The 72,089-nt window shown below is 42.7% G+C and overlaps 1 protein-coding gene and 1 long non-coding RNA gene across 2 annotated transcripts; both read left to right on the forward strand.

Moving 5' to 3' along the window:
- Positions 1 to 16,512: 16,512 nt before the first annotated feature.
- On the forward strand, positions 16,513 to 40,197 carry SUPT4H1 (SPT4 homolog, DSIF elongation factor subunit). The gene is made up of 5 exons (XM_077480673.1): positions 16,513 to 16,675; positions 29,495 to 29,601; positions 29,734 to 29,789; positions 35,860 to 35,913; positions 39,888 to 40,197. The coding sequence occupies exons 1-5, from the start codon at positions 16,607 to 16,609 to the stop codon at positions 39,953 to 39,955; spliced, it is 354 nt and encodes a 117-aa protein (XP_077336799.1). The 5' UTR covers positions 16,513 to 16,606; the 3' UTR covers positions 39,956 to 40,197.
- Positions 40,198 to 41,826: 1,629 nt separating this feature from the next.
- LOC143982183 (uncharacterized) lies at positions 41,827 to 48,043 on the forward strand. Its single transcript, XR_013274412.1, has 2 exons — positions 41,827 to 42,262; positions 46,429 to 48,043. It is a non-coding gene; the product is annotated as an uncharacterized LOC143982183 (long non-coding RNA).
- Positions 48,044 to 72,089: the final 24,046 nt, after the last annotated feature.

Below are 72,089 nucleotides of genomic sequence, written 5' to 3' on the forward strand. Positions count from 1 at the left end.
TGTTTCCGTCTGAATATTTGACGGACAAAGGTTTAGAGCTGGGCTATAAAACTTTCCGACAACATGATCCGATCGTACTTTGTCCGATTGTGTGTAGAGAATTCCGATCGAACAAAGTGCCACGCATGCTCAGATCAAATTCCTAGACCAAAGCTATTGGCTACTAGCCTGAACGTAGTCTCGTCGTAACGAAATAACGTCGTCACGTTACGTACGATCGGATTTTCCGACAACTTTGTCCGACCGTGTGTATGCAAAACAAGTTTCGGACAAAATCCGATGGATTTTGTTGTCGGAATGTCCGATTGTGTGTACAAGGGCTAAGTCTGTTTGTCTTCAGCAAACTGTTTGCAGGCTTTCTTGTGCATAATTTTTAGACGACAGCCATGCAGACCAATTTTATGCAGCGTGCAGCGTATGGTCTGAGCACTGACAAGCTGACCCCTCTAACCCTTCAACCTCTGCAGCAATGCTGGCAGCACTCATACGTCTATTTCTCAAAGACAACCTCTGGATATGATGCTGAGCACGTGCACTCAACTTCTTTGGTCGACCATGGCGAGGGCTGTTTTGAGTGGAACCTGTCCTGTTAACTGCTGCATGGTTTTGGCCATCGTGCTGCAGCTCAGTTTTAGAGTCTTGGCAATCTTCTTAAAGCTTAGGCCATCTTTATGTAGAGCAACAGTTCTTTTTTTCAGATCCTCAGAGAGTTCTTTGCCATGAAGTGCCATGTTGAACTTCCAGTGACCAGTATGAGAGAGTGAGTGAGAGCGATAACACCAAATTTATCACACCTGAGACTTTGTAACACTAACGAGTCGCATGACATCATGTGGCTAATTGGGCCCAATTAGGACATTTTCACTTAGGGGTGTACTTACTTTTGTTGCCAGACGCTTAGATATTAATGGCTGTGTATTGAGTTATTTTGAGGGGACAGTACATTTACATTGTTATACAAGCTGTACACTTATTAGTTTACATTGCAGATAAGTGTAATTTCTTCAGTGTTGTAGCATGAAAATATATAATAAAATATTTACAAAAATGTGAGGGGTGTACTCACTTTTGTGAGATACTGTATAATCTGTCCAATCACTTTTTTAATGTGTACATAAGCAGGTGTCTCCCCATGAACCAAGACCACTCCCAGTACCTGTTATCAGCATTTTTTGGCACGGGTGTTTTCTGGCTGTAAAAAAACACCAGAACTAGTGGGTTTGAAGTTTCAGCTGTAAAAACTCTCTAATGCCGTGTACACACAAGCGGAATTTCCGACAGAAAAAGTCACACGGGGGCACTTCATTGTATATATCGATCGTGTGTATGCCTCATTGGACTTTTTTTTTTCAAAAATTCTGATGGACCTAGAAATAGAACATGTTCTAAATATTTACGACTGAACCAATTCCTATCAGGAAAACCGCTTGTCTGTATGCTTTTCCAACGTACCAAAAACGATGCATGCTCTGAAGCAAGTATGAGACGGAAGCTATTGGCTACTGGCTATTGAGCTTCCTTTTTATAGTCCCATCGTATGTGTTGTATGTCACAGCGTTCTTGGCGGTCAGACTTTGGTGTGACCGTGTGTATGCAAGACAGCTTGAGCGGAAATTCTGTCGGAATTCCGTTAGAGAAACCTTCAGAGTTTATGGCGGGGGAATGTATGTACACGGCATAACTCTGAAAAATGCTAAATAATGCTGAAAAAGCATTTTTTGAAACCATAAGCTCTTGTGGGAGTATAGTTTTGCTAAAAACCACCCAAAAAATGCAAAACACTGAAAAACACTAATGCAAAAACTCTACAAAACTTGTGCTTTTAACGTGACGTTCTACAGCTAAAGCTATTGGCGTTTTTATAATGTCCAGTGTGCATAAGGCCATTTAAACCCCATTCCCAGGCAGAGATCTTCCTTCTACACCCCCCCCCCCCCCCCCAAATAAATAAATAAATATATAAAAATAAATCATTCAGCTCTTATTTTGCTAAAAAATAAATTCATTCAGCACTTATATAATATAAAAAAAAAAACCTCTGCCAACAGGGTCCCTAATAAGATCAGTTTAGTAGAAGAGCAACCTTAAGAATGAGTTAGTGTTGTCAGCTGTATAACTGTAATGTAAAATCATCTAAGGTAGTGGTTGCCAACCTTTCAGACCTCATGGATCACTAATCTCACAATTCTGAATCCCGCGGACCACTAAACATGAATTTTACAAGCCTTATACACACAATGCTCTAGCTCTCTGCCCGCACTCTGCATCACACCAGACATGCTTCCTTCCACAGACTCATCTTTGGATCTCACCTCCTTATCGAACCAAGTGCTTGAGCTTGTACAAATGGAAGGGATCCCTGTAGCCGCACATTGGTGTAGTCCCTAAGAAGAATGTAAGAGTGGCAACCTCAGCCTGGACTCCAGTCAGGTCATGCCCCAATGTGTTTAGCTTCGTCCCTCTGAGCTTAGTCATGGGGATCAAGCTGCCATTGGAAGTCCCCTCCTTCTTCACCTCCTGCTCTCTGCACTACTCCTGGCGCCTCCATCAGGAGCAGGAACTAAAGAGAAGGCATAGCAATTTGCGCTGACAGTATTGTCAGTCCTGTCAGCGTACATGGACAACGACACTGGAAATAACATTTGGCAGTATACATCCGCCACAATGCTGATTTGTGGCAGAACCCCTGGGGACCATCAAAATGTTCTTGTGGACCATCAGTGGTCTAAGGACCACCGGTTGGTGACCGCTGATCAAAGGTACTGCTGCCTCTGATTATTAATTTAATGAGAATTGAAGTGAGATATACTGATTGCAATTACAGAGCTATTCACTGTTCTTGCTGGACACTATATTATTTTCAAATCGACCATATACTGCTATGTCTACACTGTGAATTTTGTGCAATATAAACAAGTGACACTGGGGTTGATTTACTAAAACTGGAGAGTCCCAAAACCAGTTCAGCTTTGCACAGAAACCAATCAACTTGCAGGGTTTTTTTTTTGTCAAAAGCTGAAGTTAGAAGCTGATAAGCTACCATACATAGCTGCACTAGATTTTGCACTCTCCAGAGTAAGTAAATCAACCCCAATGTATTAATATCAAATCATCAATTAAAAGTATGCACAGTGATAAATCATATAATACTTATAGGCTAGGTTTCCACTAGTGCAACTTTCCATGCGATTTGGGACTGAAAAGTCACATGGCAAGTCGTACCCCATGATTTCCAATGAGTACCATTCATATCTGTGTGACTTCAAGACGCAGCGACTTCAAAGTAGTCCTTGCACTACTTTGGTCCCACTTTGATGCGACTTGAGATCCATAGACCTCAAGAATACACAAACATTGCTTCAAGTCGCCGCAAAAAAAACGCAGCCATAGTGCGCCTAATAAAAGGCTAAATCAAAGTCTACAGCCACATAAATGTGGGCCCCTTCCATTTTCCTTAGCAATGCTCCACCAATATATGAATACAACAAGTCAATCCATGATCACCTAAGTGTCTCAAGTGAGAAGTGCTCACTCACTGCATAACCACAACCTCTTATACAGTAAGTGGGTCACAATATGCATTTTATGTACACAAATACCTTCACTGCTTCACTCCACCACCATCCAGGGCACACGGTGTCCTAGTCTTATTTCACAGCTCCTCTCCACAGCACCATGAGCCAACACAGACCAGAAAAGAATAGTGCAGTATTTATTTCAATAAAGTGCATCCAAGTAAAACAGTAGCCCACTCACATTGTATTGTGCCAGCACTCAATATAATCAAAAAGGCAAAAAGAACCATGCTAAAAGATGTAACTCAATTAATTATATATACAAAACATAAACAAGCAGCAGCATGAAGTGGGATACACACAAAAAGTAACTTAAAAGGAGAGAAGCTGCGCTAGAGAGTCTCAATCAATCAAGTCAAGGCATATAAAGTCCATAATAAATCACGATTTCTTCTTAATGGTACCACAGTGATTATACACAAACAGGAGAGTGCCCAGCCACCGTAATAAAGACTTGCTTACCAGATAACAAGCATAAAGGGCAGATGGCTATAACCCAGCGGCCTTTAGCTTGCAGATGTCAATCAAAACCGGTTCCAGTAGACTGGATGGTGGAAATCTCTCCCGCTCACCGTCTATGGAGTCCGTATTTGCTTAGAGGAATGCCCATATACAAATCTGTTGACAAGTGCAGGGGAGTCCAGTGAAGTCACATATGATCTCTGCAGTCCAGATGGTCGTCAGCTCTATTTCTCCATGCTGCCAGTGTCCTGATCCACAGGAGACTTCCGGTATTCTGGCGGAATCCAAAATGAGGCTTGGTCAGTCACTGAGAGGGCTGGAGTGCAGAATAGCGGCTGTACTGACGTAAAGCGATGTGTTCCTGAGCATGCGCGGGATATGTGCTCCTTTCTCAAGCTATTGTTGTTTTCCTGCCCTCTGAATTCAGGCCAGTGGGGTGACGCTTGAGGAGTATCTGTGAGTGCCAAGCTAGGGACCCAGCAGGGACAGGAGATCTCAGGAGATCCAGTGGCAGTGGATCAGCAAGTCTAGTGAAAGAGCTCAGTGGAGTGAAGATCTAAAAGAAGTGATTGTAGAGGAAGTACAGAAGTTCAATACAACTTGTGTTAGAAACTGTTATAAGACTGTTGCCATAGGAGACAGCAATCCTACATATGCAGATGTGGTGTCCTGCTGGGTGCCTTTCCATGCATGGCTGTCTACCTATAGAAGTCTCGGAGTCTGCTAATTATCATTACAACTACTAAAGGGTGTCCTGGCCCTAACCCTGTCTCCCAGAGTTCTGTTCAAGAGAAACGAAATCTCTTTGCATTCAAGAAGTGTCTGGTGCCCATAAATCTACCTTGCACTACACCCACCATGCCTTGTAACCCACTCTACACAGAAGGATGTCAGCTGTCCCTAACTCTGGAGGTTCTCATTAGACCAAAGGGGACCCTACAGGAATACTGAGTAAAAATAAATAATATCAATAAACTGTCTTATATTGGCATACAAATATACAGTATCTCACAAAAGTGAGTACACCCCTCACATTTTTGTAAATATTTTATTATATCATTTCACGTGACAACACTGAAGAAATGACACTTTGCTACAATGCAAAGTAGTGAGTGTACAGCTTATATAACAGTGTAAATGTACTGCCCTCTCAAAATAACGCAACACACAGCCATTAATGTCTAAATCGCTAGCAACAAAAGTGAGTACACCACTAAGTGAAAATGTCCAAATTGAGCCCAGTTAGCTATTTTCCCTCCCCAGTGTCATGTGACTCGTTAGTGTTAAAAGGTCTTGGGTGTGAATGGGGAGCAGGTGTGTTAAATTTGGTGTTATCGCTCTCACTCTCTCATACTGGTCACTGGAAGTTCAACATGGCACCTCATGGCAAAGAACTCTCTGAGTATCTGAAAAAAAGAACTGGTGCTCTACACAAAGATGGCCTAAAAGAAGATTACCAAGACCCTGAAACTGACCTGCAAAACAGTGGCCAAGACCATACAGCAGTTTAACAGGACAGATCTCACTCAGAACAGGCAACGACATGGTTGACCAAAGAAGTGGAGTGCATGTGCTCAGCGTCATATCCAGAGGTTGTTTTGGGGAAATAGTCGTATGAGTGCTGCCAGCATTTCTGCAGAGGTTGAAGGTGTGGGGGGGGGTCAGTCTGTCAGTGCTCAGACCATACGCCACACACTGCATCAAATTGGTCTGCATGGCTGTCATCCCAGAAGGAAGCCTCTTCTAAAGATGATGCACAAGAAAGCCTGCAGTTTGCTGAAGACAAGAAGACTAAGAACATAGATTACTGGAACCATGTACTGTGGTCTGATGAGACCAAGATAAACTTATTTGGTTCAGATGGTGTCAAGCGTGTGTTGCGGCAACCAGGTGAGGAGTACAAAGATAAGTATGTCTTGGCCTACAGTCAAGCATGGTGGTGGGAGTGTCATGGTCTGGGGCTGCCAGGACTGGGGAGCTATAGTTCATTGAGGGAACCATGAATTCCAACATATACTGTGACATACTGAAGCAGAGCATGATCCCCTCCCTTTCGAGACTGGGCCATAGGGCAGTATTCCAACATAACAACCTCAAAGACACCTCCAAGATGACCACTGCCTTGCTAAAGAAGCTGAGGGTAAACATGATGGACTGGCCAAGCATGTCTCCAGACCTAAACTCTATTGAGCATCTGTGGGGCATCCTCAAACGGATGGTGGAGGAGCACAAAGTCTCTAACATTCACTGGCTCCGTCATGTTGTCATGGAGGATGACTCCAGTGGCAACTTGTGAAGCTCTGGGGAACGCCATGCCCAAGAGGGTTAAGGCAGTGCTGGAAAATAATGGTGACCACACAAAATATTGACACTTTGGACCCAATTTGGACATTTTCACTTAGGGTTGTACTCACTTTTGTTGCCAGCGGTTTAGACATTAATGGCTGTGTGTTGAGTTATTTTGAGGGGATGGCAAAATTACACTGTTATGCAAACTGTACACTCACTACTTTACATTGTAGCAAAGTGTCATTTCTTCAGTGTTCTCACATGTGAGGGGTGTACTCGCTTTTGTGAGATGCTGTATATTTTAAATTAAATCTTTATTATTTTGTGAAAATAACATGGTGGGGACGAGGTTCTGCCAGTCATAGGCTGTGTCACACCCCTCCAGCCTGTGTCTTAAAATAAGAGGGAGGTGAACTAAGGTGTAGGCTTGTGCAATTTGTTTCGTAACGAATCGAAATTCGGCCGAATTTTGCATCTTTCGGACATTCGAATGCATCCGAATGCCCGAATAAAAAAATAACTAATTACAACGAATACGAAAGAACTATAGCGAATGAATTCGAATGAATTTGAATGAATTCCACATGATTCGGTAATTCTTTAAAGATCTGATGAAACAAAAGGTCAGCTCAAAGTAAATCTTATAGTCCAATCAGCTAATTAATTTTGTGCCAGAGGATGGATTACTGGCAAAGTGCATTCCTGAGAACTGAGTGAGAAGGGTGTTGTATTGTATTTGAGCCGAGGAGAAGAGACGTTGTCATTGTGTGTGTTAAAAGATTAAATAAACAAACGACTTTCCAAACTACGAATCATTATCACGAATGTCTATACATACATAAATAGCGAATTTCAACGAATACGAACAAATGAATTCGACACTCTACGAATAATAACGAATCATCCAAAAACGTATTAACGTAACATAACGAATATAACAGAACGAAATTATGTATTTTACGAATGACAACGAACCGAAACTAAACAAAATTTTCCATTGTGCACAAGTCTACTAAGGTGTAATATTCCAGCCCCCATTGTGTTTAGCAGGTTTTTGGATATGAAGTAGGAAAGAGGGAAAGAGTAGGCTGCCACTGTGTATACGCCCACATGTGTGATTCTATAGTCACATGGGCTGATCAGATGTGATAGGGAGGAAATGATCAGCATAGAAACTCACTGAAAACTGAACATGTGCAGAGTTGCCACCACAACTGCAAAATCCCTAGCTGAATTGGGGACATGAACAGAACGTGGAGCTAGAGAACAGCGGGATCAACCAGGTTTTTTTTACAGAAAATTAATCTCAGAGTGACTATAAAGTAGGGTGACCAGATGTCCCGGTTTCAGGGGACAGTCCTCGGATTGAGGACATTGTCCCTGCACCAAGTCTGTCCCCGGATTTGGCTTCAATAGGAGCTGGGGCAATTTTCAAAGACAATCAGTGCAGAATAAAAAAAAAAAATCTGAATTACACACCCCTGCTCCTACTAGCTTAAGGGGTGTATTTTTTCCATTATCTGTGTCCCTTTCTGATGATGATGTGCTGGTCGGAGCGGATGGACGATTTCTTCAGTTTCCGGCACACGCCCATTCAGCTCTGCTCACATGTTCTTCTGCCTTGGCTCAAATCCCGGCCAGCCGCCTGCCTGATTATCTCCTTGCCTTCCCCGGCACAGTCATTTTCCTCCACTCCCCACCCAGTAGTAGCCGGGGCCCAGAGAGGGAGACCTGAGGGGCTGTGAGGCCGGTGGAGGTGGTGACGGGCAGAGAGAGGCAGCTGAGCTCAGCTGATGATGTCCAGCAGCAGGAATAGAGGGGAAGCAGATCCAATCGTGGGGCTGCCAGGGCCTTCAAGGCTTCAACATAGGTGTGCTTTGGGGGTGTCTGTGAATAGACTACATTGCACTGTGTCTGTCTCTCTGGCACAATGGATGGTATCAGAACTCATAGGCAGCAGGCACTTATTGGTCATAAGTTAACAAAATTAGCACCCAGCAGCCATGTTATGTGACACAATGTGACAGAGCCATGATAGAGTGCCTGCCACCTGTGAGTAATCATAATGCTGATGATCTTAAAGAGGGCCGGTTTTGAAAAAAATAATTTAAAAGTCAGCAGCTGCAAACACTGTAGCTGCTGACTTTTAATAAGCACACTTACCTGTCCAGGGCGCCCGCGATGTCGGCCGCCCGAGGCTGACCCGTCCCTCGGTCTCGGGTCCCGGCGCCGCCATTTTGGGTAAGGGAAACAGGCAGTGGAGCCTTGCGGCTTCACTGCCCGTTTCCTACTGCGCATGCGCGAGTCGCGCATCGCTTTGTAAATGGGACGCGCTGTGTTCTGGGACACACAGTTCCCAGAACACAGCTCGACCAATTACCCAGAAGACGCCGCACGGAGGAGAGAAGAAAGAAGATCTCCGCGGAGGAGGAAGAGGCAGATTAGGATGATGTGCCTAGCAACAGGCATTTCTGGTAAGTAAAAAAAAATTTTTTTAAATTTTTTGTTTTTTTTTAATGATTTTTTCTCATTTTTAATGTATTTTCTTTTTTCAGGGTGGCCCTCCACTTTAACCAGTTTCCGATCGCCTGATAGCAGATTTACTACTACAGGGCAGTCGCGCTGCGCAGGATCACGTATATACGTGATCCTGCATTTTTGGTAATCAGAGCAAATCAGCGGATCTGGCGGACTCGCCTAGTGGTCTGCCTATGTAAACAAGGCAGTTCACCATTCTGTCAGTGTAGAAGACATTGATCCTGTGTTCCTGCAAAGCAGGTACAGGGATCTATGTTTTCACTTAGTAAAATCACCTCCCCCCACAGTGAGAAAACACTTGTTAGGCACACATTTAACCCATTGATTGCCCTAGATGTTATCCCCTTCCCAGCCAGTGTCATTAGTACAGGGACAGCACATATTTTTAGCACTGATCACTGTATTATGTCAGGCTGCGTACACACGGGCGGACTGTTCGCTCAACTTTGTCCGCTGAACAGTGTTTCAGCGGACAGTCCGCTCGTGTGTGGGGCTTCAGCAGACAGTTTCAGCGGACAGTTTGACGAACAAAGTTTTTCGGAAATTCCGAAAAACTGTCCGCTGAAACTTGGTTTGAGCGGACAGTCCGCCCGTGTGTAGGCCACTTTCGAAATGAGCAAACTGTTCCCGCTCGGAGGAAAGTCTGCTCATTTCGAGCGCGTCTCCAGGTAGGCGGGGCCCGCGAAGGAGACGTCGCGGGCCCCGCCGCCTGGTATGGACTTAAAGGGGAACCCCCAACGCCGAAAAAAATCGGCGTGGGGGTCCCCCCAAAGTCCACAACAGACCCTTGTCCGAGCACGCTACCCGGCCGGCCAGGAAAGGGGGGCGAGCGAGCGCGCCCCCCCTCCCGAGCCGTACCAGGCCGCGTGCCCTCAACATGGGGGTGCCTTGGGGAAGGGGGGCCGCGCGGCCCCCCCACCCCAAAGCACCTTGTCCCCATGTTGATGAGGACAAGGGCCTCTTCCCGACAACCCTGGCCGTTGGTTGTCGGGGTCTGCGGGCGGGGGGCTTATCGGAATCCGGGAGCCCCCTTTAATAAGGGGGCCCACGGATACCGGCCCCCCACCCTATGTGAATGAGTATGGGGTACAATGTACCCCTACCCATTCACCTGTAAAATAAAAGTACCCAAAAAAAAACACAACACACGAGATAAAATATTTTATTGCACAGCTCCGGGGGTCTTCCGTCTTCGGGGGTCTTCTCGCCGGACTCCTCCGCTATCTTCTTGTAGCTCTTTTGCTAGCGGAGGAGTCCGGCTTTCTTCCTCCCCGCCGCCGGCCTCTTCTCCCGACTTCGGGGGTCTTGTCCCCCTCTTCGGTTCTTCTGCCGGGCCACCGCGCCTTCTTATAGCTCTTTTACAGGCGGTGGCCCGGTCTTCTGTCGCCGCCGCCTTCCGTTCTTCTGCCGGGCCACCGCGCCTTCTTATAGCTCTTTTAGAGGCGGTGGCCCGGTCTTCTGTCGCCGCTGTCGCCTTCCGGTCGCCTTCCGTTCTTCTTCTTGTTCTTCTTCTCCAGGAGATGTTGACACGTCGCTCTCTCCGGCCGGAATGCCAGAGCCGCGCTGTGCGGCCACTTATATAGTGACAATGGGGCGGTGTCACATGGTATATGTCACATGTCACATGGCGGCGGGGAGGAAGAAAGCCGGACTCCTCCGCTAGCAAAAGAGCTACAAGAAGATAGCGGAGGAGTCCGGCGAGAAGACCCCCGAAGACGGAAGACCCCCGGAGCTGTGCAATAAAATATTTTATCTCGTGTGTTGTGTTTTTTTTTTGGGGTACTTTTATTTTACAGGTGAATGGGTAGGGGTACATTGTACTCCATACTCATTCACATAGGGTGGGGGGCCGGTATCCGGGGACCCCCTTATTAAAGGGGGCTCCCGGATTCCGATAAGCCCCCCGCCCGCAGACCCCGACAACCAACGGCCAGGGTTGTCGGGAAGAGGCCCTTGTCCTCATCAACATGGGGACAAGGTGCTTTGGGGTGGGGGGGCCGCGCGGCCCCCCCTTCCCCAAGGCACCCCCCATGTTGAGGGCACGCGGCCTGGTACGGCTCGGGAGGGGGGGCGCGCTCGCTCGCCCCCCTTTCCTGGCCGGCCGGGTAGCGTGCTCGGACAAGGGTCTGTTGTGGACTTTGGGGGACCCCCACGCCGATTTTTTTCGGCGTTGGGGTTGCCCTTTAAGTACATTCCAGGCGGCGGAGCCCGCGACGTCTCCGTCACGGGCCCCGCCTACCTGCACACGCGCTCGAAATGAGCGGACTGTTGCCTCGTGTGTGGGCGAGTCCGTTCATTTCAAAAGTTGCGCGGACTTAGTACGACGAACAAAGTTTGCCGTATTTGTCCGCTCAAAAAGTGCCGTGTGTGGGCGTGTTCGTTCATTCAAAAGTTTGAGCGGACTGTTTGACGAACTTAGTTTCGGCAGACAGTCCCCGCGTGTGTACGCGGCCTCACTGGTTCCCACAAAGTGTCAAAAGTGTCACTAAAGGTGCGTACACACGTGCGGAATTTCCGACAGAAAAAGTATTTTCATTGGATATTCCGATAGTGTGTGGGCCTCATCGGAATTTTTTTTTCAAAAATTCTGACGGAAATAGAACATGTTTTAAATATTTCCAACGGAACCAATTCCTCTCGGGAAAAACCACTCGTCTGTATGCTGTTCCGAAGGACCAAAAACTACGCATGCGCTGAAGAAAGTACGAGACGGCAGCTATTGGCTACTGGCTGTTGAACTTCCTTTTTCTAGTCCCGTCATATGTGTGTAGGCAAGACAGTTTCAGCGGAACTGCATTGGAAAACCTTGGGAGTTTTTTCCGACGGAAAAAACGGTCGTGTGTACGCGGCATTAGTGTCCGATTTGTCCACCGCAATATCACAGTCCCGCTATGAGTCACTGATTGCTGCCATTACTAGTAAAAAAAAAAAATATGTCCCCGGATTTCATTTTAAAAATCTGGTCACCTTACTATAAAGAGTGTACATGTAATACACCATTTATTGATAGTTACAATAACACAACTTTTCTTGGTCTGTGTCAGAAACCATGAAATCAGAACGAGACAGAAGTTAAATCACGCTTGTTTAATAATAAAAGTAAAAAGAACAAACGTAGTCAAAACATAGCCAAAGTTCAGTAACCGGAGCGGATAGTCAGCCAAGCCAGAAGTCAGGGATCAAAGTAGAGTAGTGGAACATAAAGCAGGATTCGGAGCCAGAAGGGATCTCAGCAAAGCCCGTCTTTAACCACTTTTTTCAGCCCCGGAAAATGTACCCCCTTCCTTACCAGAGCACTTTTTGCGATTCGCCACTGCGTCGCTTTAACTGACAATTGATCTGTCGTGCGACGTTGCACCCAAACAAAATTTACGTCCTTTTTTCCCCACAAATACAGATTTCTTTTGGTGGTATTTGATCACATCTGCGGTTTTTATTTTTTGCGCTATAAACAAAAGAAGAGCGACAATTTTTTAAAAAACACAATATTTTTTACTTTTTGCTATATTAAATATCCCATTTAAAAAAAAATAAAAATTTTCTCAGTTTAGGCCGATACCTACTCTTCTACATATTTTTGGTAAAAAAAAAAAAAAATCGCAATAAGAGTATATTGATTGGTTTGCGCAAAAGTTATAGCGTCTACAAAATAGGGGATAGATTTATGGCATTTTTTTTTAACTAGTAATGGCGGCGATCTGCGATTTTTTTCGTGACGGACATATTAGACACTTTTTGGGACCATTCAAATTGGTGCTATAAAATTGCAGTGATTACTGTGTAAATGTGACTGGCAGGGAAGGGGTTAACATTAGGAGGCGCTGCAGAGGTTAATTATGTTCCCTGGGAGTGATTCTAACTGTGGGGGGAGGAGACCAATCGGTGTTCTTCTGTACTGGGAACACACCACTGGTCTCCTCTCCTCTGACAGCACGTGGACCTGTGTGGTTTACACACACAGATCCAGGGTCCTGCTGTGTTCCCGGGCAATCGCGGGTGCGCAGGAGACATCGCGCCCGCCGGGCACGCACACCGGGTCCCGAGCGACGCGGGCGGCACAGGCGCGCCCCCTGGATGGCCGGGAATGGGAGGACGTCATATGACACCCACCCAGGATGCGAGATCCCATTACTATGGGCGGGTAGAGAAGTGGTTAAACAGGACCGCAGGCGATGATTCATGTGATGTTGACCAAGGAGAAGGCAGAGCTCCTCTGGACTGGACAGTTTAAATAGGCAGGAGTGACGAGCAGGATCATCAACAGCTGAGTAACTGTGGAGACAGATGAGAGCTGGCAATTAGCCGACAGCTAAGCTGCCAGCTCAGAGAAGGAAGGGCTGAGCTCAGCCCTGACAGTCTGTTAAATATATTATTAAAAGAGTTTTTTTTTATATATATATATCTGTTTGATAACAGTAATGTTCTGTGCATTCTGCAGTGTTATCAGCCCTGTCTAGTACACTTTTTTAAATGGCAATACACCTCCCCCCCCCATGTTATAGAAAACAATGTGAAGGGAGAGGTTCTGTAGTCTATGCTAGGGTGACAATGCTGCTCTTCCATAGATACAGTACAGGGAGGAAACATGTCACCCTAGGACAGGAATTATGTTAATGATATGACCACCAGGCATAAAAAAAAGGGGGCGGGGGGGTAGTAGTAAAAGGAACCAGTCGTGCCAGACGTGGGGTTAAAGTGAACACATCTTTGTATTCCTCAAGCTATGGCACTTTAACCACTACAATACTGGGCACTTTCGCCCCCTTCCTTCCCAGACCAATTTTCAGCTTTCAGCGCTCTTGCACTTTCAGTAATAATTGCGTGGTCATGCAATGCTGTACCCAAATGAAATTGTTATCATTTTGTTCGCACAAATAGAGCTTTATTTTGGTGGTATTTATTCACGACTCAGTCTTTTTTTTTTTTTTTGCGATATAAGAGAAAAAAGCGGAAATTTGAAAAAAAAAACAATATTTTCTTCATTCTATTTTAAAAGAAATGCAATAAAATCTAATGTCATAAATTTAAGCCAAAATGTATTCTACTACATGTTTTTGGTAAAAGAAAAATCCTGTTAAGTGTATAATAATTGGTTTGTGTGATCACGGACATATGTACGCAAATGATCATGTACAGATGTGCGCAGGTGACCACGGACATGTGTGTGCAAATGATCATTGGGACATGTGATTTTACTGTTATATATGTGGGGGACATGTTTTGGGGATCATTACTATGTGGGGACCTGTGTTTTGGGGACATGTGTGTTTACTTTGTGTGTTTTTACTGTGTGGTGACACTAGACTGGTGATCAGTGAGTAAAAAGCTGTAAAAAACAGCTCATATTCACTGATCACCAGCCGGCTGCAGAGATCTGCTCTCCTCTCCTCAGCGACAACTTCCGTGTGAGGAGAAGAGAGCCGATTGCCTAGCAACTGGCTGTTTGTTTACATCACATGATGCCCGTGATTGGACACGGCCGTCATGTGATCAGGAGGGCCAATCACAGAGCCCTCCTGCCGATCTAAGATGCGCTGTGTCCGGGTGACACAAGCGCATCGGATCCCGCTCCTTCTGAGGGACGTTCCTGAACATCCACTCAGATGGAGAGAACGCCCACCCAGCCGTACATATGCAGTGGCCAGGTGGGAAGTGGTTAAACAAATAAAAAAAATAAATCCAAGTGCTTGTTAAAACAGAGTTCCACCCAAAAGTGGAAGCTCCACTTATCTGCCTCCCCCCCGGTGCCACATTTGGCACCTTTTGGGGGGAACGTGTACCTGTTTTTGACAGGTTACTGTCCCCATTTCCGAGAGATCTCGCCACGATCGCTCCCCACAGAGATAAGATGTAAAAAAGCAGACCACTGTGCTTTTGGGCATGGACGCTGTGATCTAGTGTTTCTGCTAATCAGGAATGCGGGTCAGTGTCCAAAGCACAATTAGGAAATACACTTAACCCTTTGATCGCCCCGGATGCTAACCCCTTCCCTGCCAGTGTCATTTATACAGTGTCAGTAGGTTCCCAAAAAAGTGTCAAAAGTGGCAGCTAGGTGACCGTTCTGTCCCCTATTTTGTAGACGCTATAACTTTTGGACAAACCAATCAATATACACTTATTGGGATTTTTTTACCAAAAATATGTAGCCGAATATATATTGGCCTAAATTGATGAAGAAATTCGAGTTTTTTAAAAAAAATTATTGGGTATGTTTTATAGCAGAAAGTAAAAAATATTGTTTTGTTTTTTCAAAATTGTCGCTCTTTTTAAAAATTAAAACCGCAGAGGTGCTCAAATACCATGAAAAGAAAGCGCTATTTGTGGGGAAAAAAGGACATCAAATTTTATTTGGGAACAGCGTCGCAATTTTCAGTTAAAGTAACGCATCGCAAAAAATGGCCTGGTCATTAACTACTTGCCGACCATTGTACTGCGGCAGGTTGGCTCTTTCCCGCGAATCGCCATCATTGTACTTTGGTTCTGGAGAATGCTAGTTTGTTGGTGCGCGCGTACCCACTGGACATTGGGGGAGCCAATCAGTGGGTGGGGTGGACTTGCTGTCTGCTGGCCACCTGCGATCGTTCCCTGCAGTGACAGAACAGGGATCTGCCTGTGTAAACAAGGCAAATCCTTGTTCCGACAGGGGAGATCACACAGATCCTGTGTTTCTGCTATGCAGGAAGATAAGATCGGTGTGTTTCCCCAGGCAGACCATCCCCCATACAGTTAGAACACACCTGCAGGGAACACATTTAACCTTTTGATTGCCCCTGATGTTAACCCCTTCCCTGCCAGTGTCATTAGTAAAATACCAGTGTATATTTTTAGCACTGATTACTGTAATAATGTCACTGGTTCCCAAAAAAGTATAAAAAATGTCAGTTAGGTGTCCGATCTGCCGCAATGTCGCAGTCCCGCAAAAAAAAAGTAAAAAAAAAAAAAATTGCAGATCACTGCCGTTACTAGTAAATAAAAATAAAAACAAAAATGCTATAAATCTAGTTCCCATTTTGTAGACGGTATAACTTTTTCTCAAACCAGTCAATATACGCTTATTGCAATTTTTTTAACAAAAATATGTAGAAAAATATATACTGGCCTAAACTGAGGCATTCGTTTTATTTTAGATTTTTTGGGGGGATATTTATTATAGCAAAAAGTTTAAAATATTGCTTTTTTTTCCAAAATTGTCACTCTTTTTTTTGCTTATAGCGCACAAAATAAAAAAATGCAGAGATGATCAAATACCACCAAAAGAAAGCTTTATTTGTGGGGAAAAAGGGACATCAATTTTGTTTGGGTCCAACGTCGCATGACCGTGAAATTGTCAGTTAAAGTGACGAAGTGTCGTATTGCAAAAAAATGGCCTGGTCGTTAAGGGGGTCAATCCTTCCGGGGCTAAAGTGGTTAACCTTCCAATATCTTTGCAATGGCAGCACTCATCTCTCTCCTCACGCTGCAATAAGTGGAAAGTCTGAGTAATCTCCTGTACAATGTATACAACAACAGCATGAGTCCATATCACCTACTGTGCAATATACATAACATGAGCTCACCATCTCCCCTCCTCCACAAAACGTGCTGTGCGTGAGCCATCTACAGGCCGCCTTCTGAACAGCACCATAGAGATTACGGGAGTGGGATAGAGCGACTGCGGAGGCGCACCATAGAAAGGTCCCTTCCATCCAGCAGCCGGTAGGATTTCCTGTGTTGATACAGACGCGCTTCCGCTCTCGGTAGCTATGGCTTTGGAAACGGTTCCGAAAGATTTGAGGCACCTAAGAGCCTGTTTGCTGTGTTCTCTGGTGAAGGTGAGAGAGGGTCTGCCTCTGTGTAGAAGGTTCAGGAAATGTATAAGATGGCTCATTATTTATTCCCCCCACAGATACAGAAATGTGTAGGATGGGGAAGGCTGTATATGTGATAGGAACACAGGAGGACCCTGATTATAGAGGCAGCCAGGGCTATACTGTACAGGGCACACTCACAATGGCTTCCAATTAGGGGTTCCAAGAGCGAAGAATAGGGCTACTTTCACATTGAGGCACTATAGTGCTAAAAAAAAAAAAACAGCTTCTTTGAGGCGCTTTAGGAGCTGTGTATACACTGCGCCTCCCCTGCCCTTTGAAACCAATGGGCAGCGCCGCTTTTAACCCTATTTTGGCTGCTAGCGGGGGGGTTAAATGTGCCCCACTAGCAGCTGAAAAGCACCGCTAAAATGACGGTAAAGCACCACTAAAAATAGTGGTGCTTTACCGCCGACGCCCCCTGCGTGTGAAGTGCCCTAACTGAAGACTGCTACTTGTCCATGTGTCTGAACATTGGGTTAACCACTTTCAGACCGGACCATTTTGCTGGTCAAAGACCAGACCACTTTTTGCGATTCGGCACTGCGTCGCTTTAACTGACAATTGTGCGATGTGGCTCCCAAACAAAATTGACGTCCTTTTTTTTTCCCCACAAATAGAGCTTTCTTTTGGTGGTATTTGATCACCCCTGTGGTTTTTATTTTTTGCGCTATAAACAAAAATAGAGCGACAATTTTGAAAAAAACGCATTATTTTTTACTTTTTGTTATAATAAATATATATATATATATATATATATATATATATATATATATATATATATATATATATATATATATATATATATATATATATATAATTTTTTTTTTTTTTTTTATTGTGACTGCGACATTGTGGGGGACCCATTGGACATTTTTGACACATTTTTGGGACCACTGTCATTTATACAGTAATCACTGCTATATAAATGCAGTGATTCCTGTGTAAATGACACTGTCAGTGAAGGGGTTAACCAGTGGGTGGCAGTGTAGGGGTTAAGTGTTCCTAGGGGTGTGTTACTAACTGTGGGGGGGTTGGGCTTTCATTTAGTGAACACTGATCTCTGCTCCAATCACATGGAGCAGAGATCAGCATCACTAGTTGCTAGGCAGAATGGAGAAATGTTGTTTTCAACGGCATTTCTTCAGTCGGCCGCTCCGTGAGACGATCGTGGGTATGCCCGCGGCGATCGAGTCCGCGGGTCCCGCGACTGGACTCACGGAGGTCCCAACCAGCGCAGGAGCGCGCCGCCGGCGGCGCGCTCCCGATGGCAGGGTGGCAAATTTAAAGGGACGTACATGTACGCCCATTTGCATGCCCGTGCCATTCTGTCGACGTACATCGTCGTGCGCTGGTCGGCAAGTGGTTAAAAGACATCTAAAGCCAAAAGTTTTTTTCTTTGTAGCACTGTGTGTTATGAGAACTGCCTCTCCCCAAACCAGGGTATTGTGCTAAACCTGTAAGTAAATACGAGAACCAGAACCTTCGCTAAGGGCCCTTTCACATTAATACGTTTTTACCTTGCAAGAAAAAAATGTTTCCCTTTTAGATCCTATAGGACTCTTCACACCACTGTGTTACAAATGTGGTACATTTTGAAAACTGCACCAAAAATGAAGCTCACCTTTGAACTGAATGGGAAAACGCATTAAAATCACTGTAAAAAGTAAATTTTTTTTATTATTTATTTTTTTTGTCACATGTCCATTATTCACAGGAGCAGGCAACCCAAAAACTCATCTAAAACACAGCAAAATAAGTTTTCACTGCAAATTTTTTTTTTTTTTTTTGCTACAGAGCAGTGTGAAAGGAGCCTTAAGTGGAGGATTAGGCTTGATAATAATGTTGGCTGGGCCTTTGTGAACAGCGACGGTTCCCTTCTTAGGAAATTAACCAATAATCTAATCAAAGCAATTGGGAGCAGAGGAACTACTGCAACCAGCCTATGACATTAAAGTGTAAGTTCATTTTTTTACCAAAAGGTAAGGTGAACTTACACAGAACCCACCCAGCTCCGCTGACCTGGAATGTAGCGATATCCTGCTTTGAGCTCACCGGTTCGGAGCTTAGAAATACCCATTGTCTTTCTCCCCCCGCTGACAGGATGGGCTATGCAGCTTCTGATTGGTCAATGCCACCCATTTGTCGGCGCTGACCAATTAGAATGCACCTAAACATACCTCCTGACAGGGTACGCTTTGGAGATTAAGCTGCGGGGGATTTCTAAGCCCCGGACCGGTGATGCGGCTGTACCAGGGCTCATAGTGCGATATTGCCACATTTCAGGTCAGCAGGACTGAGGAGGGCGTCCTGTGTAAGTTCACCTCACAGATTTTTCTGTAAAGGTGAACACACACTTTAAAGCGGAGGTCTGCCCACCCCGGCAAAAATTAAAAGCCAGTAGCTACACATACTGCAGCTGCTGACTTTTAATAATGGGACATGTACCTGTCCTGGAATCCAGCGATGTCGGCACCGCAGCTGGTGTTTGCATCAGCTGTCGGGTGCTGCCATTGCCAGTAAGGGAGCTCGGCAGTGAAGCATTACGGCCTCACGCCGGGTCCCTGCTGTGCATGCGCAAGGCGATGCTGCACTCCCCTTCTGGCCTTGCGGTGGGGGAAGGATGAGGGAGCTGAGCTGCTGACGTAATTTGCCACGGCCCAGTTATACGCTCCCCCCTGAAAGGTGCCAAATGTGGCTCGGGGGGGAGGGAATGAGCGCAAGTCCCTTTTTCCCTGGAACTCTGCTTTAAGTATATATGCCAGTATAGTAGAAAATAATACAAGCTTTATATAAGAAGCGACTAACCACTTCCGGTCCATGGGATGTACCTGTCACCCTTCCCATCTAAGGAGGTACATCTCAGTCTTCGCTGCAGTAATGATCCATATATCATTTTTGGAGCTGGCAATGCTGAACAGAGTCAAAGTAATTTAAGTGGCTAAAGAGTCGATGGATTACATTTACAGGTGGCAAAAGGCACTCCAACGCCCCCCCCCCCCAGCTACCACTTTTTCAAGGCTCTCCCCAGTGATCAGGGAGACCAGCAAGGATGTAACTAGAGGTCGACCGAGATATCGCTCGATATTTGGCCTTTTTTATTTATTTATTTTTTATAAATCGTCATAGGCCGATTACCTCCCTTCCCCACACTCCGCTGACAGTTTCACACACTGTGTGGCTCTGTGCTCAGTGTGTGAAATTGATTTTCAATTGAATACAGGGAGAGGAGCTGTCAGAATTCAGCGTGATGTCGGGGTGGGTGGGATCTGGGGTGGGCGGGACCCAGCAGCTATCAAACACCAGCTGATGGGATGGGAACCCGCCCACTTTCTTAAGCAGCCCAATCATTGGCTGGTGTTAGCTGCAGGGCCCTGCCCACCCCAGGTGCCACCCACCCCCGACATCACGCTGAATTCTGACAGCTGGCCTCAGCATTCAGTTACGGATAGTGTAACTGAAACTGACAAATCAGCTTGGTGTGAAACCTGCCAGTGCCAATCAGTGGCAACCAGTACCACCTGGCAATAAAAAAAAAAAATCGGCTTAACATATTGGCCGCAAAAATCTGCATCATATATCGGCCATCCCGATTTCTAAATATCAGCCAGTGAAAACCCCATATTGGTGGACCTCTAGATGCAACCGGTGGCATCTGGTTTCTGAGACACAGCGGGAGGAACGGATGTAATCCCCCCCCCCACTGTGTGATACCAGAAATGACAGATTTCATCACATTCGGCTTCAAGTCTCATGTAAACAAATCATTACCAGCTTGTAAAAGCATCAGATAAAACCGATCTTGGTTTGATCTGATCTCAAAAAGAGGTCTAATAGACTCTAGATCTCTCCAAAAAAGATGTTCATCCCTTCTGATAGAATTAAATGTGATTTAAAAACAAAAATCTAAGTTACAATTTAAAAAAAAATGTAAATAATAAATTAAAGCGCGCTTGTTCTAGTGTGCTCAAATTCGCACACATTGGTCTGCACACATGTAAACAGTGATTGCTCCATACAGACCTCCCATGTAACTCTAAACTGGTAAGCAGTAAAGAATTTTTAAACGTTGCTTCTGGAGATTTTTAGGTACAGTAGATTGTACCCAAGTTGACCAATTAGCATGCTGGGTTTTACCTGCAATTATCGCTAGCGGCTGCTAGAGCTATTAGCAATAATCTCCCCTGTCGGTAGAAGATGATGGCCTGGCAGGAGGGATTCCTGCATCAACATTGGCTGTGTTTGATGAGTGGGAATCAAGCTAATTAATTTCCTGCAACCACAGGACATTTGCTCTGTGTATGGCCAGCCTAAGTGTTTTTTCTAGGAAAACATTTATTTTAAATGTAGGAGAGAAATGTTTGAATTGGCAAAACTGGAAGTGGTTAATACTACATCCAATACACAAACTGGTATTATCAGAAAAGAGCCAGATAGACAGGCATCCTGGTGAGATTTTGCACATGCAGCCCTGGCCAAAAGTTTTGAGTATAACACAAATAATAATTTTCACAAAGTCTGCTGCCTTTTTTTGAATGATGACTATTTTCCATCCGTCTAGAGCAGTAATGGCGAACCTTGGCACCCCAGATGTTTTGGAACTACATTTCCCATGATGCTCCACTACACTGCAGAGTGCATGAGCATCATGGGAAATGTAGTTCCAAAACATCTGGGGTGCCAAGGTTCGCCATCACTGGTCTAGAGGATCGGATCTGATGAATACAGTCAGGCGATTCATTTTCATCCAATCTCCCCATAGAGGAGAGCGGGACTCTGACAGGTCTTTGCAAAGTGAGTGGAGACAGACCTGTCATCCGCATGCTCATTGGGAATCAGTGGATCGATCCCCCGCTGAGCAAAGTTGGAGTCTGTCATCCTGTGTGAAAGAGCCCAAAAGGACCAGCTGACAGGTGTCGGTGTTGATGAGGACAAGGCTGGAAATCACTTTGTAATGCTGATTGAGTTAGAATAACAGACTGGAAGTTTTAAAAGGAGGGTGGTGCTTGAAATCATTGTTCTTCCTCTGTTAACCATGGTTACCTGCTAGGAAACATGTGCAGTCATCACTGCTTTGCACAAAAAGGGATTCACAGGCAACGATATTGCTGCTTCTAAGATTGTACCTAAAGAGAGGTTCAGGCTGGGTTTACGTTGCAGCACGGAGCGACTCACAGCAGGGGTCTGGTGCGTCTCTGTTCACCGTTTCAGGGCTGATTTCAGTCTGAATTTCTGTCTGAATTCGAACCTGAAATGGACCAGAAGACGCACAGCACTCCTGTGCAATTTGCACTGGAGGAGCTCCGGAGATGTGTAAACCAGCTCCAAAGCGAGCCACTCAATCTCCTCACATGCAAATTGGATGCGGAGAAACCTGCATCACTGTAAACCCAGCCTTTAATTGTGAAGGGGGCTTCAGGGTGCCCAAGTAAGTCCAGCAAGTGCCAGGACCGAGACTACAGTTGATTCAGCTGTGGGATCGGGGCACCACCAGTGCAGAGCTTGCTCGGGAATGACAGCAGGCAGGTGTGAGTGCGTGTACAGTGAGGAGAAGACTTTTGGAGCATGGCCTGGTGTTGAGAATGGCAGCAAAGAAGCCACTTCTCTCCAGGAAAAACATCATGGACAGACTGATATTCTGAAAAAGGTACAGAGATTGGACTGCTGAGGACTGGGGTAAAGTCCTTTTTCTCTCATTAATCCTCTTTCCAATTGTTTGGGGCATCCGGAAAAAACCTTGTCTGGGGAAGAAAGGGTGGGAGCTACCATCAGTCTTGTGTCATGTCAACAGTAAAGCCTCCTGAGACTATTCATGTGTGGGGTTGCTTCATAGCCAAGGGAGTGGCCAACTGGGCTCACTAACAATTTTGCCTAAGAACACAGCTTTGAATAAATAATGGTACAAAAACATCCTATGAGAGCAACTTCTCCCAGCCATCCAGGAACAGTTTGGTGAGAAACAATGCATTTTCCAGCATGATGGAGCACCTTGCCATAATGCAAAAGTGATAACCAAGTGGCTTGGGGAACAAAACATTGAAATTTTGGGTCCATGGCCAGGAAACTTCCCAAACCTTAATCCTATTGAGAAGTTGTGGTCGATCCTCAGGAGGCGGGTGAACAAAAGAAACCTCACAAATTCTGACAAACTCCAGGCATTGATTATGCAACAATGGGCTGCTGTCAGTCAGGATGTGGCCCAGAAGTTGATTGGCAGCATGGCAGGATGAATTGTAGAGGTCTGGAAAAATTATTGACTCTGCATAAACTTAATGTAATTGTCAATAAAAGCCTTTGACACTTATAAAATGCTTGTTATTTTGTACTTCAGTGTATCATAGTATCAGCAGACTTTGTAAAAACTAATGTGTCATTCTCAAAACCTTTGGCCACAGCTGTATGCTGGGGTATGTATAGTTAATAATAATAAATGCCTTCAAATGAATATTGCATCAAAGTTCATTTGCTGGGCCCCATGATCACGATGCAGCATCTGTCTTTATGTCAAAGACCTGAATACAAGTTCAGTGGTGGTGGGGAGGTCTAATTGAGCTCTGAGCTAAAACCTAGATATGGAATCCCAGACGAGAAGAGACAGGGCTAATTAATATCAAGAACCACAAACTCTATTGCTGTATACTGATTTAACTACTAACAAACAGCAAGGTGACCAACACACACTGTATCATAGACTTTGTTATCTGGTGTAGTGTGTGTGTATGTACAATAACAAGGGAACAAATATACTTCTGTCACCAGTCTATATATAATATACACACACATTATGGGAAATGAGTAAATTATTAAATGTAGGTGCACTTGCCTAATAAGTGCTTTTAGTCTGGATTCAGCAACAGCTCTTCCATGTCACTTCCTCCTTCAGGGATTTCCAATCCAATGACCCAAACAGAGGAAGTGCTATACATATTTAAGTCTGTGATCTTAATCAGGAAAGCCACTTGCAAATTTAGACAGTATAAGGCAGCAGATCTATACTCCCCTTCCCCTAATATGACCTTCATGCATTCTTTGCATTATGTTTAAACCCTTTTTTTTTTTTTTTTTCCCCAAGGGATCTATCTGGACAGCACCTGAGAGATGGTGACTCCTCCCACAGGGAACTCCTTCCTCCCAGATCTTTAAAGGGAAGCACCTCGCTACCACACTTCAGTTTTTGTGTTTCCTCTAGCCCAGCAGGAACATCTTTTGGAGGGTAGCCAGGAGCTCTTAGGTGCTCCTGAGAGACAGGGTCTCCCCCCGTCTTACCAGGGCTTTGGCAGCGGTAGGTTCGGGCTCCTCTTACCCCCTAGGTGCTCGGGGAGAGCTGCAGAAGGTCCGATGACCCGCTCCAGTATCCTGGGAGCGACAGCTGCATGTGCACCGCCACAATTTTGCATTGGTCGAGAGGAATTCTTGGCTGCGCCGGAAGTGACACTTCCTATTAGCAGGTCACCGGATCAGTGCCTGACGTCATTTCCGGTGGCTGGACGCAGGGGGGGAGGCAGGGCAGGAGCTGGCGCCTATTTCTGCTTCCTGTCCAGTGCAGTGGCACTATCAGAGTCTGGAATCAGAGTGTGAAGCCACAAGTGGAGCGCTGCACACCCGCAATGGAGGATGCGGCGTCTGCAGCGGTGGGGACAGGCACTAGCAAGGCTCAGTTAGGGGGCAGTTGATTAAGTCTGCCCATTTCCTTTACCTGGGGTTTGCGGTCATTTATTTCCCCATGGTGGTGAGGGCCTGTCTGGGCACTGGAGGCTGTATTTTCTTCCTAGTACACCTTGTCTGCAGGTGGAGACTGGATCTCACTAAGGGTCCCTGTGTGTGTTTTCCTGGGGGATAAAAGAGATTCCCCTCATGCAAAACCAAGATGGGAGAAAATTGGAAAAAAGCTCTATGCAGTACTTGCATTGCTTCTTTAGTCAGAGGAATCTGCTTCCGTTTGTAATGACTTGGTTGCCTCTGTAAAGAAGGCACTCTATGCCATGATTCAAACGTTCAGTGACTCGTTAGTCTGGCTTCTAGTGAGCCCTCCACATCAGAGTCTTCCCTGGGTTTACTTCCTGTCCCGGTGTGAGAGACTGTCTGAAGGTCCTTCTACCAGGCAAAAACAATCCCCCGCACCTTCCATTGCGGATTCAGAAGAGGAGGAGGGTAAAGGGGCTGAAGTGGCCCTGTCCAAGTTTAAGCTATATCGGAAGAAGTTGATGGGCTTCTTAGAGCCATACATATTACTAGGGGTGCTGCGGATCGTCACCGGTCCGTGATCTGAATGGGTCACCCTGGTCGGATCGGCACATGCCACGATCCGCGGAGCCCTCCGAGGCCTCGGCCATCTTTATACACCCGGCCGTGTACAATGTGATCGCTCTGTCAAATGACGGAACGATCACTTGTAAACAAACCGGCGTCGTGTCTTGATGCTGGTTCCTCTCTCCCCTCTGTGTACTGATCTGTGCAGTGGAGGGGAGAGAGATCGAATGACGGCAGCAGCGCTGTGGGCTGGATCTGTAGTGCTCACAGCACTGCTCTGTGACAATTGCAGTCGCAGCCATCCCTCCATACTCTGCCGATACCCTGTCAGTACTCTGCAATACCCTGCCAGTACCCAGCCAAACTCTGCCAATATTACAGTGGGGGAGATGACGTGGATATTACAGTGGGGGAGATTGTGGACGATATGGTGGTGGAATTTTCACAGGTTTTTGCAAATTCAATTATTTGCTGATCCGATCCGTTTTTTTTTTTTTTGTTTTTGTTTTTTTTTTTTTTGTTTTTTTCTCGAGACTCCTTTTTGAGGAAGACCCCTCTGCAGTATGGAACAAGGTCCCAAAGTTTGAGACTGCTTTCTCTCAGTTTTCGAGATCCACTGACCTATCCTTTTGAGGACATGGAGATCCTAAGCGAATGGATCTTTTGCTCAAGATCTTGGCAATTGATCATGAGCAATTTAAAGCCAGCCATGGCTACGACATGCATCACTAGAAACCTGGAATACTGGGTTAACCAGTCAAAAGCTCAAGTATTAGTGGATACAACCAAACAGGATATTTTGGCTTCTTTGACTACCTTGTCCTCCGGTAGCCTATATGGCGGATGCTTCAGCCCAAAGCAATTAGAATGTCAGCTAGATCAGCAACCCTAACAAATTCGGCAAGGAGCGCATTGTGACTGAAGACTTGGCCAGGCGATGCGGCATTGAAGAGCTAAGCTCAGGACAGCTGATGGGAAGAAATCCTTCCCAGTAAACAAGAAACAACCCCCGATGCGTCAACCCCCCCCCCTTTTTTTTTTTTTTCCCTCTACCTCCAAAGAGCTCAGGAGCAGGGCAACAAGTCCCAGTTGAGTAGGAAGAATTGGTCCGCACAACAAGCTAAGGGCAAGGGCGGAATCCTTTTTCCATCCTGCGCAAGCTTAAAAATCCCAATGACTCAACCCTGCAGGTGGGAGGAAGGCTACAAAATTTCCTTCCACAGTGGTCAGGCATAATGTCAAATCAGTTTATCCTGACCACTATTTCTCAAGGCTATGCAATGGAGTTTACGGAATCTCCCCCCCCAAGAAGATTTCTTGTGACGAATACCCCAAGGGATCCAGTAAAAGCCCTGTCCATGAAGTCCTTATTAAAGGAGCCGATGAAGCAGGGTGTAATGATCTGAGTGGCCACAAGGTTTTTATTCTCACGTTTTCTTGGTTTAAAAAAAAAAACGCCAACAAATCCGGCAAGTACAGAAAGCTCAAAATTGACTTTTTGTTTGTTTTTGTCCAATAAAATTTGCTGACCCCAGAATGTTACATGGCATCAATACATTTAAAGGATGCATACCTACATATCCCAGTCTCATGCCAATCCCTGAAGTATCTCAGGTTGGCAGTAAAGATGGAAGGCGTGATTCATCATCTGCAGTTCAGAGCTTTGCCATTCAGGCTGTCATCCTCACTTCATATCTTTACCAAGGTGATGGCGGAAGCCTTAGCTCCGCTTTGCTTCGTCAGGAAGCTGCAGTGATTCCCTATTTGGGCGACCTTCAATTCTTTGCACCTTCAAGGGAAAGGTTGCAGGATGGCTTCGTCAAAGCACGCAACCATTCTAAAACCTCACAGAAATCCTCCCTAAACCCATCACAGGAGGTTCGATTTCTGAGCTATCAAATCAACTTAATAGAACAAAAGATTTTTCTCCTGCAGGAGAAAAGGGACAAGGTTCGATGCTGCAGACCAACCAGCCAATAACGATTAGGCAGATTATGTCGACATTAGGGGTACTGACCTCAACAATGCCGGCTATTCAGTGGGAAGACTGCACTTCAGGTGTCCTACAAAGTTTTCTCCTAAGGTCTTGGGATCACCGCTTACGATCCCTGAACATGGAGGTGAAGATTCCGACCCAAGTGAAGAAGTCACTTTGGTTTTAGAGGAATTGGGAGATCCTATCGAGGGGTCTAGATTGGGCCTTCCCAGTCAAAGACTTGCAGATGCCAGCTCTTGGGGATGGGGCGGGGGGGGCCCACCTAGGAAAAAACTTCACTCAAGGAAGTTGGTCCAAGAAGGATGCTACAAGCTCCTCAAATTGGAGAGGGTTGAAGGTGATCACCTTTATCTATAGTACTATTCACACAATGGCTGCAGAAAAGCGCTTGCTATCTCTGTCGGTTCTTAAGCAGGTACCCCATTCAGGAAGCGGAGTGGTCTCTGAACCCGGAGGTCTTCGCAAAGATTTCCAGTATGTGGGGACAGCCAGAGGTGGACCTATTTTGCCTCAAAGGAGAATGCACAGGTTCCATTGTTTTAGGGAAAAACTATCTCGACAGGGACAGACGCACTGGCGCATCAATGAAGATTCACCTTTTGCTATGCTTTTTCCCCCTCATTCCAGTTAATCCCACTGGTACTACAGAAAATCCAATGAGAAGGGGTACCAGTCATGCTAAGTACTCAGTTTATGGCTGAAAAGGGTCTGGTTCTCAACCATTCTGGGAATGGTGACCAAGCCTTGTTGCCATTTAACTCTCGGGCAAGATCTGCTAAGCCAAGGTCCAGTAAATCATCCAGAAATGGCCAGGCTATCTCTCGCAGCCTGGTATCTGAGGAGCAGCTGCTAAGGAGTAAGGGAGTTTTCTGAACGTCTGCTTACAACATTACAATCAGGTAGGAAAAGGATAACCAGGGCCATCTATAGTAAATTCTGGAAGGTCTATAATTCATGGTGTGATTTCCTCTGCCCTGATGTATTATTAATAAAAATGTTTTTTTTTTCTCTTGCAAGATCAAGGCCAGCACCGGTCAAGAATTTTCCTAAGTGGGACCTGTCGGTAGTCCTGCAATCCCTAGCAAGGTGTCCATTTGAACCTCTGGAAGAAGCGTCCCCCAAATGTCTCTTAAATCTGTGTTCCTATTCGCCATTACTTCAGCACACAGAATCAGTGAGCTACATGCTCTGTCGTTTAGGGAACCTTACCTGTCAGTGTTTCCGGATAGTTAGTTATTTTTAGGACAGACCCAAAGTTCTTGCCTAAAGTGGCTTCAATGCATAATCGCTCACAAGACATTGTGCTCCCAATCTTCTGTGTTAATCCATCGGGAGAAGGAGGCCTTTTTTTCATACGTTGGATGTCCAAAAGGATTTTGTTAAGCTATCTAGAATTGACAAAGGATTTTAGACGTACAGACTAGTTTTGTCTTGTCATTTTTTATTTTTTTTATATATTTTTTTTTTTTTTTTCAGGCAACAAGGGTTGCCAGGCTTCTAAAGGATCATTAGCCAGATGGCTGAAATTATCCATCCTGGAAGCATAATCACATGATGGGTTGTCTCCGCCAGATGGAATTCGTGCACACTCAACCAGTGCGCTTGCGGCCACTTGGGCAGAAAGAGCTGGTGCCACCCCTGAACAAATTTACAAGGCGGCAACGTAGTCAAGTTTCTGCACCTTTGTGCGACATTAGACTGGATCTCACATCTGCCAGTGATCAGGCATTTGGTAGGAAGGTCCTGCAGGCCGTTGACCCACCCTGAGGGGGTAAGTCTCTGTTATCCTCTCAGATACTGTCCTGAAAGGCTCCTTGTGAAAATTCAAGTTAGACTTACCGGTAACTTGTTTTCCAGAAGTCTTTCAGGATAGCAACGACCCGCCCTATTAGTTTGATGTACTATGCTGTGACTAACATGTCCTTATGTGTTCCAGCCGGGGCTGGAGGTTCTCTTCTACAACTGAAGTGTGGTAGAGAGGTGCCTCCCTTTTTAAAGATCTGGTGGAAGATGGTGTTTCCTGTGGTCCGGTGGGAGGAGTCACTATCTCTCAGGTGCTGTCCTGAAAGACTTCTGGAAAACAACTTACCGGTTAGTCTAACTTGAATTTTCACAAAGCGTCTTTCAGGACAGCACCTGAGAGGATAACAGATACCTGACACCACGGCATCCAAGCCCCCTCCAGCGAATCAGGTGCAAATTTACTTAATTGGCAGTATATGGAGAAAATTGCAGTAATCTATACCAGTTGGTTCTTAATATTTCATTCACAGTAGTGACCCTATCAGAATAAAATGGATTCCAATAGGTGGCTGCGGGTACAGCTCATTGCTGCTTTATTTAATAAGCCGAACAGTGCATGCAATTTAGTGATGGTGCAAGGTCCTGGTGAGGTGATATTTTAATGTTTGTCTGCTCTGTGATGTGAAATCCTAAATTTAAGGAAAAAACAAATAATGGCCATCCTTTTTCTTGTGTGTAGACATTAGTTATTTGTCATTTCTAACAGTATGTGGTTTTTCCTTTTTTTCTTCCAGACCATTGACCAGTTTGAATACGATGGCTGTGACAACTGTGATGCTTACCTGCAGATGAAGGGGAACAGGGAAATGGTGTATGATTGCACTAGTTCTTCGTTTGATGGGTATGTCATTTCATGTGAATTGTTGTGGATCATAAAAATCAGACTAAGATACTGTAATATTGGCATTCTTCTCTCTTTTTTTTTTTTTTCCCCCCCCCATACATTTATTTTTTTAAATGTCTTTGTCTTTAGGATTGTAGCAATGATGAGCTCTGATGACAGCTGGGTGTCAAAATGGCAGCGGATCAGTGAGTATTCTAATATACCCACTAGGGGATGTATTTAAAAGGCATTGAATTCACCAAGCATTTACTGCAGGTGCATGTGTTTTAAAATTGACAGTGATTGTTTCTCCTACAGTGACTTTCACATTCACTACTATATAAATTTTGCCCTTTCTTCTGCTGTTCTTTTGTGTTTTTGTAATTTAAATTTAAAACACATGTGGTGTGTTTTAAAACAACCACCAGCTAGTGTCTATCTTCAAGTGAACCTCTTAGTTGTAATTTTTTATTTTATTCCTTATATTACAGTTATAAATCACTTAGCTAAAGTGGTTCTAAAGACAAAAGGGTTTTCTTCTTTCCCCATTTCCTTTTTTTATTTATTTTTTTCTTTCAGATTTGTATGGCCGGGTTTGAATCTGCCATTTTGCATAAGGGTTTTTATGTCTGTGTGTGAGGTTATGCTTTGTGCACTTCAGTGCCTTACTTTGTGATGGTGGATTCGCATGTGGTGGCTGCAGTTTGCAGTGCCATGGCCAAATGAATCCCCTATGTCCTTCAGTGGATCCATATACGCTGTCCCCATTTCCTGCCTTTAAGGGGGAGGGGATGGTTAAAATATGCCCAACAACAACTTAACATGCCTCATGGGCTTTTTTGTGTAGCATTGGTCCAGTAAAGGTTGCCTTCTGGCAACTCGACCATGCAGCTCATTTTTGTTCAAGTATCATTGTATTGTGCTTCTTTAAGAACAACCACACTGTGTTTTTTACAGAACAGCCTGTATGTGTCCTGAGGTTACCTGTGGGTTATACTTTTGTATACTGAACAATTCCTAGCACTTGTGGATGCAATCTTTCTTGATCCACCTGACCTTGGCTTGGTATCAAGAGATCCCCGAATTTTCCACATCTTAATAAGTGAACAGTACTGACTGGCATTCAATGCTTAGAATATCTTTTTTTTTTTCCCTGTCCTGTTCCATTACCTTGTTACACAGGTCCTTTTGACAGTTATTTTTTTGCTCCCCATAGCTTAGTATCTAGCCTTCTCGGTGCATCCACATGAAAACCATTTGCGATTTATACAGACACTAATTGCTGCTTAAAAAAACACACATGTGGGAAATTAACCTTTTTAATTGCCATTTTAACGTGTGTGTGTGTGTGTGTGTGTGTGTGTGTGTCTGTCTGTACCAAAGCCAAATATTCCAGGGTATGTAAACTATTGATCAGGGCCATTTGGGTGGTTTGTTTGTTGTTGGTTTGTTTATTATGATTTTTAAAATGAGCCAATCGACTATGTGATAATAAAAGGCTTCATATGATCACTTTCACCTCCTTCCCCTTTTTTTTTTTTTTTGCCATTTATAAATGGTCGGAAAATGCAAGACTTGCCAAGAACCGCTATTTCACATTACATATAAGATGCATACAATATAGTTTTATTACAAATCAAGTAAAACAAAACATTAGATAAACTATCGCAAATTTGAAGGATGGTAAACTGGCCCTTTGTTTATCAAGTTTGGCGAAACCTGCTATAGATGGAGCTAAACCATCCATGAATGGATAGTAATCACAAGGTAACATGTAACAACTATAAACAGTGGGTATATAATACATTTTAATAGATTAGCCACCATTTTATGTAAAATAATCAGATTGAGGCGGAGGATATACCAGAATGCTCAAAGAAAAGCAGATGCTGATTCAGTTGACCACCATATTCCCAGTAACAGACCAGAACAACAAGGCAATTGCGTGACCATAGGAAGAACACAAAATTGATCACCTAGGATAAAGTTTGTATGGTTATGCCTAAAATGAGACGTATTTAACCCCAACATGAGGAATATATCCTATTACTGTACCTTGGATTGAGGGGAGATGTATGTAATAAAAGGCTTAAAGAGGAAGTAAACCCTGATGAGTTTACTTCCTCTTTTTTTTTTCCCTGCAAAGGTAAAGCATAATGGACTACTATGCATCGCATAGTAGCCCATTATGTGTCACTTACCTGACACAGGAGCCAGCGAAGTCGCGCTGTCCCCTGTAGTCCGCCGCATCCATCTTGCTGGTGGCGTCTCGCAGCTCCGCCGCTGTCATTCGGCGAAGCCGCGATGACGTCACTCCCGCGCATGCGCACGGGAGTCGACAAATGCGGCAGCTCCATTTTTGGAACTGCCGAGTTCAGTGCGCCTGCGCGCTGCTGTCTACGGCGCATGCGCCGTAGATAGCGGTGCCCGTTTTCGGGCAAATATCTCCTAAACCATATAGGTTTAGGAGATATTGCTTGGACCTACAGGTAAGCCTTAATCTAGGCTTACCTGTAGGTCAAAGTGGTTTGTAAGAGCCGGTTCACACAGCGGGCGAGGCGACACGACTCGCCTCGCTCTCGCAAGTCGCCCCCGTTCTGTACAATGGAACCGTTCTGAGAGGAGCGACTCGAGTCGCTCCGACTCAGAAAAAAGGTTCCTGTACTACTTTTGGGTGACCTCGGGGCGACTTGCATTGACTTCTATACAGAAGTCATTTGCAAGTCGCCGCGGCAGGTCGCGGCGAGGCAAGTCGGAGTCGCCTCGCCTCGCCTGCTGTGTGAACCGGCCCTAAGGGTTTACAACCACTTTAATATGATCCCTGTCCTTTTTTAAAAGACAGTGGTGTTTTTTTTGTTTGGCATGACAGTCATATTTTCAATATCCATGCCAAAATGTCACGATTTCTGCCAGGAGATGCAAACTTTTGAGAACAACTCTGTGTATAAATACATTTTATATAACTTTTTACACACTTGCAGCATTTTACTGTTTATTCTTTAAAGTTGATGGTCATTTTCTCTGAATGCAGATGCGTTCTGTGAATACTAGACTTGCATGTGGGAACAGCAATGTGAGTAATAAGGGAAGGAAATGGTGCAGGGAAGTTCACTACCCTGGATTATAACCGCAAAACTGCAGTATCAAAAATAAATCTACTCAGACTTTCACAGCCCAAACTTACCATTTTGAGTTGAGTCTAAAATTAATACAGTAAGTGGAAGTCATATTAAAGTTTTTGTTTGTTACTAAAACAAAGCAGCATACCACAGTAATGCTGAAGTCCATTATCGGGGGCCAGTTTGAAATCCTGTTTTTTAAACTTCCAGGTATTTGCTTAGTTGTGTTAGTTACAGGTCAAATTAGAACTCCAGGTAAATGTTTTTGGGACAATGACTATGTACAAGTGACCTTTTTAATTTCACGTTTTTTTTTTTTTTTTTCCCCTCTCTCTCTTCGCCCCCCCCCAATCCCTGATGCTACACTAAGTGCCAATTTTTCAGCACTAAGACCGACCAGTTCTGTTTTTCATACAGTGAAGGCTAGTGTCACTTGCTCTCTACCTTCCTGTCCCCCATCCATGCACAAAATGTCTTTTGTATACATAATTTTATGGAATACAATGTGTTCTGTGAATGGACAAGGGGAAAATTATCATATGCAGCTTGTCAGATTGTTGATGTATTTCTGTAGTATAAGTCTAATATATGTTACAAATGCTGGGAAAAGGTAGAGGGCCTGAAAAAGATAAAGAACACTGGAAGGGGCACTATAACTGCATTCTGCCGAGTGGTGGTGAATTCTTGTCATATTGTGCTCAACATACTTTTTGGCATCATTACCTCCTGTGTGTCCTCCAGCGGTGGCAGGTTCAGGCTCCAAGCAAAAGAATGTCGCCAGCACACCAAAGATATCTGGAATGGGTTCTAAGCTTTAATCAGCGATCACCTCATTACAGCAGATTGCAGAGTTTCTGAGCCATGCAGGAACCCTTCATTAGGCATGTGGTGATGCCTGATGAAGGGGTCTGCGTGGCTCAAACGTTGCAATCTGCTGTAGCAATGTGATCGCTGATTAAAGCTTAGGACCCATTCTGGAGATCCTTGGTATACTGGCGACATTATTTTGCTCTGACTTGACACGGTTCCAGCCGGTGGTTGCTAAAGCACCCACTTGTGCGCACAGACATTTCTACAGGAACGTGTACATTGGGAATAACGTGTTGGAGGTTCAGGCTCCAGTCACACCTGGTGACAGGGCCATCTCACCCACTGCTTCCTCCTGGCCCTGCAGTATTCCTCTTCAGTCATTGAAGACCCACTGCTGGTATAATCACTCTGTGCATGCAAACAGGAATTGCACCATTCCCAGCACCTGGTCCAATTCTTGGCATGCTGGGAATGAGCAAGGATGTACACTGTATGGAGCATGGGCAAAGGTTGTCTGGCAAGAAAACTTAAGCTCCTTCAATTCTTTGCAAAATTCTGTTCGTATGTTGAGGAATATAGTGAATTGTACTGTAACAAGTCAAAAAAAAATTCTCTAAGAAGGTAAAAAGGGCCATGAACATGGTAATGATAAATTGTGCTTTGTGTAGATGATATATCTGTGCCTTTGTCTAGTTAAAGTTGGTCTTGGTAGCTTTAATTCAGGGGTTCCCACCCTGGGGAGCCTGCACCCCCAGGGTGTGCGAGATGGAATTTCAGGGGTGCAACAAAGAGTGGCTTTGTGTCCCTTAGTCACGAGTTATCACTCAGCCCTCTGGCAGTAGAAGATTGTGTTGCACAGATAGTAGACTAGGTAACTGATTGTCAAAGTATTGCTTATAAATCATTATAATGCAACATCTGACATGATCATCGGGTTAGATTTTACTAAAACTGGTGCAGCTGTGCATAGTAAACAATCAGCTCCTAGGTTTTATTGTCAAAGCTCAATTGAACAAGCTGCAGTTATAAGCTGATCGGTTACTATGCACATCTGAGCCAGATTCTTTGTGCACCATTTTTAATGCATTCCCCCCAGCCCCCCTCCCCTCTTATAGTAGTGCTACAATGTAAAGTAGTTGGCGTACAGCTTGTATAATGGTGTACATTTTCTGTCCCCTCAAAATAACTCACAGCCATTAATGTCTAAACCGCTGCCAACAAAAGTGAACCCCCCCCCGTGAACTTTTTCCAAATTGGGCCCAAAGTGTCCACGTTTTGTGTGGCCACCATTATTTTCCAGCACTGCCTTAACCCTCTTGGGTATGGAGTTCACCAGAGCTTCACAGGTTGCTACTGGAGTCCTCTTCCACTCCTCCATGATTACATCGGGGAGCTGGTGGCTGTTGGCCCTGCAGCCCAGTCTCCAAAGGGAGGGAATTGTGCTTGGCTCATGTCACAGTACATGTTGGCATTCATGGTTCCCTCCAATGAACTGTAGCTCCACAGTGCCGGCAGCACTCGTACAGCCCCAGACCATGACCTTCCCACCACCATGCTTGACTGTAGGCAAGACATGCTTTTGTCTTTGTACTCCTCACCTGGTTGCCGCCACACACGCTTGACACAATCTGAACCAAATAAGTTTTAAAAGTAGTAATCCATGTCCTTAGTCTGCTTGTCTTTTAGCAAACTGTAAACCGCAGTAATGTAGATGGTTCAGTTTGTCTTTTCAAATGCTAAAAATTTGACTTCTTTATCCTTAGTTTTGATCTAAGGCTACTTTCACACAGAGGTGTTTTTTTCCGGAGTGCTTTCACACTAGAGTGGTGCGCTTGCAGGTTGGGGGGGGGGGGGGGGGAGAAGTCCTACAAGCATCATCTTTGAGGCGGTGCATGAGTGGTGTATACACCACACCTTTAAATGCCCCTGCCTTTGAAATCAATGGCCAGTGCTGCCAAAGCACCCGCAAAGCGCTTCGGCAGCTGCGCTTTTAACCCTTTTTCGGCTGCTAGCACAGGTTAAGAGCGCCCCCTAGCAGATGAAAATCGCAGCTAAAACGTCAATAAAGCACTGCTAAAAATAGCATCACTTTACAGCGGACGGTCCCCCGCCCCAGTGTGAAAGCGCCTTTTCTTTTGTAGGGTGTGCGCATGTTAATTCTTTCCTAGGGGGAAATTTGGGTAATAGGAAAGGTTGGGAACCACTAATACAGATGTTTGAGGCATTACATGCTAATAAGATGGGGTTTTTTTTTTTTTTTTTATATAAAAAATAAATAAATTTTGGTCTCAATTTTCCGTGTTGGTTTTTCACTCCTTCTTCTTTTTTTTTTTTTTTTTTTTTTCAGCTAATTTCAAGCCAGGAGCGTATGCAGTCTCTGTTACAGGACGCCTACCACAAGGTAGTATTATTGTCTGTCGATGTGCCTTGAGCTTATTTCTATTTCTAGATTGTAAGCTCTAACGAGCAAGGCCCTCTAGTCCCTCTTGTATTGATTTGTATTGTAAGTGTACTGTCTGCCCTCATGTTGTAAAGCGCTGCACAAACTGTTGGTGCTATATAAATCCTGTATAATAATTAACCTTTTTTTTAGATGGTTTTAATGAAAACTTATTGGTGTTGTGAGGGTGATCATAAATTGATGTGGCACGTGTCTGTTTAGAACATACTGGGCTTGCTAACGCTCAGTCTGGTTTCTTCTTTTCAATACTCTGGTAAGGTTGAATACTTCCCTCGCCATTTCCTGTTTTACCCTATCCTTGACAATGTCAATAAGTAATTGAAATAATCAGCAAACCTACAAGCTTTAGGAAAAAATTTAAATATCTTGTGTGGTTGGTGTTTTTTTTTTTTTTTTTTTTTATTCATTCTCTGCATTAGGGTACAACACCACTTGTGTACAGCTCACAGCCCCCCTCTCTTATAAGAAGCCTGATCTGGATCCAGCTCTGTGCCTGAGAGCAGCAGCTCTCCCCCCTCCTCATCCTCCATAGGCTCAGATACAGCACAGACAATGAAGGGGGGGGGGGGTGGGGGGGAGCGGGGCTGAGTCCTCAGGACTGCCCTCATAAGTGGTTTGTTATGGGGGTGCGGGGGGGTAGAGCCAGGAGCACCAGTGGGGGGAACCAAGAAGAGGAGGATCGGGCTTCTCTGTGCAAAACCATTGCACAGAGTGAGTAAGTATATTTGTTAAAGAGAAAATATATATATATATATATATATATATATATATATATATATATATATATATATATATATATATATATATATATATATATATATATATATATTAATGTTGAATAAAGAAGAGGGTGTTTTTAGGGACTTTAGGGAAGCCAAGACCTGGTAAGGTCCCGTATTTCCATCCCTATGGGACTTTCCATGAAATCATGAGCTGGTAAGGTCATGTATTTCCATCCCTTTGGAGTCAAAAAAGGGGGAGGGGGGACAAGGAAGGTGGGACTTTATATGAAGCACATGATCGCAAAACACAGTACCAGTTGAACAGAGGAATTTTATTCACACAGCAATATAATACACTGTTATAATCGAATAAGATGTATAACATGGTAACAATGGTAGCTATAGTGACGACAGGGATATCAAAAGACATGACCACTGGTGTTGGTAAGAAGATAGATGTAATAATAAACATTAGACATTTTAATGACAATGGTATCACAGATATGATCAATGTAAAACTCCGTAGTTCAACAGGGGCGGACTTGGGTAAAAATCAATATTGCACAATACTATCTGCAGGATCTATGGCCTTACTGAGCCGGATGGGGTAAGGATCAAGTAATAACTAAGTAGAGATAAAAATAGATAAACACACGGCAACAAATGGCTCTACGCGTTTCGTGGCTGATGCGCCACTCATCAGGAGCATGCACGTGGATGTCTAGAAAAGAAAAAAACAGAAAGAAAAATAGTATAAGGTAATCAAATGAGACCTATAAAGCAGGGGTAAGGTAATACCCCTGACAGGACTGAAGTACAAACTTACTCATTAAAATGGCTAGCTAATGATGCAGCAGGAAGGCGCCAAAGACATCCGGAATGGCCTCCAAACGGGGGCCGTGGCAGACAGCCCAACAAAGGTGACCCAACCAGGCTACAATCAGGGCGGGCAAGGGACCACAAGGATACTCTGTAAGAAAAGCAATCAAGATTGCAATAGGAAGTCACTCAAGGTGGCTACAGTAAAGATGTGAAGTGAGACACCCGTGCTGGTGAAGATAAAGTAATGATTTAGCAGCTGGCAGTTGTAAACTACCAAGAGAATAGTGACTATATATATATATATATATATATATATATATATATATATATATATATATATATATATATATATATAAATTTTTTTTTTTAATACATTGAGTAGGTCTTTATTGATGTAGTTGTTTGTCTTTAATAGAATCTCAAATTCCTCTTATTAAAATGTAATTCTAAACTGTTTGCTTTATTAGCAAACCTTGTTATGTAGCATTTCTTTTATTTATTTTTTTGTTTTTTATGCAATCTGTGTGAAGATCTTACAACTTATCAAAGACTTAACTAAAAAAGTACCACAAATTTATATCAAACATTTGCTATTGAGCAAGAACACATTTGTACTGCAATAAAGAACTGTTTAAAGCGTATATAAAGCCCCAACATGAGGTTCGGATATTTGTTCCCTTTTGGTTTGTCAAAGATGCAATTTGACATCTTTCATGAATGCAAAAACTGTTTGAGCCTGCCAGAAATCCAATGTTCTGTGTCCTGTGCGCTCTACGTTCTTGTCACACACAAATTTTTTAATAGAAATGTGTTCGGACTACAAAACGCCTCTCCTAAGTGATGATGGCGAGGAGGCGGCGTGATGTCCTTTTACACTTATCATCCTAGGTGATAGTGTTGCACCTCCATTTATACAGTGCAACGATTGAGGGAAGGTGTTACTGGCAGGATCACCAGGTTAAAATATAGGAGATAAAAAAAAAAAAACTGAGAGCACCAATGGAACCACCGCATCTAAAGACTTCTAAGATTAAATGTTACATTTTTTGTTTTGCCGTTTTCATAAATTCTAAAGGGGTCCCCCCCCCCCCAAGTATCTGTTCTCCCCCCAGGCCCCCTCTAAACACTTGCCTGGCTCCCCTTCTGATCAAGCGCTGTGCCCAAGAGCTCTCTCCTCACAGGTACAGAGGCAGCAATGGCAACCATTGGCTCCTGCTTCTGTCAATCAAATCCTGTGAGAAGGGGGCTGAGCCAGCTGCCGATCCAGGCATGTGGGTGGATCAGGATCTTTTCTGAGCCTGCATCGGCTCTGTGACTGCAGACTTTAGCCCAATGTTGCCTGAAAACATGTCACGAGTACAGAAAAGGCTGCACTCCTGTGATCCCCAGGAGAAGTCTAGCCAAAATAGCTTTGGCTATTCCTTTTTATTTTAGGAATACTCCCCGAAATATTATTTATGACAGACTGTCTGGGTTTTGCCATTTCTTGAGATCATGTTCATGCAATTGCTGAAGTAATTGAAATAATTGGCTAGGGCAGTGATGGCGAACCTTGGCACTCCAGATGTTTTGGAACTACATTTCCCATGATGCTTAACTACACTGCAGAGTGCATAAGCATCATGGGAAATGTAGTTCCAAAACATCTGGGGTGCCAAGGTTCGCCATCACTGGGCTAGGGTTTCTGACCTCACTGACTGCTTGTTTCAAATAAGTGACTTGTTAAAACGAAAGGTACTAAAGCCATAGGTTGAGCATGATAACCAAGAAACCAGCAACTTATAATAAAAAGTATAGTAATGACGATGACTTTTGTCTTTTTTCCTTTAAAAAAATAAATAAATAAATAAACCTTTTTTTTTTTTTTTTAGACACAAGGAGGCTGACATTGATTCCCTCTTTCTGTAAATGCTGGCTGTCATGCTGACCCTCTGCTGTCAATACTTTTCGTTACTAAACCAGAATCAGTATGCAGATAGGAGGTTGTGTCTTTAGAACTATTTTTCGGATAGGCACCCTTTTTGTAGGTCAGTAACTCAAAGTACTTCAACTTGAGTGTTTGCATACTAGCCAGGCAGCTATCATTTTAATAAGGTCTGTGCTTCTGTCGAAAGAGGGTCATTTTAAACCTAAACCACTGTGCAAATATCGTTTTCAGAACCTACTGTCTGAAGACTGTGCTGTATAGGAAATGGTGGGCAAGCCTATAGTTGACCTATTTTACTGTTATTGTTTGTGCAGCAAGTGACAGTTCTGTATCTCTATTTCTCTCTATCTATATCTCTATATTAATTATAATCTCTATCTCCTGCCTCGCATATCTATTATCCTTTTAATCTGCACTATGATGGAGCTATGTTTCTCTTTTAGGTATTGTGCGTGAGCTGAAAAGCCGTGGGGTGGTTTACAAATCCAGAGACACCGCTATCAAGACATAACTGCAGAAGAAGGGCTGGAGCAGAGATTGGGTTGATGTCTATGTCTTCTCTTCCGTTTGGTTTTATTTTCCTGTTATGTTGCTGAGGCTGTGGTTTCCCTGCAGTGGGGGAAGGGTTGTGCCACTCAGCCCGCCACACCTACAGACGCTTCACATCTTTCTGTCTTTTTATCAAGGAATGAGACCTTGATGGAGGAGAACGGGGGTTTTTTTTGGGACAAAATAAAGATGTATTAATCCTGATCGCCTTGTCATTTCTTCCTGTTGTGTTTTTTATTTATTTTTTTTTATTTTTTTTTCTCCTTCGTCAAAATACGTGACCACTCCCTGAGTTTAAAAAAAAAAAAAACTCTACTCAGTTACATGCAGTTTAAAAGAACCAGTAAGTGTGAAACTTTGACTAGCAACATCAAAGTATGCTCTTAACCCATTCTATACCACAGATACGTCATACGTTCTAGTCTACTGTGGCTCTGGAGAGGAAGTGGCTGACAGTTACTGTGAGAGCAGAACTGAATCTAACGGAAAGAGAGGCGTTGCTGAAAGCTTTAAATCGCTTTCCTGTACCTCACCCTAAATAGCCCAAAAAATATGAAATGTATTATTTTGTGATTTGCAACTGCCACACTATCAGTGATGTCTTCCATTTGTCCACAACACCCAACATGGCTTTCTGTTATTACATTTAGTAATTTTCCTATCATATGTTTTTCTAATAAAGTCTGATGATTTTCTTTTCTGACGGATGGGTAAAAGAATTACGGTAAGTGTTCAAAAATGGTGTACTCCGCATATTTCCATATAAGGGTATAACTGTTTCTAGTGAACTGGCCGTCCAAAAAAGCAGCAGGTCGCAACAACTTTGTCACTTCCTGTGTGGTGAGGCGGGTGGGGACAGAACGAGACACTTTGTAGGCAGGAAGCTAGTTTTATCATTTTTCTTTTCTAACGCTCTTACCAATATTTTTGATCGTTTGTTTAGAGGTAACGTACTTCCATAGAAGTATGTGTAAATACCATTCTTATACTTATTTTGAAAGGGGTGACTGCATTTGTGCTGCAGTTTGCAGTGTCTCTGTAATGGCAGTTAATTTACTTTTGATTGTGCTTCAGTGCATAATTACTACTATATGTGATGAAAACATACATGCGTCGATATATATTATATAATCTATTTTTTTTATTATGTTTGTGACCTTATATTGAATATGGTTTAACGTTTTTCTAAGGGTATGTGAAAGTGATTTACAGTAAAGGTATAAGGGCAGCTGCGGTATACGTTTTTCTGCCAATCCGTACTGCTGGACGCTGAGTCCTGACTTCTCACCCAACCCCCCCCTGCTCCTCTCCAGTGTGTGCAAACCACAGCATATTGTGGAAGAAGCTGCTTCTGCAGATAACGTGTATCTGTAGCAGCTTCTACACACAAGTGCTGACTGTCATTGTAAAACTCCCCAGTTTTGTACGCCTCGCTGTTCCCTACATATTGGTGTCACTTGCTCCTCAGACCCTTGAGAAATGGTTTGCACGCTTTTCTAGTGATGTGTTTTTTTTTTTTTTTTGTTTGTTTTTTACATGGTCTCAACTTGGATAGAATGAAACTGCATGTCTAGGCAAAATGAGAGGCTTAAAAGGTGGAGGGTGGAAGTGGCTGGCAGTTTTTAGACTTTGGATAAGCTGCAAGAGTTTGGTAATCCATAAAAGTATGTGTGGGGACCAGATGGACATGTCTTGTAGATCTGGTTGGGCAATGGCGCTATCGGCTTGCTCCTAATCTACTGTCTTCTTTTTTTTTTTTTTTTTTTTTTTTTGTCACTGACATACAGGAAATATAATTGACTTGATACTGTGGCCTGTGTAGGTGTTGTGTAATGTGCCAAGTGTGTTTGATGCTATTGGCTAATACCAGACTACAAACGGGATTATGCACAGGAAAACTAGTAATCCTTGTTTGTTAGAGGAGCAATTTTCAGATGACTTCCTGTTAATTTTTCTTTTACTTCTACCAACATGTCAAGCTGTTTTTCACTGCGTCTTTCTCGGCCTCTTTTTGTGTAAGACTTCACTTGCGACACCCACAGCGCTCTTCACAGACATTTACTTTGCAATGTACGGCATATGGGTGGGACCAAGTATAGTTCCTCTATCTGTGGTTGGTGACGTGGCTATTGCGAGATGCTTAAAAGGGTAAGCTGGCCAGCCTGTAATCCTTTCTACCCATCGGTCCTTGGTGGTGGCAGTATGTGAGCAGTGAAGTCGCACGAAAACCAGTATCTACAGAAATTACCCAGAGCAAGAGATGCCTACAGTAAGTACACAGATGGTGGTGTAAGATTTAGACACTTTAACTTACTATCATTTAGAAAAATTTTATTTTTTAAAACCTAGAGTTTATTTTACATGGGTTATTTTATTTTTTATTTTCCTGCAGTTTCCTTGAAATAAAAACAGAATTCATTTTAATTACCGATCTTTTAAAGGTTGCATTTGATGAAACCTTTCCAATCATTCTCAGTAGTTCCTTTATTGAAATGATAGTTTGGCCATTTGCTGTAAACTGTTCAGTACTGTCTGATACTTTAGTTTGCAACTAACAAGTATTCAGGGGTATCCACCTCCTTTCTCTGTCCAAGCAAGTCACTGGGAAAAAGAGTAGACACCCCTGAAAGCTTGTTCAAATTTTGTAACTCTGGAAACTTTTTTTATTTTATTTTATTTTTTTCCTTTAACAGGCCGTGCTCAACTGTGTTTTGCAAGTACATTTAATATGGCTGCAATCACCTTGAGCTGTATGGTACTGAATTCCTAAAAAAAAAGTAATGCTAGATTAGTTTTTCTTTGAGATAGATCTATCTATATATAATTTTTTTTAATATTTTATCAATCTCTATATCAATTTTTTTATTTTTTTCATATCAATACTGTTCTCCTCAATTCTATGCTGCATCAAGACATACATTTTTTTTTTTTATTATTATTTTTTTTTTTTGTGTCCAGTCCATCAGTCAACACAAAGTTTACAAGGTACATTTAAATGTCTAAAGGCCTATTATCTACACATCAATTTTAGTCCCTGGCATATAAAATTTGGTGTCCATGTAACCGTTACTTAAAGACACACTTATTTTAAATCTACTGCAACAGTAAGCACATTGGTGTCCTCCTCCATTCTACTACACCTGAGTGCTGGTCCTCATAGCACAGTAGATTGTCAGAACTGTTTCCTAACCCCCTCATCTATACTCTCTGGCCCATAATTTTGTGTATTGTAAACTGTAGTCTAATCTGCCAAAATGTTATCAAACATTAAAGGCCCCTCAAACACACCAAATTGGGGAAAAAAGTAGCTACTGCGTGGCCTAAATAAAAGGTTCTATGCCTCCTAGTAACTGTCTGGGTTGGAAGACTGTGGGGTTGATTTACTAAAGGCAAATCCACTCTGCACTACGAGTGCTCTTGGAAGTGCAGTCGCTGTAAATCTTGCATGTTCTCCGATCTACAGTCAGGGCCACTTGTAGTGCAAAGTGGATTTGCCTTTAGTAAATAAGCCCCCCCCCCCGGTATTGTGCCTAGGGGCTGCTTGCAGTTAAGTTACTGTTGCAGCACTGACTGCAGTTTGACTTAAGTACATGAGTGCAAAGCCAAGTGTTAGCTTAAAGGGCACCTGGCAAATATAATGCACTGTATTTATTTGCCTGAGCAAAAGACACCTAATGTATACCGGGTGTCGTTTTTGGATGGCTCATATTTTTTTTTATATAAAGAAAAACTCAAGGTTTATAGAACCCACAAATATACAAAAAGTGTTTTCAAAGTTAATCTAGGCTTTAATAACATGAAAATGTCGGTTCTGTTTCACATGAAGAAAAATGCACGCCCTTTGCAGTTTGTTCCATATTAGTTCCCGATATATCTGAGTTTGCAAATGCAAAGTTCCACTTGTGTTTCTCCTGCTGCCTTCCATATGATGAAATGCAGTTACTTGTTACTTGAGCACCAGTTCCTGGCATTTTGCATTCTTGTAAGATACAAGTTCTGTGAAAAGTGAACACTTGTATGAATCCAAAAAAAGCAGAAGTGAAACCCAGTTTGGCGGGAGGTGGTGATCTTTATAACTGATACACTGAGACAGTTTGTCCTCAGTAATGGGGGTGCAGGCTAACAGACTGCAGATAGGATTATTGGTGCATGTCACTGAAGGAACATCTAATTCATCTGTTCAGGAAGTTCAGAGCCGTTGAAGATGACACCTGGAAGTTTAGCTGTGGTTTCAAGAACTGGAGGTATCTGACCTGTTTTGGAAATGCTGCACCTGCTTTGCAGTGGGAAAGGGTTTTGCTTTAAGTTTTCATCTATAATATAGTCTGTACTTAACTGTATCCATAATTCATGATCTACAGTATTGTGAGACTGTATCCATTTATTTTGAATTGCTGACTGCTTGATGACAATGATTCTTACTGCTTGACTTCTAGATCTTCTTTACACCAATAGTATGTCATGTCATCAAATAGGTTGCTGTATGAGTTGCTATGGACTGGAAACTTAAAACGAAATCATCCCCCCCCCCCGCCCCCAAGACTTTGTTCTTTCAAATATAACAGTGGTGGTATAAGCTTTGTTTTCTACCAACACTTCATTTATTTTCTGATTTGCAAATGCCGGCTTGTATTAGTCTTTAACTTGTTTTAAAATTTATCATTTAAAAACGTTAACTTACCATCTTCTAAAAGTTTTAATTGTAAGATTTGCTTTTTATAGTGTATCTTATAAAAATGTTAGGGTGTTCTTTCTTTAAAAAAAAAAAAAAAAATTCTAAATGCAGTTGTGTGGTATGCTACATGTAAGCTGTGTATTTAAATATAGTCTATAACTTTTATAGACTAAAAATTCTAAATGCAGTTGTGTGGTATGCTACATGTAAGCTGTGTATTTAAATATAGTCTATAACTTTTATTGGTGAAAAGTAATAACTGTTACCAACAGGCTACAACAGGCTACAACACATCTGTAACTTCTGACATTTAAAGGCCTGTCGCAGAAATAAAAGGAAGTGCAAATAGACATTGCTAGATCTAGAATATTCTTCCCCTTTCTCATAATATAAGCATTTAGAAATGTTACGAAACTGAATATTGTCTACAGGTAGCAGATCTAGTATCTGAAAGGCCTGGCAATATGAGATGTGTGCATAGGAGGATTTTCTGTAATACTGAGAACCAGGCCAAAAAACTGTTGGAAGGAAGTTCTTCTTAATTCAGTACTGTATACAGTAACAGAGATGGGAATAAAAAAAAATAGGTAATTCTGGCTTTCATGTTATAACCTGCCATACTGCTGTAAAATATCAAAATGTCACTATAGAAAGAGAAAATCATTTTGTAAGAAAGGCCTGTTAAATCCCAGTACTGCTGCTCGTAGTTACAAGATCATGGAATTTTGGTAAATTACTAAAAAATAAAAGGGAACATGGTGGTTCTGACTTTTTCATAGCTGAATCAGTGATTGCTATAAACCATCCACTCAAATGTTTTACTATAGAAGGAATATTTTGGATTGTAGCATTTCCCAACTCCTGTAAAACATAACTTCTGCTGTATAACTTCATACACGTAGATGCTATTCCAACTAATTGCTTTAAGACTACTTTTACACACAGTCTTGTGTGTTTCAATATTCATTTTAAGCCATCCCTGGTAAGTTTGATCATTTTACATGTTGATAAATTATAAAGAGGTTGCTATTTACAGCTAATTGGTGCATTGATCATATTCAGAATTTAATTTTAAATGAATTTGCAGGATCATGTTAGATGCTTTTGGAATTTGGGCCAATGAGTAGCATTGCTTTGAAACATACCATTGGACATACAAATGTGGTTCCTAATGCAGTGCAGAGGAGAATTGCTATGGTGTGGGCCTATGTGTAGTTTGTACACAAATAAAATGGGTCTCCAGTCTCTTTATAGTAATATATTCTGGTTTTAATGTTGCATTCTTTTAATCTATAGGAGCTGTTTAATCAGATGTCCATAAGTCTTGCAAAAAGTCATGAGGAATGTGTCCAGTGTAGGCTGTACTCCCTGGCTGAGACTTTTGTATCCCACACTCAAAATCTAGATCAGCTGTGGCCATATGTGTTTAAAAATATAATTTATCTCTAGAGCATCTCTGCAATTTTAAAGTCAACATCTCCATTTTATTTTGCTGTGAGCAATACAGCTTAGCAATTCTGCAGAGTCCCAGCACACAGGCTAATTTAATGTACTTTGTCCTAACTTCACTATGTTGAGCTGTGTTAAGAGGCATTCCTGACAAGACCTATCAATTCACCCATGTGAAAGGACCCTGATGCTTTGTGATGAAAGATAAAACAACCAAGAAAAAAAAATCAATACAAATCTTATCTGATAAGGCATTTGTGTGTTTGAAACTTTACAATATCTGTCTTTTTTTGTCTTATTTTCTTTCCCAGATATTTAACAACCTTGTGAAAAGTACCAGCAAGCATGTTAGTGGTTCACATACAGTTTACAGTTTCAGCTGGTAAGTATTCACCAGATCTAGGAATAACTTGTCTTTTTAATATAGACTTCGGACTTCGGATCTGCTCAGGAAAAAAGATTCACCCACAGCCTCGATCCTGGGAATACAGTGCAGCCATCCATAAAGTAGAAAGCACTACTAGACAGCACTGAACGCTGTAGTGTTTCCTACTTTATGGATGAGTGTACTGGGCGCTACGAGACATCACCCTCCTAAAACAGAAATGCAGTGCACCATGAAGAAAAATTTTCTGTATAGTATATTACCTGTTTTTGTCTTTATTCAAGTTGTTGACCTCTGGCTCTGCAGCTTTCCTAGCTTCTACTCTTTGCGTGTCATGGTGGAGAACAAAGTTATTTTTTATGTAATGTGCTAGAAAAGCCTCTCTTGAGAACTAGCCTAGTATGCAATTACTGAGTGTACAGTTTGTATTGCTCTCCATCAGTCATTTCATATTGCAGGTGTGTATCCTATTCTACAGGGCAATGAAAACCATTTATATTTTTAATTAATAAATCCATAATAAATGTAAGTAGGAATGGTGGTGTTGACTCTAACTAAGTACTAATGTCTACACGCATTCCCGATGAAATGTTGTTCCTTCCCGCAAACCCTTTCAGTTATAGGTCAAGTGTCTCAACACCTTCCCAATTAGAATATGATTCCTTATACCGTATACTTAGATTTGCAATGTCGCCAGAAATTGTTGGTATTGATTGCACACTAAAAAGCTATAATCCTAATTTTTCTATTGTCACCCAACCAGATTAGAACACTTGGGTAAAGCGACTATAGCAAAAATAGGGGCTATGCGGCTAATTTACTAAAGGCAAACTATTTACGAAGGATTTTTCCCAAGAGCTTAGTGAATGAGGTGAAGCTTTGCTGACTTCCATGATGCAAAAATTGTATTTTTTATTTGGAAGGTCACTCGTTATGACCCTGGTAATTTTTGGGTGCCAGCAGTCTTTCATACTAGCTGCATTGTAATTTAAAAATTGTGATTACAGTTCTAATGTATATTGTCTAGTAAATGCAAACCTTATTTTACCTTTTTTGGTTGGTGACAAATGAGTATGAAATGTGATTTTCTGAAATTGTAGATTTAGCTTTGTGAGTAAACAACGGTCCTTTGTAAAATATTTTACATGTGGGTTTGTTCCAGACATGTCAATTTGCCTGTTTGGAACATGACTGTTTATATGTATATACTGTATTTATACATTTTGAAAATTATTCAGAGGTTGACAAGCAGTGAAGACACGAATGGATGGAAGATCTGACATACAGTGCAGTTACCCATAAAGTAGAAAGCACTACTAGACAGGACTGAAAGCTGTAGTGTTTCCTACTTTATGGATGAGTGTACTGGGCGCTACGAGACATCACCTGGACACACTGGAGCCTGAAGATGATATACTTCTATTTTATTACATTTGGTGTGCTTTTTTTCACTAGATTTAAATTGCGATTTATGTTTTCCTAATAAACGGTTATATTCTGTATTTTCTGCATCTAAAATAAACCTTTTTTCAATGATGAAATTGTATGTCTTAATTTATATATTGCAGTATTGACCTCCTTATTCTCCCACAGGAAGGGCATTAAGATGATAAGCATAAGACTTTCTCCTTCATAACCATGTTACTGTCACTTATTATCCTATGCAATTCATTTTGCAGCTTAATCTGGTTATTCCTAGTATCCTGTAGTGAGGAAGTATAAAAGCTGCTTTTGCTGACCTCTTCTCAAAATACTTCTTTTTTTTTTTTTTTTTTCTCTCTAATGCATTTGATACTATCCAAGTCACTGACCCAGAACAAGTTTGCATGTGCTTTTTCCAGGTCAGTCACTCATATTTTCAAAAGGAAGTTGGCAATGACCATCCCCATTATATTACTACTCCTATTACTATAGTTGTCACTTGGGGACCTTTCACACTGATGTGTTTTTGCTGTGCTTTTGTGCAGCTTCAAGCGGATCAAAAATGCCATAATTCTCTTTAGATCCAGTAGCACTCTTCACATCAGTGCCTGTCAGGTGCGGTGTATTTTGGAAAGTCCTGCATCTTTGGTGCTCTGTTTCAAAAGCACAACAAAAGTTTACCTCTTATTGAAATCAATGGGAAACCCATAAAAAAAAAAATGAACCGCAGTTGTGTTTCGTACGCTTTTGAGTCCTATGTCCATGTTTCACAGGAGTTGGGCAACCAGAAAGCACCAGAAACGCATTTAAAAAGTGACATGTGTTTTTCAGTGCACCAGTGTGAAAGGGCCCGACTTGGTGGAATAAGTCATTTGTTAAGTCAGCAGCTACAAAAAGTGTAGCTGCTGACTTTTAATAAACAGCCACTCATCTGTCCAGCGGTGTAGTTGCCACAGTCATGTCCTCCCTCAGTGGCAGCACAGGCATCTCTACTATGGGCACCCAACTGTGACAACTTTCGGCTTCACAGCCAGGTGCCCACTGCACATGCACTAGCGGTTCTGCGGTCTGTGACTGGCCCCGAAGTCTTCTAGGACCTGTAATATGTCCCACAAAAATTCAGGAGAGTGGGAGCAAGTACCTGTCAAATTCGGGTACCTGCGCTCTCTCCCCCCCCCCCCCCCCCCCCCCCCCACCCCTGAAAAGCTCTTTCACAAATAGGAGCTGGGGAGGAGGCCTTAAAGCAGAAGTTCCACTTTTGGGTGGCACGCCGCTTTAAGCTTCCTTCACGTCTGTACATTCTGTTGCATTACTGCATGCACATTTAACATTTGGCATGTCATAGGTTGAATAAAAAAAAAAAAAAAAAAAAAAAGACCTGCCTTTTTAACAAGTTTGCGTTTTGCGATAAGGCAGTCGGTTTATTTAGAAGGGGGGGGGGGGGGGGGTATGGCCATGCGCTTCAGGGTAGGTCCATCAGCACTTGCTGTACCTATGGATTGGCATGGTATTTTCAATGAATGGCATCAGTGTACCACACAATGCAGTGCTTTAGGAGAGTGCATTACTGCAACGCATTACGATGAGCATGTTATCAAAGCAAAATGCATATATTTTCACCACTGTTTAAAGGGCTCCTGTGGTCACTGATGGATATATGGAGGATGACTGTGCTACAATTTTCTAGATAACGGTCTCCTGGCTTAAGCGTTTACCAAATAGTAAAACATGTAGCTAATGCAGTCTGAGCTCCTGATCCTCACTTTTGCTTCAGTTCAGTGAATGTTTGAAACTAGTGGATAAAAAAAGCTAGGTAATTAACATTTAAGAATAAGAAATACCCAATGGTAGCCTATATATTTCTGTGCAGCTTTTAGTTTAAAGATCTAAACCATTTGAAACTATTAAAATGCCTATTGGTGCCCTAGAAGGAGGTTAGGAGTGCCTTTTTAAAGCCCTAAATATCCAGGGGGTACACATGCTCATTTTTAAACTCGCCCATAAATATAAGTGTCCTTATAACTGATGAAGATTTGAAAAATAAAGGGATTCATTTACTAAAACTGAGTGCAAAATCTGGTGCAGCTGTGCATGACAACCAATCTGCTTCTAACGTCAGCTTGTTCAATTAAACTTTGACAAAAAAAAAAAAAAAACTGGAAGCAAATTGGTTTCTTTGCAGAGCTGCACCTGATTTTTGCACTCCCCAGTTTTAGTAAATCAACTCAACAGTATCTACATTTTGGGACTACTGGGGCATTCCTACAATCGTACACAAACCATTCATTGGAAATTACAATATAATATATGTAGTGTTCAATAACCTTTCATTCATAACCATTTTTAACTAATTTTACTACCGTTAACTGAAATCTGATTGTTTGGTGTGGTGGCTTACTACACTTCGCACATCATCATTGCCCTCTGCAGTGGCTAACTAATAAAAGGATAAATTAAACTTTTGTAACATGTTGCACACATTCATGGTGTAACATGGTTACAGATGCACCAGCCTCCGCATCTCCCCGATAACCACCAACTGTGACATTACACCCACGATCTGCTAATTGTGGGTGCAATGCTTTACAGGCTCCTAAACGATAAATTTACATTATTTTTTTCCTGCAAAAAAAGTACATTTATTTTTTTGTAAAGGTGAACTTGTCTTTTAAGTTTGAGTGAGGCACCAAAAGTAGACTTCTGAATATTCTAATGACAAATGGCAGAGTAATGTGTGTGTGTGTGTGTGTGTGTGTATGTGTATATATATATATATATATTCTCCTTCTCTATGGGTATAAGGGTTTTGACTTCCCCTAATAAAAGTGTTTATAGAAGGCATTCTATGGTCATCTTTAGCGCAAGCTAGGCTTACTAACACTGTAATGCCCTATTCGCAGCCCTGCAAATTCGTGCAACCCAACTCATGGTATACAATCATGAAAAAAAAATCTTGCACTCCATGGAAATTTACTTTTTTGTAACATATTTGAACAGGCAAACACAAGATATTTACTCAAACAATGCATACAAATGTTATTTACTTGAGAAAAAAGCCTTTATAATGATTTATTCAATAAAAATATTAGATGTAACGATTCTGTACAAAAGTACGTACACCCTTGGCATCAAAAGCTTAAATTGCCCCCTGTAGCAGAAATTACTTTTCATAGGCATTTTGTAAAACTGCCCAGCAGTCTGACATTGACACGGTGTTTCTGACCATTTCCTTCTTTGGAAGATATTTGTGGGTTTCCTTTAAAGAATTGCGTTTTCAAAATCCCTCTAATGTCAATTGGAATCAAATCGGGGCTTTGGGTAGGATAGTCCATAAACCTCTATTTCTTCTGTTTGGGTCTTTCCTTGGTGGATCTTCTTTTGCGCTTCTGCTCATTGTTTGGAAAAACTCGCTTCTGGTTAAACATCAGCTTTTGAACCGATGATCTCACATTCTCATTAAGCACACTTTGATGCAGAAGGTATAACTGACTCAATGGGGTGATTTACTAAAGGTAAATAGACTGCACTTTGCAAGTGCAGTTGCACTCTCTTTCCCAGGGCTTAGTGAATGTGGTGTGTTTGAAAAGGAAATCGTTTACGTAGGTATACCAGGATGAGAAAGGCATGCTTAGAAGTCATGAATTGAAACCAAATTCTGATGTACAGTATTGCTTTTTACTTCAAAGATGTTGAAAGGGCATGTTCTCAGGGTGTTCCCCTGTAACAGATGGAAACTATACCACATGCAAACTTCATTTTTCACTGTTGCTTGGGAGCAAGGTGGGTGGTTCTAAACAAACACAATTGAGCTATTTAAGTATAATGAAAGCAACAATATATAAGGAGCTTCCGGTATCACACAAAAATAAAAACTCACCAATACAAAGCACAAAAATCTGGTAATATACCAAAAATATCTTTATTCACAAAACTATTCCCCAAAAATCCCACAGCTAAAAACAATTAAAGCGATAAGCATTTTCTACCCATCCTGGGAGGAACCAATTAATAGAAATATAAACTTAATATTGATGATCAAAAGACTACTGAAATTAAATAAAAATTTAATTAATTAAAGCCCTCAACATAGCAGGTAATGTTGAGTGCAAAACTGTGAAATGTTTACCAAAAATGATGAACTCTTCAGCAAAGATTAGCACTAAAACACCAATATATAGATTACAATGAAAAGTGTTATAAACCCACTGCATTATAATCAAGCAAAGACTAACTTAAAAAAAAACAGCAACGATGGCCTAATGAATGCAAGGCATGCATCATAGTTCGCTTGTACATATAGCAAAGTCCCGGGATGGGAATGAACTGGACATCAATGAGCTATTTTACCTCTCAAGTTGTATTTGGGTCTAACTAATGCAGTTATATTAAAGGACAAGGTCAACTTTATAGCATTTTCTATAACAAGCTGAAATATGTGAGGAGTATGCATTAAAATGGGTTCTAAAGCCAAAATGTTTTTTTTTTTTACCTTAATACATTTCTTGTATTAAGGTAAAAATCATTTTATGGCTTTCTTTCCTTCCTTTTCCCTGTGTGAAGGGGAAGAGAGGGGAGAATAGACCCAGAGCTGTGTACGGCTGATTCTCTTCTCCCCTCTCTTTCTCTACACAGGGACTCAGGCAGCAGTAGGAACCATTGGCTCTTGCTGCTGTCACTCAAATGCAATGAGAGGGAAGTGGTGGGTGTGGCTAAGCATAGCTTGGGATCGAGCATGCACTGTGTGCCCCATCACAAGTGGCTTGCTATGGGGGCACACGAAGAAGAGGAGGAGCCAAGATCGCCAAAGGGGGCCCCACAGGAAGAGGAGGTTTGAGGCCACTTTGTGCAATACCACTGCACAGAGCATGTAAGTATAACATGTTTTTTTTTTTTCAAAAAAATACCTTTAGTAAAGTAGGGTTCACAGCAGCTCACAGCAGGAGTCTGGTGCGTCTCCATTCACCGTTTCAGGTCCAATGTCAGCCTAAGGCTGGGTTCACTCTATTGTGAATTGGATGCAGTTTTTCTCCGCATCCAATTTGCATCTCAGGAGATTGTGACCGGATATGGAGCCGGTGCGAATTGCACAAGAGACCTGTGCATATTTTGGTCAGTTTCAGGTCCAAATTCAGCCAACAAAAATTGTGTTGAATTCGGACCTGAAACGAATGGAAATGCACCAAACTCCTGCTGTGAGCCACTGCTTCTCTAGTGTGAACCAGCCTAACACTTTAAAGGCCCGTATATCGGACTTTTTGACAACAAACATGCAAATGAGGTTTTTCTAAAGCCCCATACACACTATCAGATTTTCTGCTGATTTTTTCCTTCAGATTTACCAAAACCATATAATATGAGGTCAAACCTTAGGCGTTTCAATTTGTATGCAATCAGGCAGGCCCTTGCACTACATGGTTTTGGTAAATCTGAAGGAAAAAATCAGCAGAAAATCTGATAGTGTGTATGGGGCTTAAGGCAACATCCGACCGTGTGTATGCTCCATCAGACAAACTTTTTCAGTTTTCACCGGACTTTTGTTGGCTGTGCGAATGGACAGACATTTTGACAACATAAGTCTGATGGAGCAAAGTCCGATCGTGTGTACACAAAACCATTGGACTTTTGTACAAAGTACAAACACGCATGCTCAGAACCAATGCAAAAGATCAAACAACAATACAGAAGTTGACCGAAGGGTGACGCCGGAGTAATTGAACGTCCTCTTTTGAAGTGTCGTTAGTACTTTGAAACGTCACTACGTTCGTGTTTGTTGCCTAAAAAGTCTGATCGCGTGTATGCAATCCAAATTTACGGCCAACGCCCTTTGTACAAAAGTCCACGGGAAATTTTATACAAAGTCCGATTGTGTGTATGAGGCTTTAGAAGCATGTCGGCTTGAAACATGGTCATTAGAATCGTATTGCTTTTTTAGAGCAGTTCTCAAATAGTGCCTCTCAACATCATAATATGCCCTTTCTAAAAGCCTTCTCTTGATTGTAGACATGACAGTACCCTACTTTACTGCATTATTTGGTACTCTACCAGCTGTGAGGGATGCATGCACACATATCTCATATCTCTGATCTGACAGCAATAGCGTCAATTTATTCTATTCTGGGAAACTATAGAATATTAATTACCGCTTAATCCAAGGGAAAACATCGGAGTACCTTGCTTATATTTTCAAACCTGGCACTAAAAGATATGAATTTCTGGTTTAAAAAATATGAATTACAAAATGATTGGATAGGATTGGATAGGAGTCTGCCTATAGTTTATTGGCTGCAATTTTATAAAATATCTTTTGTATGCATCTTTGCATTTTCTTGAGCCTTTTATTACAGGAAATGAATGTTAATATTAAGAAAACTATTAAAAAAAAATCAGTTGTTCTGGTAAAAAAAAAAAAAAAAAAAAGTGCACATAGTTTCATAGTATTTTATAGACTCAAAAGACCTCAGACACATACGTGGTTAATTGTTAGATGTCTAAGATCCTGACCCAGAGCAGCTAAAAAATATAATAATAGCATAAGCAATATGCTATGTAGGTCATCGTTTTGCCTACCTCAGCTAGAGGGGAAACTTTGATGTCTAACCAGAGTTCTTCTTGCAGCTGAAAATATATATACAATGCTTAGACATCAGAATACTAAAAGAGAAAGATGGGAGTGGACACAACAATCCAAGGCTGAGGCTGTACTGCAAGATTTTTATCATTTGCTAGCAAGTGATTTAGCCCCTTGCTGAAAAATGCCTTAAAGTGAAAGTTCACCCAAAATCGAACTAACTAAATCTACTTGCAGCCACATTCTAAAACAAATTGATCTGACCCTGTAAAAAATAAATCTCTATATATACCTTTTCTGAAACCGATCCGGTCTGGTCTCCAGCAGAGGAAGCTGTGTGCAGGAGAGAACCGACATCGACTGTGAAGTGGGGTCACCCATACAGTTAGTATTGGGATTCTGTTGTCAGCTGCCTCTCCTGCACATGCCCACATAGTAAAGCCTCCGCTGACAGCTCAGGATGAGACCAAACCAGAGCAGCTGCAGAACAAGTAAGTACAGTGATTTCTTCTTTACAGGGCTAGATAGATTTGTTTTAGAATGTGGCTGCGAGTAGGTTTAGAGCTTGTTAGGATATGGCTGAACATCTACTTTAACCACTTACTGACCAGCCGCCGCAAATTGCTGTAGCTGTACGGCGGCTCGCGGGTCGGGTATTACCCATTCTGACAGGTGACATGATTGGGAACAGTGATCTCTGTCATGTTCCAGTAAGCCCATCCCCCCTACTGTTAGAACACACCCAGGTAATGCACTAAATCCCTTGATCGCCCCTTAATGTTAGCACCTTACCTTGCCTGTGACATGTACGCAGTAATCAGTGGCTATTTATAGCATTGATCGGTGTACAAATGTCACTGGTCCCAAAAAAGTGTAAAAAGTGTTCGATCTATCTACCGCAATGTTGCAGTCCCCCTAAAAAATTGCTGATCGCTGCCATAACTAGTAAAAATAATAAAAATGCCATAAATCTATCCCCTATTTTGTAAACGCTATAACTTTTGCAAAAAAAAAAAAAAAACATTTAATATACACCTATTGAAATTTTGTTTTTACTAAAAATATGTAGAATAATATATATCAGCATGAATACATTTTTTTTTGGTATATGTATTATAGCAAAAAGTAAAAGAAATAGGTTTTTTTTGTCACTCTTTGTTGGTATATATAGCGCAAAAAATAAAAACCGCAGAGGTGATCAAATACAACCAAAAAAAAAGCTCTATTTGTGGGGAAAAAGGACATCAATTTTGTTTGGGTACAATGTTGCAAGACTATCAGTTAAAGCGACACAGTGCCGTATAGCAAAAAATGGCCTGGTCATTAAGGGGGCAAATCCCTCCAGGGCTGAAGTGGTTAACTGAAATCAATTTATTGCTCATGAAACAACAGTCAGCAAGCAGTTATATCTGATTATGGTGGTAATACATGCTTTGATTTTATTATCCAATTGATGTGCGATTTAGTCAAAATGATCAAATCAGCAAATAATTAAAAAGTGATAAATTCCCTTTTATTTAGACTCAATTTAGATTGAATTTGATCAAACTAAGTTGATCGGCCTGAACAGAAAATGATTGATAATTTACAACTGTACCTTCCAACTATCAATCAAAATCCACTTCCTTGTGTGTGTCATATCGATCATTTGGGCTGTTAAATATAGATCAGTTTTTCCTATTGGGAGAAATCGATAGAAAAATAGATCAATCATTTATCAATGCTTGTATGGCTGCCATAACAAAATATTAAAGGAAGCCTAAATTATTAGAAATACGTGAGGCTGGCTTCTGAAAATACTAGTTGCTTAAGGCTTCCCAAGGGCTATTCCAAAACTTTGCATGATTGCTGTAAAAAAATTAAATAATGTCACATCCTGAAACAAAAAAAAAAAAGAGTCCTGGCTATTAGGATCCCAAACCAGTGCAGCAGCATCCTCTTGCAAGATTTGAAGGGGGACGTCCCCCTGTCCAAAGCAGAAGCTGGGTGTGAGGTGAGTACATTTTGTAAATACAAGCACTTTTTAAATCTGCAGCTTTTATTAAAATAATTCTTGGCCTGAAACTAGAAGCACTATGCTGAACACTTTACTCCTCGTTTATTGCACCTATAACAGGAATATTAGAAGCAAGGAGCTCATCCTTACACCTTTTATGAAGTCGATGTGATGCTATTAACTGAACCAAATAAAGTCAATTTTTATTGTTGCTTCTTACAGGCCCATAGCCCTTTTAAATATAGACCTTAAGATTCCAACCAAGATGCTAGCCACCAGACTCAGAACTATGCTCCACCTTCTGATTTCCTCAGATCAAACAGGCTTCATGTCCCAAAAAGCAACTGACATTAATCTCAGGAGAGTTTTCATTCATACCCAACTTGGCTCAGATGACTGGTGGGGGAGTTCTGGTGTTTATGGATCTGGAGAAAGCCTTCAATTGCGTAGATTGAACTAATATGAGGGTAGTTTGCAACAAATTATTTTTGGGACCCTTTTTCTCCAGTGGGATGACCAAATGTATGATCAACCTGTGATTGCCATTAAAGAAATTGGTGAGGTTTCTGTTTTTTCTGTATACAGAGGCACCAGACAAGGTTGCCCCTTGTCCCCAGGGCTATTAGCCATAATCATGGAGTCCATAGCCTTGGCTTTACGAATGTCTTCTATGGTTCAAGGCATCCAGGTGGGCAGCGCTGAAGAAAAGATAGCTTTCTATGCTGCTGATCTGGTGGTGTTTTTCAATGACTCGGGGGCTGCCTTGTTGGCTGTGCTATTAATTTTAATTACTTTTTCCACCTTCTCGGTTTTGAGGGTAAATTTGAATAAATCCAAAATCTTGCCTTTATGTGCTTCTATTCCCACTTTGAGTACTCCCACTGGTGATTCCCTCTAATAAGTAGATAAAGTCAAATACCCTAGCATTGTCATTTCAAATTCAGTTTCTGACTTTATCTCTCTTTATATTTCTCCCTGGGGAAGCCTCAATTTTTTTAGTAATTGGGAAAATTAATCTTGATAAAGTTAAACTTTTTCCCCTTTTCTGTATGTTTTTTGGAATTCCCCGGTGTAGATCCCCACCTCCTTCTTCTGGCAGAGAGGCACTCAAAGGATCAGGCTGCCGGGATTGCAACAGCTGTGGTGGCAGGAGGGCCTGGCAGTACCCAATTTTTATAACTATTTTGTTGCTGGCCAATTGGTTTTTGTTGGCTAACAACACCCTTGCTTGATAATGCTGTGTTGTTTTTAGAGGCGACTGTTGTTGGTTCTTATGATGCCTTATTTCACTTGGTCTATAGAGGAACGAAAGTCCCACATGTGCCGACGTGCTTCATCTGCTATGTTATTAGGGTCTGGGGCGTTGCCCATGGGTTGGTGACTAGAGGGTCCCCTTCTATTTCTCCTCATACTCCACTGTGAAAAAACACAAATTTACCTCCCACTCTACGTGCCTGGAAGGCTGGTCTAGCATGTGAAAATTACCTGAAGTTAGCCGTGTCACCGCTACCCCCTGTGGTTTAATCTTTCCTTGCCCCACCTCTATATGATACATGATCAAGTATAAAATCAAGACAGCCTCTCAAGTACTAATACACTGCTCCTTGATTTCTCTAACACAGCTAACACAGCTTTCTTTTCAATGCACTAATGCGCTACTAAAGGCAAATCTCCTTTGCACAGCACTTGGAAGTGCAATCGCCGTAGATCTGAGGGGGACATGCAAGGAAAATAAAAAACAGCATTTCTACTTGCACATGATTGGATGATAAAATCTGCAGCGCTTCCCCTCATTTCAGAGCTTCCCCTCAGATCTACAGCAATCTACAGCGATTGCACTTTCAAGTGCACTTGCAGTGCAAAGTGGATTTGCCTTTAGTAAATAACCCCCATGTCCCTACTAATTACTTTTTCCATTACATGCAGCTCTCCCATGCTTTTTTTGGAATCAGTTTCCACAAGCTTCACTTATGGTTGATATGTCTGTTTAGAGCATGTGATTCGAACAGATTGTGCTGAAAAACCTACCTAACATTTATATGCCCACCTCTCCTCTCTTTGCCTGCTATTGAGGGACTCTGGACCGGATGGCTGTGGGATATCACAGATTTAGATATTGATGATTGGTAGGATTATTGGGATCTTCCTTTCCATACCTTGGTCTCCATGCAGAATCGACCCATATAATTTAAAATAGTAGACAGGACCTACTACACTCCATATAGGCTCCATAGGATGAACCCATCGCATCCACTTTTCCCTCATCACCAGGTTCTGGGGAGAGGTATTGGCCTTCATTGCCACTATGGCAGTCTGCTTGTTAGGACTGATGAAAAATGTAATCCCCACAGTAGCCAAAAGAACTCTGGTTAGCCTACTCCTTTTCTACGCCAGACAGGCCATTACAATGCAGTGGAAAAAGTCTGTCCCCCACCCCAGCTTACCAGTATATAGGGATATTTACCTTAATAGGGGTTGCCCCAAGATATACGATAAGGTATGGTCCATGGAAGCCTCTGCAATTTCTACTGTATAATGTTTACTGTTATGTGTTGATCGCATACACAAGTTTTTCCGACATAGGGACATGCTCCCAACTCATGCATGCATATTGTATTCCTGCTATGTCTATATATATTGCCGCGAGCCACACCTCAGTTTTGTGGGGACAAGGCTCTTGCTCGTTTTACAAATATTGTAACATGTCATATTTTTGAAGGCCCTGTGTGGGTCCTCACCTTTGTGTTGAGTTGTTTTGGTTTGACTGTCTATTTGGCAAATGATTCAATAAACAGATAAAAAAAAAAAAAAAAAAAAAGTACTTTAATTCTATACTTATCCTGATTCTGTTGTATGGACCAGATGTGGAATTAAAGCGGGGTTCCACCCTAAAGTGGAACTCTTGCTCATCGGAACCCTCCCCCCTCTGGTGTCACAGTTGGCACCTTTCAGGGGGAGGGGGTGAAGATACCTGTATAAGACAGGTATTTGCACCCACTTCCAGGCATAGACTCCCACGGGAGTCTATGCTGTTTCCTGTCCCAGCGCGCTGTCTGCTGGGACACACACGGGTCCCATCGACAGCGCGGACCATTCCCATTGCGCTGCGCCACTTGCGCATGCGCAGTAGGGAACCGGGAAGTGAAGCCGCAACGCTTCACTTCCTGATTCCCTCACCTAGAATGGCGGCGGCAGCAGCCGAGAGCCGAGCAATAGATCGGCCTCGGCTGCCGACATCGCTGGAACCCGGGACAGGTGAGTGTCCATTTATTAAAAGTCAGCAGCTGCAGTATTTATAGCTGCTGGCTTTTAATATTTTTGTTTCCAGTGGAATCCCTCTTTAAGAAGCTTCAGGATGTTGTCAGAAATGGAGTCTTGTTGTCCAATGATGGGCTCCTTATACTAGTTGCCTAACTCTTACTTGTTTTGTTATTTACAAGTTAGGCATGCGTTATGCGCAATTTGAGGCTTACCAGCTCTCCCTCCAGTCAAGTGGGCTAGAGCTACTGTTGAGAGAAGACACTTTACCCAAGGCACTCTCCACAATTTACAAACAATTGTTTGGGGAAATAGGCAAACTCCTGTTGTCATGTCGAACAGCCTGGGTCACTGATGCCCCGGGGGCTTGACAGTGATGACTGGAATGATATGTGAAAGGCCCCCTTCACCAGATTAGTATCAGCCAGGGATTAATTGATCCATTATACATTTCTGCATAGAGCAGGGTTGCCAACCTCTCGCAGCATTTTTTACTGACAAAACATGGAAAATTTCAACCTGAGAAATTACAGAACTCCTATTGAAAACGAACACAGTGAATATTTGAACAGTATAAACATGATATTGAAACACTGACAATATCTAAAACAAAGTAATTTGCTTGACTGACACTTAAAAAGTCAACACAGCATGAAATTATCAGCCCCTGATATTTACTGGCAGTTGTAAAAAAAAATCACAGCTTTTTCCAAACTGTCAGTTTACTGGCGGTTGGCAACCGTGGCATAGAATACTCTTGATTCTGGCTAGACTGGCAAAAATTTACAGGGGACCAACTCTTAATGTTGCCATTTCTCCTCCCTTATTGCAAACGTCCTTCATATATTTTGCGACTGCCCAGTCATCCAGCAATACTGGACACATATTTTACTTGGTTACTGCTAATACAATCGTTCCTTCCATTGAGGCTTTCCCACAATGGGAGAAGACCTCTGCACCCTCTCCCGCTGCTTGGGCAGCTCTGGACTTTTTGATTGAATATATTATCGTAGTTAATAGGACTTAATTGCTTTATATATGATTCATATACACATATTGCTTTTTTCATTTCACTTGAGTCCGCCGGACTTTTCCACCGGATTGTTTGATCGTGTGTACGAGGCATTATTGTTTATGTTTCAGTTGAGTTTTGAATGTAGACCTATTTCTAGCTGTCTTCTTTATATCTCTGGTGGAGACTTTTTTTTTTTTACTACGTACATAGAAGTAACATGCAGCCATAGCTGGAGTACATATAGACAGGAAGTAGCTGCAAAGAGGGTGAAGTAGATCAACAGTACAAAGATGCAACCTAATATTTAAAACCGTGAATTTTTTTTTTTTTAAGAATAAATGGCAGTTGTGGGCTGAATGAAGGACTTGCAGGCTGAACAAAAGGAATCTAACAAATTTCTCTATCTACACTAAACAGCTGGATGGACAGATCTCCCACTGTGGCTATCACATTATGACAGCCAGTGCCACAGTCTGTCAGAATACCTGAACGTGATCAGCCAGTCTCTTTTAGAGCCACACACTGATCGAATTTCATCTGGTTCCTAAGGAATGAGCTTATTGTATGGTGGTCAACTTAAAGCTCAATACATATTACAAACTCCTTTAGACTTACCACAGCTATGTCATTAGGATTAGGAGCTTCCTTATGGCTGGGTTCACACTAATGTGAATTGGATGTGGGTTTTTTTTCCCCGCATCCAATTCGCATGACAGGAGATTGCAGGAGTCCTGTGCATTTTTGGCTCCATTTCAGGGCCAAATTCAGGCAAAAATTCGACCCTGATTCATCCCTGAAATGGAGAACAGGGACGCACTGGACCCCCTGCTGCAAACCACATCCGGCAGCAGTGTGAACCCAGCCTAAGCCCAGGTTCACACTGAACTACGGGAATGAAGCCATGCGAGTTTAGCTGAACTCGTATGATTTTACTCCCGCATGTCAGTCCCGATTTTGGCAGGAATTTCACAAACATCTGTGTGGGTTTCTGCACAGATGTCAATGGAAATTGCACCCCAAAATCGCAAAAAGTAGTACAGAAACTACTTTTTGAAATCCATATGATGCTACAAATGCAGCATCGTACCGATTAGGATGGTGATATTGCCGGCAATTGCCACCAATTTGACATGTTAAAGGGCAGCAGGCCAGGGATCTTCTCCACCGGTTGTCACACTTTAAAAAGAGTGCAGCCTTGCGGGGCTCCACCTACATTCATTCACAGGGTCTTGTGAATCAATGAACTACAAGTACTGACAGCCCTTGCAGCTGACAGCTTGTAGTTCTCAATTAACTACCAGGGCACTGATGAGCCCTCTAGGTAGTTTATTGAGCTTCCTGTCACTCACTATGGCCCCTTTCACACTGGGATGGGAGCGGTGTCGGTGGTAAAGCGGTGCTATTTTTATCGACGATTTACCGTCGTTTTAGCGGCAGTATTCGGCTGCTAGCAGGGTGGTTTTAACCCCCGCTAGCAGCCGAAAAAGGGTTAAAACCACCGGCAAAGCGCCACTGTAGCGGCGCTTTGCCGGCGGTATAGCCACGCTGCCCCATTGATTTCAATGGGTAAGAGCGGTTTAGGAGCGGTGAATACAATGCTCCTTCACCGCTCCAAAGATGCTGCTAGGAGGACTTTTTCACTGTCCTGCCAGCTTTCAAACTGGAGTGAAAGGAGATGTTTTTTTTCAGGCGCTATACAAGCACTATTTAAAAAAAAAAACGCCTCAGTGTGAAAGGAGCCTAACTGCCTACATCGGAGGTACAGGCGGACAGCTATGCGGACAGTCTGTAAGAGCCTGTCATTACACCCATGATCTGCTGATTGTGGGTGCAATACTTTCCAAGCGCCTAAAAAAAAAATGCACCTTTTTACAGTCAAAAAAATGGGCGTTTATTATTATTTTTTTAAAGGTGAACTTATCCTTTAACATACCGGTATATTCATTTATATCCATTCAAACAAACCACTACACTATATAGTTGATGATAGATCTAACAGAGATTGTGCAATCAGATTGTAACGTGTGGTGACCCAAGCAATGTGAGCAGGCTTAGAGATAGGCGAATACAGAGGTGATCCCATCAATGTGCTGCTCATCCTTAATTGTCTAATTAGTATGGTGGGGAGGAGGAGAGGTGGTTAAGGTTGCTTCAGCAAACATTTTTTCCTTTCGTCACCTATGAAATGGCTTAGTGCCATTACCATACTGTTGGGGTGAAATGGGATTCGGACTGTGTACATAAAGGATGCTGACTACGCAAAGAACAAGTTAGGACATTACTACATGCCAAACTGCTCAGGGAGAAAAATAAATAAAAACTCCTTCATGCTTATACTTGGAAATTTGATCAAACCTGTAATACTTGGAAATTCTGACAATAACCTGAATTAATACACTGATGTTAACGTGTGTTTTCAAAGCCGTGCCGTTAATCCATTATTTTTGAAATCTGAAATTGACAAATGTTACCATATACTATAATGGGAGATGAAATTGCACTTAAAATCTTTTTTCTCTTTTCTGAATGCTCTATGTACAGCACTTACTATAGGTATTGCCATATCTATTGAACACCAGAGCAGTACGGTATAGGTTCTATATCCCAAACCTTTTACCAAAGATGTCCCAACATTAGTAAGCAAAAGAGACCTATTGGGCCAAATGACATGACTTTTGATAAAGTGATCTGCATGTTAATCAATCACACAGATCTCCTCCTTACTTGCACTGGCAATGATCACAGATTTCAATGACCATCCATAAGTGCAATGCAAATGAAAGGCGGACAGATTTGTTTGACTGCAGCAATCCCTGACCCATTACTAGTGACTTTTAATGACAATTAAAAATTTGCTATGCTCTTATAAATAGACACGCTTCTAAAATGTTCCCTTGTATAGTCGCTACCATAAATCTCATGTAAATTTAGTATATTGTAAGAAAATTTAATATATTGCAATTTACCAATCCTTACTTGTGGTGGCTGAAATAATTTCTTTTTTTAGGTTTCCCTCCTCTGTTTTCACCTGGTGATTCAGCCTGTAACACACTTACCGTATTAGAATTCCTACACTCTGGATGAAAAAGCAATAAAGACACCTTTGGGCAGGAAGGGATTGTTAAAAGGACTAGCAGATTTAAAGACTTCAGATCCACCCTATAGCCGAATGAGGGCTATTGAGGTCCCCCTGTGCCCGAGCAGCCTGCGCGCCTCCTGCAGGGCACGATCTGTGATCAGCGAGTGTATGAGACTCGCTGGATCACAGATTGGAGTAAGGGGTCGATCCCAATCCCTTACCACGTGATCAGCTGTCAGCCAATGACAGCTGATCATGTGATGTAAACAGAGTCGGTAATCAGCTATTTTTTCTCCTCGCGCTGATAGCTCTCTCCATCACGGAGAGCTGCCGCCAGCTCTTAAGTGCCCACCTGTGCCACCTAACAGTGCCACTTAACAATAGACAACAGTGCACACCAGCGCCACCCATCAGTGCCCACAGTGCTACCCATTAGTGCCCACAGTACCACCTATCAGTGCCCATCAGTGTCACCTACCAGTGCTCATCAGTGCCACCTATCAGTGCCATCTATCAGTGGTACCTATCAGTGCCACTCATCAGAACCCATCAGGGCCATCTTATCAGTGGCCACCAGTACTGCCTTATCTGTCCCCATCAGTGCTGTCTTATCTGTGCCTATCAGTTGCCATCAGTGCCACCTACCAGTGCTCATCAGTGCCCTTCAGTGCCACCTATCAGTTCCACCTATCAGTGCCATCTATCAGTGGTACCTATCAGTGCCCATCAGTGCCACTCATCAGGGCCCATCAGTGCCATCTTATCAGTGGCCACCAGTACTGCCTTATCTGTCCCCATCAGTGCCGTCTTATCTGTGCCTATCAGTGCCCATCAGTGCAGCCTATCAGTGCTCACCAGGACATATCAATGAAGGAGTAAATTACCTGTTTGCAAAATTGTATAACAAACTATGAAACATGATTTATTTGTAGCACTGACCCCCGAAGGAGCTGCTAGTTTGAATTGGGCCTGTACTTTTTGGAGAAACCCCCCTAGCGTGACTCTGTCCCCTTGGCACAGCTGTGGTGCAATAATAATACAGTACAATATAAAACAGTATAAGGTACCTGTATCGATCTCTCAGGATCCTCTGGCTCCACCTGGTGGGGGAAAACAGTACGCCACACAATTGTACACTTAACCAGGAATACTTTTACTGAAAGCACATCAAACAGGTGGTTACAGGGATTGCACTGTCGTCCCAATGTAGGACGTCAGTACAATATAAATCAACAGTCAATTACAATAAGCAATATATATATATGTTATTATCTAAACCTGGGAGCTCCCACTACTTAAAGTTTTACGTGAGGCCTCACTTAGAGTACTTTCTCCTTTATCTTCTTTCTTCGCTAGCTTAAGTGGCTCCTCAGGTATTTGTAATCCAAGGGGGTAGGTGGAAAGATTTAACTTAGAATGCTCCAGGTATAGTTCCACTTGGGAGCTAAAGTAAACTAGGCCTCAAGCCTACTCAAGCCTACTCAATGTCAGTTGCTCGGTTACGCCTCTGTGAAACAACAGATTCCAGCGAGGCCTGTGAGTGAGTCTAACTGCGTGCAATAATAATAAATGGTGGGCCGTAACCTGCTCACCAACTGGATTAGAGTTCTGGGTGATGACTTTGGTCCAGTAACTGCAGCTTGCTTCAGCTTAGACTGGGCCAAATGCTCCATGTCGCTCCGCTGACTGGATCCGGTCCTCCGCTACTCCGACAAGCGTCTTTGAACCTCGTCAATCCAATCACCAGCTCTCAGGCTCCTTTAAGTCACCTCGCAAACAGTCTAGTTTGCCTTCCGCGGTGATTCTCTGCCTATGTATCCGAAGAACCTCCTCACAGTTCCGCACAGGCAGGCAGCGTGGTCCCCAGAGACCAAATATGGCCGCTGCAGTCCCTTTTATACCCTACCCAGCATACACTTCATATCAGAGTGTTCATGGGTTAGTCACACAGACTCCTGGGTAACAAAGGTCAAACCTCTTATCAAAACAAACAGTACTTCCTATGAAAGTCTTTTTGTGCTTGTGATCACCATATCTGTGCATTACCAGATTTTCTCAGTAGGTGGCTCCAAACACTGAGCCATCGCAATGTCCACAGATTTAACATTGACATATGCATAACCACGTTAATAAACAAATATGTCCCCGCTACATATTTATTTTTAAATATTTTCCTTTTTTTTGTTTGTTTAGCAAAAAATAAAAATCCCAGCTGTGATTAAATACCACCAAAAGAACAATCTATTTGTGTGAAAAAAATGATAAAAATTTAATTTGGGAACAGTGTTGTATGACCGCGCAATTGTCATTCAAAGTGCGTCAGCACTGAAAGCTGAAAATTGGTCTGGGCAGGAGGGGGATTTAAGTGCCCAGTAAGCAAGTGGTTAAATAACAAATTGAATTAAATCTCCAGTTAATACTTTATAAGCAGTTACAGCAACAGTTCCTTCTGGGATAAAGGCTTTACATAAAAAAAATATGATCATTGAAAACACCCCTGTAAGTGCCAGAACAGGGCTGCTTGTTCTGTTAAAAAATGCTTACTGGATTTCCACGATCTACTCCCGACCAGCAGCCCGAGTCCGGGTCAACGGTGTTCTGTCCGACACCTTTAAAATCATTAACGGGACACGTCAGGGGTGCCCATTGTCACCCCTCCTTTTTGCCCTGTCACTGGAACTGTTTCTCTGCTCAGTATAATTTAACATGGATATTAATGGAATAAAGATAGGAGATACTCAACACAAAATCTCGGCCTACGCAAATGATGTTATTTTCCCTCACGAACCCTCTAATTTCACTTCCTAACTTGATGAAAGAGTTTGTGAGATACAGAGTAGTGATGGACGAACATCTAACAGGACGGTTCGCGAACGCGCACAAATGTTCGCGAACCACAGGTTTGCGGTGGTCCCATTAATTTTAATGGCAGGTGAACATTAAAAACCTCCAGGTCATATTTGCAGCCACAAAATACTTACTAGCTGTGCACACATAGTCCCACAACATGGACACTGACATACCAGAAGTATTAAGTGAATCTGCGATCGACAACGACAAGCATTCTTTTTTTATCTGTGAAATTTCGTCATACTATGCTTTCTATATTTGAAAGTATTTTATATGTGTATTGCACCCCTATATACTGCACACCAAATAGTACACTTATACCAGTCCTTAAAAGGACTTTTGTGGACCTATATTAGTTAGCGATTTGTGTAGCTACAGTCTGTCCCTGCGACACACAGCAACCTTTCCCTACACTGACAAAAGAGCTGCAGAACCACTCAGCAGTCACAATGCTGCACAGTAGAAATGCACTATAATATGCTTTCTATATTTGAAAGTATATTATAAGTGTATTACACCCCTATATACTGCACACCAAACAATAGTACACCTATACCAGTCCTTAAAAGGACTTTTGTGGACCTAATAGCTAGTGATTAAAGACTGACCCTGCTCCACACAGCAACCTCTCCCTACACTGACAAAAGACAGAATGTAAAATGGAAGCCAGATCAGGTCTATTTATAAGGTAGGGGGTATGTTCATGTGCTGAAATGTCTCAATTGGCTGTCCTGTACCACATGATGGATGTGTCACGGGTTAAATCTTCTTCACAATGTAAAAGAATATGGCAGGCGCGAACAGCACCATATGTCTGCCGGTTTGACGAATAGCGAATGCGCAAAGAGCGCCGCGAACCGACAAGGCCTTCTCTAATACAGAGTTCTCTCAAATCTCTGAATTAATTTCTCCAAGTCGCAAGCATTGTGGGTTAACGGCCCACAAACATCTATTTTTCAGTTTCAAAACTATTTCAAATGCAAATGGACTGACAAAGCGTTGACGTACTTGGGCACATTGGTCCCCTCCAACATAGCCAAAATTTTTGAGCTAAACTTCCCCCCACTACTGGGAAAAGTTAAGTAGCTTCTAGACAAATGGAATGCCGGCCTTCACTCTTGGTTCGGTCACTGCAATATCATTAAAATTAACATCCTCCCCAAGTTTATTTATCTTCTACAGGTGCTACCAATCCATATCCCGTCTATTTATTTCAAGCAGATTCAAACGATGTTCTTTGATTTCAATTGGGCCCATAAACGTCCATGGTTACAACGCAACCAGTTAATGCTACCCAAGCGATACGGGGGATTGGCAGTTCCAGACATATGCAAGTACTACCAGTCTATACACCTGAGTAGGCTGATCAACTGGAACAGGCACGCAAACTTTAAAATATTTGCTCACATCGAACAATCCCAATCGGCTGTTCCTCTTGGTAAAGCCCCTTGGTGTTTCACCTCCCTTCCAAGGGAGGTGAGGGACCACCCTCTAATAGGCAACATAGCCAAACTTTGCTCAGTCCTGCTCTCATCCACTCCCATATCCTCAAAGACTTCACCCCTGTACCCAATTTTGGAAAAAGCCTCTTTTCCCTCTGGGACTTGGCGATGCCAACTCCTGGAGCCTGTTGGGCTCAGGCTGCACACAGGCCTCCAGCTACATAACTGCAAGGGCGTGGCCGATGGTCTCGGCGCTGGGGGACCAGTCCGGTTCATTTAGACTAAGATTTTGGAGTGCTCTTCAAATTACTAATTTCCTCAGAGCCCTCCTGATGCCGAAACTGTTTGCCAGACCTTTTACCACTTTTGAAGAATTTTGCTCGGAGACAGGGGCGATGCTCTCTGCTAAGTATGAATTATTAGTCACTCATGCAGAACCCCACCTCTTGAACTGCATACAGGAATGGGAATGTGACCTAGGTAAAACTTTCAGTACATCACTGTCAGAAACCATGAACCAGACCGAGACAGAAGTACAAATAAATCACACTTGTTTATTAATAAAAAATAAAAAGGTAAATAGAGAAAGCGTAGTCAAAGCATAGACAGAGTCCAGTAACTGGTTCGAGTAGTCAGCCAGGCCAGAGTTCAATAACCAGATTGGGTAATCAGCCAGGCCAGAAGTAAGGGATCCAAATGGAGGAACAGCAAGCAGGTTAAGGAGACAGAAGTGATGTCAGTAAGCCAGTCTTTAAACATGAACGCAGGCGATGGTTTCTTGTGATGTGACCAAGGCAAAGGCAGAGATGAAGTAAGCTGGACAGCTTTAAGTAGGCAGGTCAGAAGAGCAGGATCAGGAACAGCTGGGTAACTGTGGAGAGAGATGAGAGCTGGCAATTAGCCGACAGCTTAGCAGCCAGCCCAGAGAAGGAAGGGCTAAGCCAGCCCTGACAATCACAAAGACAACATATCCTAAGGTTCACGTACCAATCTTCTATTTGCACGAGAATGCAGGAAACTAATTTTAAGATTCTCACTAGGTGGTACAGAACACCAGTGAGACTGAAGAAAATCTTTCCCGACACTTCAATGTTGGAGATGCCAGGGAGGCAAGGGCACCATCTTACATAATTTTTGGAACTGCCCAAATTAAAACAGTTTTGGACAGAGATTCAATGCATCCTCCAAAAATTCACAGAGGGCAAAATTCTGGAGGATCTTCTACCTCATCCATGCTTCTAAGGTACCTGGGAAGATATATAGAAAATCTATCATTCGCCACCTCCTTGACGCCGCTAAGGCATGCATCCCTCTTAAGTGGAAATCCCCACAACCCCCCCCCCCGACAATAGGGATGTGGATTCGTAAAGTAAGGGAAATCAGTAGAATGGAAGATTTGGTTCTTTTGGCACAACACCAGCAAGAGCGATACTCCAAGACCTGGTCACTTTGGAGCGTGTTTCTCTTTTCTGACGAAGGAAGAACCCTCCTTGACGGTGACCTGAATGACTAAACTCACCCTACCAATTAGTGACCCTACCAGCTATAGGGCACACATGGGATTCCCCTTCTCCCCCCTGCGTTCAGCGGGTTCACACATGGTATACTCCTGCATTCCCATCCCCCCCCCCTCTCCCTTCTTTTCCTTCACCTCCCACAAATCCCCCTCTCTCAGCCTTTCTTCTTCCTCTACTTTTTTCTTCTCTTTCCTTTCTGGTTATATGGACCTGGGCTTCCCGGCTCCAAAATACTTTCTAATATAGAAAGGAATAGGCAGCCTCCAAACTTCCCTAGTGCAGGTTTTCTTTCAAACAAGCTCTTTACATGTTGTTTTGCTGGTGATGTTCAAACTTCTGACAAACTGATTTCTTTATTATTTCTTCTGATCTTATGAATATTATTCTTTTTTTCCCATCAATCTCAATAATAATGTTTTGAATAATTTATTTTTATAGTGATTTTTTTTATAGTTATCTAATTTTTTTGTTTCTTTATCAAGATCTCCTGTTTTTTTTCAGATATTTTTTTTTCTACTGATCTCCATAATATTTTTTGTTGTTTTGTGTGTCAAGTTACCACAACAGCATTATCAACTTGTATTTTTTAACCTCAAGGAGGTTGTTTGGTGTTGGTGTCCCTTGTTAATTTGACATTGTCTTTTTGAAATGTACCTGCCAAAAAATAGCCATTTATTATGGGTCATAACCAAATAAAGAGGAAGGCAACGCCGGATAAACTGGTGAAATTGGCAAAGCCTTTATACACCAGGGCACACATCAACTATTTTACAGCCAAAATTGGTAGCATGAGGAGTCCATAAAATAGTGAGCACAATCCGGTCCAGGACTCCAAGAGATCAGGAACAGCAGTAGATGACATATATGTCCCCAAACTGTGGTCTTACAACAGCCTGCATCGTTTGTCAGACCAGACTGAACCCAGGCCATCGCTCTCTTGTCTTCCTTACACACTTGCTTCCGGGCTGTGGCTCTGGTGTTGGAGTTGTGGCAGGAGGTGGAGGAGGAGGAGGACAATGGTCAAGCTCACAAACCTGGCTTTGGCTTGTGAGTTCCCTCAAGATAACTTACTCACAGAAGAGGCGTTGGCCCGCCTCCATTTCCTGCATTTTTCAGGCTGCCATACAGGCATAGTCCTCTTGAATATTGGAGGGGGGTTCTGATGGCTGCAGTAGCCTTCCGAAATAGCCCAAGTGCTGCCTCCTCCAGGTTACTCCTCTTCCTGGGCCTTTTTTCTTTTGAAGGTGGAGGGGAGGGACCTGGGATTCGGGCAGCCTACAGGGCCTGGCCACCTCCTGGCTGCCAGTTACCCCCACCACCTCCTGGCTGCCACTTTCCACAGCCTCCCCCTGGCTGAGGCTTTCCTGTGTATGAAAAAGGGACATCATTTTAGTTTTTGGTTCAGCAATCACACACAATTTTCAGCTCATGACTGGTGCAAATTGAATGTTAACAAATAATAAAGACTATCATTCTGACCCCCGGAATTTTTTTGTCCCAATCATTTGTGGCCACTACTGTCTATTGATATGTAAAACACTTTGTTAAATCAAAAATTAGTGATCAATAATAACATATATATCATTAATTTTTTTCCAAGAAATATGTTAAACAATGCTATACCTGGCTCAAGCTGGGCTCCTCCATATATTCTTGGCTGGAAGGCCAAAGTTGGACATCTGAAGCCTCACCTGGGTTGGAAGGAAGCGTTGAAGGAAGACTGGAGAATGCTGGCCTAGGTTCCCTCTGGTCTGCCAGAAAATGCAGTCTGTCATAGTACCACAGCCTGGGTATATAAATGTCATCTGCTGCAACTTCTGATCTCTGCGAATCCTGGACCTTCTAGTGCTCCCTATTATATGTGCTCCTCATGCCACCAATTGTGGCCTTCAAATAGTTGATGGTTGCCGTGGGGATCTGTGGCTTCACGAATTCAAACAATTGATTCAGCGCTGCCTGCCTCTTTCTTTTATTGTTATAAAAGGGGTGGTTTACCTGCCACAGACAGGGCAGCTCCCTGTACATATCAATGAATATGGGGATAAAGTCCTGATCATTCAATGTATCCATTTTCTCTGCAAGACACAACATAAGACAAACCCTAATGTCAGGCTAAACTCTCATAATCTTGTTCCAATATAGGCCTCATTCTATAAGCAGTACAGGACCTAAGTTAAAATTATACCTTCGTTATCACGATCGGCACTTCTGCTACTCCTTCCTCCACTCACAGATCGTACGTACGACAGACGCGTGTTACGCTTTATATACACAGTGCATGTGTGAAACTCTGCCCGCCCCTGACATTCTATCTAGTATATTCCCCACCCCTTCTCTTTTGGCACAGTGGGAGAGCACATGGCAGAGAAAGAACAAGTGCATGAAAACAGCAGCAGCAACAAAAGCCCGGAGCCACAAACGTCCCGATCCTGGAGGAGAT

This window comes from Lithobates pipiens, unplaced genomic scaffold (genome assembly GCF_037356315.1).
Source record: "Lithobates pipiens isolate NorthernLeopardFrog02 unplaced genomic scaffold, aLitPip1_a1.2 Scaffold_16, whole genome shotgun sequence".
In the NCBI taxonomy this organism is placed as follows: domain Eukaryota; kingdom Metazoa; phylum Chordata; class Amphibia; order Anura; family Ranidae; genus Lithobates; species Lithobates pipiens.

Bases quoted from the DNA above. Each gene is read 5' to 3' on its own strand.
- SUPT4H1 (XM_077480673.1), top strand. From the start codon at position 16,607: ATGGCTTTGGAAACGGTTCCGAAAGATTTGAGGCACCTAAGAGCCTGT. The intron at 16,676-29,494 runs GTGAGAGAGGGT...TTTTTCTTCCAG, and splicing joins TGCTGTGTTCTCTGGTGAAG to ACCATTGACCAGTTTGAATA. The intron at 35,914-39,887 runs GTAGTATTATTG...TTTCTCTTTTAG, and splicing joins TACAGGACGCCTACCACAAG to GTATTGTGCGTGAGCTGAAA.